The 72,089-nt window shown below is 43.7% G+C and overlaps 1 protein-coding gene across 1 annotated transcript; it reads left to right on the top strand.

Moving 5' to 3' along the window:
• Positions 1–27,627: 27,627 nt before the first annotated feature.
• Positions 27,628–69,806, top strand: AHNAK2 (AHNAK nucleoprotein 2). Its single transcript, XM_042047322.1, has 6 exons — positions 27,628–27,812; positions 66,783–66,859; positions 67,626–67,715; positions 68,470–68,526; positions 69,133–69,274; positions 69,619–69,806. Exons 1-6 carry the CDS (start codon positions 27,731–27,733, stop codon positions 69,804–69,806), a joined length of 636 nt encoding a protein of 211 aa, XP_041903256.1. The 5' UTR covers positions 27,628–27,730.
• The last annotated feature ends 2,283 nt before the right edge of the window (positions 69,807–72,089 follow it).

Genomic DNA, 72,089 nt, shown 5'->3' with positions numbered 1-72,089 from the left:
TTTTGCAGTCACCACCTAAACGTCCCCTTAGCAGTGGGTTTTCTAAACATAGACCACACCACGATGCTCCTCCAGCTTTGCAAGCCTGGAATTTGTGCAGAAATTGGGCACAGTGAACCCAGGAGAATAACCACACTGTGGTCTCACTATGAAATGAAAAGTCTGTAGTTTGTACCATGGACCACCCAGACCCAGGGCTGAGCCCTTCCCACCTGTTGAATGTCACCTAAAGGACCTGGGCAGCAGGAACAGTGCACAAAAAGCCTTCTCCAAGAGCAGGCAGAGAGAGCTCAGCTGGACTTGGCTGCAGCTCTCAGGAGTTATTTGGAAAACACTTGGCATGTTTAGAAAGATGCCCTCAGCTCACCTGCCTTCAAATGCCTCTCATTTTGCGTACAAGAGGTGCTGTGAAATCCCACCAGTTCTGAACTCTCAACGAAGGCAACACAGCTCCCACAGTCAAAGCCTGAACGTTGCTGCTTCTTCAGGAGAAGCTCTTGATGTGTTTGTCTCTTTGTGCTGAGACAGCAATCCACATTGCTCTGCTCTATGTGGCTAAATAAATTACTGTTCTGTGGAAACTGTGCCTGGCACACGCTTCCAGCTCAGTATCTGGGGGAAAACTAGGGCTGATTTAGGTTATCTGCTGCAAGGAGATAAAGTACTCCCTGCACTTCTTGTGTAGACATGAAAGCTTTGCCACCACCTGTAGTTTATTTCTACTGTTCAAGGTGTGTTAGAGCCCCCGATTGAAGGAAATCTCCTTTGGTGGATGCTGCAGAGAACACAGTGCTTGCCACCTAGCCCCAATGGATCTAAATGAGTCTAAAGAAAGTCATCAGGAGAAAGGCAGGATGGCACAGGCTGGGCATTGAGGCTGAGCCGCACTACTGCAGGGTCCTTAGCAGATACTGCCCTAACTCGATGGGAATCAGGAGCCTGCGTATGAGAGAGGAAGTTTAGTCTGAGCAGCTTGCTGAAGATCAGAGTGGGAGCCTGGGGTACTGAAAGGAACTCAAAGAAAATGCCAAATTGTTGGTCAGTGCCTGGACCACAGGGCAGTTTCCTGACCATGTTCTTTACTGTGCTTTTAGAACAATTTCACAGTTGCCAAGAAAGAGGCAGAGGGCTTGGTCTGGCAATAATGCTCTGTGAGAATTTGCCCTTTAGGACCTGCAGGTTTCCTTCTTTCTCTTATCCCTGAGGGTATCTTTGCAGCTGTCAAACCTGAGTGAGTGCTTCCAAGCTGTAATTTCTAGAAATACAGGTAATTATTTTTGCCTTGATTTGCTTTTTTCCAGCAACAGGTGCTGTTGGAGAGTTTTGGAATGGCTCAGGTGGGAAAGACTTCAATGGGGGAGAAGGCAAGGAGCCTGCTGGGAGATCTGAAGGGCCTCCGGGTTGAGAAAGGAATTTTTGAAGAAGAACCAGAGAAGATTTTCTCCACAGATAAAGAGTGTGAGCAGGCAGGAGCCATACTGCAGCAAGAGATAGTGGGCAACAACAATTGATAAAGGTGCTTCATTCTGCTGAAACCTGGTTTATTTTGCTGAAACTCATTCAGTAGGAAACATCACTTTGGATGTGAGTTTCTCGTTCTCAGCTCCAAGTGAGCCCTCCCCAGTGCCACTAGGCTACTCAAGATGAGTCCTTTCGAGGCTCATGGACACACCAGGTGTACCTTTAAGACAGAGAGAGATTTTGCAAGAACTGGGAGAAATCAAGATTTAGCATGTGAGATAAAGGTGGAAGCTGCTTTAATTATAGATTCAGAGCACGTTGCATTAAGGGTTACTCAATGACGAGATGACCACTCAGTCCCCATACAACCTCATTAAAGACTGATAGGCTTGTCTTTTAAACATGAGCTTTTCCCTGTGCCAGATCTTAAATGCTTCTCTCCCGGTAATGCAGCTGTACCTTTAGCAGACCTTTAGCTTTTTTTAGGTTATTGAAGATGCATAAAAAAATGAATCTGCAATGCTTCAAATCTGGGATCTTAAATGCTGACTGCTTAGCCTCTCAGAGGGCCTGGGGAGCAGCTGCTGGGCTTCTAAAGGTTAAATTCTGCAACCAAATCCCATTAGGTTTTTAGCAGCCAAGCCTGGCTGGCCCAGTAACCAGCCTGGTGAGTGCCACACAGGCAGCCCTGCGTGGTCAAAGGTTTGGATCGTGCCTCATGTCTGCATTTAGGTTTGCACTTGCTTTCCCTGGATCTCTCAAGACCTACAGAGTCTTTTGTGGTGGTTGTGAAAGGACCACAGGGGATGTGAACCCACCAGGACAGATGTGAAAACTCCAGGGGGAAGGAGGAGAAGTGTTGGAGACACCACCGAACAATGCCTGGGTGTTTCTGGCTAGCTCTCACTCATCTTGAAATGAGCTTAGGACATTTCCTACAGGAGGAAAACAGTCTTATGCATCCAGGACACTATCCAGAGTCAATGCCACCTTTTCCATAGATTCCTCCTTATTCAGACAAATAAGTTACCTTTTCCCTGCCCCTTTCTCAGAAAAAATAACAAAATTTGCCTCTGATTTGTCTCCCACTAAGTCATGAGCATCTCAGCTGGGGTCAATGGATTTGCAAGGATGTAAAAACAGGGGAAATAAACAGTGGTCAGTTACAAGTCTACTTAGATTTGAGGTGTCCCTGGCTGTCTTTACACCTCTCTGTATGATGTGTATATAATACTTGGCACACTATGCCACAATCTCAGCTGGAGTCATTAGATGATACTATCCTATAATTAATAAACACTGTTGTCTAAATATGACATGCACCATTTCTAACAGCAGAGTATTTTTCATCTGAGAGTCTTAAAACACTCTCAGAACAAACCCTGATTTCTGCTTTAGAAATATGTGCTTTTCACTGGTCTCATGGAAAGAAAACAGCCCTCCCCCTTGTCTCTCAATCTAGAGAACACAGGGTAAGAAAGCATTTCTATGTCTTTGCATTCTTGCCAAAGTGATTATCAGTGTCTTCAACAATTACAGTATTTTGAAGTGAATCACCAGCCTACATCTCATCTGAGCATCTATTTTTTCCCCATAATCTGCTTTTAGAGGGGCTTTTAACTGCATCAGATTTTTCTTTCCCATTAAAATGCTGTCTGGATGACTGGAAAATAGAATAGCCAGTCCTCACTGCTTAGTTTCCATAGTGAATGTCTGGAGCAAAGGGCTGTGGGATTATTCAATTACTGCAATAATGGCCTTTGACCTGCTAAAAACAAACCAGAAGACAGAATTCATATATTGGATTATTTTTAACATTAATCATATTCTATTTAGAAATCACGGTAGAGCAGCTAGGGTTGAAGACAGACTGTAAACTATTTGTGTATAGTTTATTGAAGTGGCGCAAATTTTTATGTTGCATAGTTGTACAAATGATGCCTTCAGGGATTTTTCTCCCCTCCCCACATTTATGTACTTTGCTAAATGTGCTTCAGACTGCAAAGCCTCCTCCCTCAGCAGTGCATTGCTAAATACAACGACCAGTGTGATCCGAGCACTCTGTAGATATTAAATTGCAGATAAAAACTGTTCTTGATCCTGAAACTGCAGAAGAGAGGGAAAGCAGCAACACCTCACACTTGAGGCCAAACTGTTTGTTTCCATGAACTACAGGAAGAGTCAGCAGACTGAAACTGTCCCCCCCTTAACTTCACCCCCTGTCCACATGTCATAACCTTCCCCACGAATCCACTTTTTGCAGGACATTAATTTGGAAAAGAGTGAATCTCTACCCTGGACAAACTCCAGTGAAAGATTCCTGGGCTCACCAACACATGCGTCATCTGGACGTGCTCCCCTGACGTCCAGAGCCACTGACTGATGCCACAGCACAGCCATGCCACCTCTCCCAGGGAAGGAGGAAAGACACAGGGCTTGAAAAGCAGGATATAAATCAGGATTAGGTTTTAAGTTCAAGTACCAGTTGAAAAACACTCATTATTCCTGCAACCTAATATAGGATCAGATGCCCTTGATGAAATTTCAGGTTTTTATTGGCACTAAAGCTACACCCATAGCAAGGACACATTGAGGACACTGGCAAAACAAATAAACATCTGAAAAAGGAATTCACACAGCAGCAATGCTGGCAACTCGCAGCTTCCCACCCAGCTGTTGTAGAAACTACAAAATACATCTGCTTGGAAACCTGGTGACTGTAAAGAAGATGCACTCCTTATCAGGAGCACCGTGACTGTTTTAAACATCTTCATCCCCCTGTGGGAAGAAGGAGATTTGTGTTTTGGCATGGAGGCAGTGGTACCATGGGCACCATTCTCTCTACACGGGCCCTCAAGTGGGAGCCACTCCCCAGCTGCTCACAGCAGGTTTGCTGGATGCTGAGCACATCTCACTGGTGCTGTAACCATGTGGCAGTGTGTCACTGACAAGAGAGTGCTCCTGCTGGGCTGATCGAGAAGGGATGGGAGCACCCTTGCCTCCAATGAGATCTCCCTCCTGCCATGTCTGCTCATCCAGCAGCTCCCAACAGCACCAAACACTTCTGTGCCTCTGCTCCCACACCCCTGTGACCACCAGGACTCTGCACATGCAGATGTGGATGCTGGTTTTGTCTCATCTCATGAAAACAAACATTTCCAGTGAAACCTCCCTCCTTTTGGGGAAGGTGTGTTTACTTCAGACACACAGTAAAATGAAAACTTTGCTGGTACAAAGGGAGGTCTGCCCTGGAGCTCCTGAAATATGAGGTGAGGCAAACCCTGCAAATTGCCACTATAGAGAAGTGGTTACTCTGCTGTGTCTGTGTGGCTGTGCCTTTACACAGGGGCCAAGTAGAGTCCAAAGGAGTTTAGATGCTCAGTTTGTCCTGGCTCTGCCCCAGGGCTGGATGACTTTCAGAAATCCCTTTCAGCCCTTATTTTTGATGGTGCTGTGATAAAATTTCAGAGGACAAAGAAAAGATATAACTTTTTCCCCCCTAAATATAAACTAGTAATTTCCTAACAGAGGCATAGCAAATAAATCAGGTGTGTGCTCACTCTGACAGCAGGATCTATGGCACCTTGTGACAGGTTTGTTATAAATGGCCCAGCAGAAATTCACACTGGGTGAAATCAGAAATAATTGTCAGAGCAGGTGGCATGAATGTGCTGAGGGGAAAATCAGATGTTAGAAATAAACTGTTACTAGAGGAAGAGGCTGGATGCAAAGGGGTTCTTAAAAGCTCAGCTCTTCTCTGAGAGCTCTCCAGGTCCCTTCCAAATCACTGGAAGCTTCACTGCTGCCTCCTGCTTGGCAGGAATGTGTGTGCACACACACATATGTTTCTGTGTGTGGCCAAGATGCATGTAACAGAGCCCCCAGTGGCACTGCCCCGGTTTATCAGTCAGCCTCTGCTGATAAGGCTCTGTGCTGAGAGCAAGGAGGCGTTCGTGGGGGCAAGATTCAGCTGATCTGAGGGGATAGTTGCACAGAGCATGGTTTTGCAAAAGCTGGTTATGCTTTACCCCCTCAAATGCAATGGGATGGAAAAAGCAAAGCAAATAAATCTGGAGCCCACCACAGTGCACTGCAAGGACAGACTCCAGGCAGAAGGGGTGAAAGCGAACCTGCAACTTCATATCCCTGCTTGAGGAATTGCCCCACAGGCAATGAGAAAAGCAGTCGACATGCAGTGCCAGTGGCAGCTGGGACAAAAGGAGTGCTGCCAGATCCCAGGCTGAGCATCCCAGCATGAGCCCCTTGCTCAGCTGGGGATGGTGTTAAACACCTCCTGCTGCACAAGGGATGTGAGGGTTGGTGCAAACCAGGGCTGTGCCCCAGCCCATGGGGAGCAGACAACCCTCAAAATTGGAGTCTTCCAGCCCTCCCCAAAACCTTGGGCCCCACAGCAGCAGCTACAAGCCTTCCCTCCATCCATATGCTGCTTTCCAAACCCAGCCTGTAAATGAGACTTCTGTCCCCAGACTGCCACAAGCCAGAGCTCAGCTGCTGAGCACTGTTACAGTAATCCCTGCTGAGGAAACACAGGTGAGCCAGGAGGATGATAGCTCTCCTGTGCTAAAAAGCAGTTGAGCACCATCAGTTTTCTATCAGGTTCAGCGCTAACTGGATGTTTCCATTCAAGGTGATGGCAAACCACATTGAGTCATCAACACTTGATGGCAAAACACTCTGTATCTTAGGACTGGGGACTTCCAGTGCCCTGCCTTGGAGCAATGACCTTGCAGCACCTCTGCCCAGTTACCCACCACCACACCAGAGCTTTTGGCCATCCAGCTGCTGGGAGTGGCAAGCAAGTACCTAGAAAGTAAGCCACAGCTTCAAGATGGGAGAGGTATAGACAGGTTATAAAAAAGCCAAGCAAGCACACACTAGCACAGGTTTCTGTAAAAGTAGGGAGAGCTAACCCACCTCACCACAGAAGTGCTGCCTTCAATAGGGCTCTAATTGGGAATTTTTATTCAGCGTTGACTCTCTTTTACCAACTCCTTCTCTGCATGAAGTTCTTTTAGGCATGGTAAAATGAGATTTGTATTACCACATTCCTGCTCCTCCGGGCATTTTCACATCACTTTTCCCCTCTGCAGATGAAAAGCAATGCAGTAATAAGTGGCATTTCTGTAGAATATACTGCCTCCAGACACAAACTGCACGCACAATTACTTCTCCCTGTGGGGAAAGTAAGGCGACTGAAGATGTAACGATAAGAGCACCTTGCCTTCTCTAGGCTGCTTTGATCCTGGAGGATCTCACCGATTTCCAGAAAATCTTATCCTGAAGCAATAAATCATGGGAACTAGGCAAAACATTACTGAGATTATTCTTTTAAATACAAACAATGGTCATACATGGACAAAGCCCAAGAGGTTCTGTCAGATGTCTCCCATGACAGCTTTGCATAAAAAGAGTGAGAGAGAATGAAAAATACCCATGGATAAGCATACACCCAAACATTCTGTACTTTCCTTAAAAACTGAATCTCTTCCTTGTGTTTTCTGCATCATGACAATCTGCTATTGAGGAAATGTACAGGTAGGGAATATGGCCCCTCTAAGTGGGGCTGGGAACAGCCCAGAGGTTTGGAATAAAAACGTTTATTTCTTTTGTGGCTGCAACAGATTGGAGTTACACCCATCTAGTTGTGGGGAGACTTGAGTGCCCAGCTCAGCTCCTGGAAACCCCTTATCCCAAGTATCCTATATCCTGGAGGTCAGGGAAATACCCTGTTAGAAAAGCTTGCATTGTACCATGTGGATAAGGGCTTTGGGTATGTGTCTTCTCTATCCATAAGTACAAGCTCTCTGAGAGTAGCTGTAGCCTCATCCCTCCAAGTTCTTGTTTTCAGGGCACAGGCAGACCTGCACCAGCCCAGAAAGAGAAATATACATGACAGCAGGGATCAGATCAGGCAATACCAGTGGTGTTGCATTTTTTAATGTCTCCATTTCCTTTCCTAACTTAGGTTAAAGACAGCTGATGTCAAACAGGTGCTTTGCAGTCAAATAGCACATTCAGTGCCTGGGATATTCCATGGGAGTAGTTTTAGCTGCAGTACTTCAGAAAATATCGTAGCCTGACCACCCAAGTCACTGACCCAATGTAGCTTTTTAGGAGTGAGCTGTAAAGCACAGTAGGGGGATTTTAGAAAACTTTTGGCGATCTGGCTCTCTTTAAGTAATAAAATAAATGTAGAGAGCCTGTGTATGAACAAATACTTCACAGGCAATTGGAGTTTCTGACCACTGCATGAGTCATGAAAGGACACACTAGCAGAGGTGCAGAGACGCCGCATGCAAATTCTGCCATCAACAGAACTGCAGCTCTGAGAGTTTCCTTTGGTCTCACCCTGTGCTGGTGGAAAACTTTACTTCCATCACCTAGCTCTCAGCCAGACTTCACTTCAATTTGGTTTCAAACAGCCTCATTAGACCATTCCTGAGGTGGCTTTGGTTGGTGAAACTTGGCTTCCTGAGCCAAAGCGAAGTGAGAAAGGAAAACCTAAAAGGTAAGGCAGGATGATTTTGCTTATCAGCTGTCAGTCAGCAGGCCTGACTAGGAAAGTTTTCCCAAAATCTGCTTTCATAAGCTCTCCAATCTGCTCTCTGCTGGCTGGCTCACGGATACTTTGCTGGCTCGGTAATGAGCTGTTATAAGTGAGACTCCTGTAAATCAGATGACTCTGTAGTCATTTGATGCTTATACTTGGCATGCTGAGTCACAAGGACAGGGGTTACATCATGTCAAGCTAATCATGCAAAACGAATTACAGATAGAGCAGAGCTCTGGGGTTCACACAGGGTAGGTGCATTTGTGCTGCACGGGTGGCCCTGAGATGTGGGAGATGGGCAGCCACCATGCTGCCCTTACCCCACTGTCACTGTCACTGGGGCTCTGCCCCTCACTTCTGCTCCTGGCACAACTCTTCCTCCTCCTCTGGTAGGAATATCTCCTTTAAACAGTATTTACAGCAGACCTCTACAAGGCCCCTACCAGATAACATCTGGTCACACACCCAGGTTCAGAGCAAGGTCGGGTAGGGCATCCCAGCACAGACTTACACAGAGGACTCTATTTTTCTTTAAAACAGAAAAGCCAAATTATTTTATTTTCCAACACACTGTTCCCTCTAACAGCCTGTCCCTGACCCCGCCTGTTGGCTGTACACTTCCCTCCCTGAGCCATAGCTTCATCCCCGTGGTTTCTCCTCTGCTGCGCCTTCTTGCTCCCGGAGTGGTCCCCAGCCCTGCACCCTCTGTCTCCTCATCTTCACACCCATGTGCTGGCTCTTACCCACTGATAAATGCTAGGCAACCTGTAAAATACCTAAAGAAAACAGCCTTCATTTAAGGGCTTAATGCAGTAGGGAAGCCACAGCAGCCTCTCTCAGCAACCCGTTTGGATAATTACAGCCACTGTTAAATGCTGCCCTGTGCTGCAGCTGGAGGTACCCACCTTCCCCATCAAGCTGTGGGATCTCTTTGTACCTTCGGCAGCTCAGAGTTCACACCAAAACCACTCAGAAAAGCAAAGGGGAAAACAGCCATATTAACACCTATTTTTTTCATAGGGGTGCAGCAGTTTAGAAGAAAGAACATTTCTCTCCATTAGTCTTAGGGTAGTCTTGCATCATGAAATAACTCAAAAACCTGCAAGCCAAAGCCAGGACAAAAATCCGATAAGCTCATCAAAAAGCAGTGTTTAGATAATGGTATTCTGGTATTCCCCAGCGAAATATTTTGCAAGTTACCTCTGACAGGTCACTCTTTTTCCTTCAGATTATAGAAAGCAAAGAAACCTCAGCACATGCAGCAAGGGAAAAATGATGACTTTGATGTTTAACAGTCAAGCCACTCACCTAGAAGAAGGGGCACTCTGCTCCAGAAAAGCATTTCCTTTTTTTATGTGCTAAATATTTAATGCAAAATGTAGAACAAGGTTTGGCAGCCACCTACTTACCTCGACCATTAAATCACAGTCATATTTGCTGTGGTGCCTTTCTATCTGATCAGAGTCTGAGCTTCTTGCTGCACAGCAGACCCATTTTCAGGAAATGTGATGGGAATTCCCACAGATCCCACTGGACTACCTTGATGAGCAAGCATGGATTTGAATCCCATCACTCAGCAAATCTGGCTCCCCAATTCTTGGACCAAAGTTTCACTTAAAAGGTGGAATGGATTAATTCAGAGAGAAAAGATTCAGCTCTGGTGAGGTCTGTGAGAGGTGGTGTGTCTGCACCTGCCTTCAGGAAAGGGTCCTGGGTGGTGGATCCCAGCTGGGTATAGGTGTTTCCTTGCAATCCTGAGGGACAGGTGTTCAGGTCATACCCTGTGCTGGGTGGTGACACTCCTGAGGCAATGTCAGCCACTGACAGTGTGAAGAACCCAGTGAACTTAATGGGCCACTGCGGCTGGACACCGGGAGAAGGGCAGAGGGAGGTGGCCAGCAGACCCACCCCAGGTGGCTGCAGGAGAGGGCTGTGTTCCAGCACAGGGTCTCTAGCTGAATGCTCACAGTCTCTGCAAGGCTCAGTGCTGTGCTGAGCAGCCCTCACTTCCCACAGAGCAGCAGGGGGTTATTTCTTAGGGATTCCATTATCTCTGGTGGGATTGCAGTTACCCTCCCTCTCAACCAACTCTTATCTCTCCTCCAGACATACACATATTTCAGTTATGTGACCATTTTCTGTTTGGGATCACATTTTTGTTCACATGCAGGGTATTTTCCTAGGGAGATCCATTCAAGAGCATCACACATTTGAGTTTTGTCCCTATTTTCTGGAGAACAGCGCAACCTGCCTGGAAGGCTATCCAGGGAGAACAGCCCTCCCTGTAAACCCTCACAGCTGGCTTGTTTTCAGAGATGCTGCTGTGCAAACCATGGCCCCTGTTAACATCAGAGTGGGAACTGGTCCCAAACTTTTATGACAGGTGAAGAGCAGTGGCTGCAGCTGATGGTGTGTCCTTGTGCTCTGGTGGCATGGCTGTCCCACCCCTGTGCCTGGCTGAAACTGTAAATCCCTGTGGGAGCAGCTGAGTCACTCTCATGCTTTCCCTTCACAGAGGTACTGCACATATGAAACAAATAGCAGCAGCCCTGCTGAAAGGCTCCTGTCTTATTGAGGACCAGGTTGAAACACCAGCAGGCAACTCAGAACTGTCTCCCTCCTCAGAACTTGCTCTCCCTGCCCTCCTCTGTGAGCAAAACCACAAAAATCCCACAGCACAGCCAGACCCCATCCTGGAGGGAGAGTGGATGCCTGGGCTTGGAGGGGCACAGCTCTCACTGCCAGGGAGGGTAGAGTGAGGTCTGCATGAAACTTTCAGGGTTTCAGGCTTTGGCCTCTTGTAAGCAGGAAGAAAAACACTCTCCCAGCAACCCTGAGGTTGGTCTGCAGCACGAGCAAGCAGAAGGGTGCAGTCCCTCACCCGCAGAGAGCAGCCACAGTGCTTGCCTCAGTCCCTGGTCTCCGGGAAGTTGAGCCTTTGCCATGCTCAAATATCTGATCCCGTGTGAGTCACAGCTCTCCCCAGTGTGATAGAGCCTGGTGAGCTCACAGCAAACAGCTCAGTCAGATGTGATGGAGGTTGCAACACCAAAATCATCCCGCAGCCTTCTCTGTCCCAGTGTAACAGCAGCCCCAGGCACTGTCCCTCCTCTGTCCCCAAGCAGAGCTACTGTGCGATATGCAAGTGCTCCGGTCTTTGGAGAAGAACACCACGTACCACTTGATCTCTTGAGGATAAGTAATTATAATGCTGTCTGCTGGTGCCTGTGGGGACCAGCAATGCATGTCTTGGCAGCCCTCACGTGTTGTTCAAGGCAGATTTCCTGCTCAGATCCAGGCGCTGGATGACAGCCGCAAGCAGGACGGAGATGAACGCGCCCGCTCAGGAAATTATAAAGGAACCAAGTGAATGTTTTTGTTTGTGAAACAGCATCCTTTGGAGCACCATGAGACGCCCCTTCCAGAGGCAAAGGCAAAGTGTGGAAATCACAAGCAGCCCCTAGCCCCATGCCAGGCACTGGGTGTCACTGGGTGAGCTGTGCAAGTCAGCTAACACGAGGAAGGACCTTAATGGATTGTCACTTGTGAGCGGTGGTCCCTTTGGGAATCCCACTGATAAAGAAGGGAGATGGCAGAAGGATGGTGATCCACTTGTTATGAACTCATCTCTGTAAAACAATTTTCTTTTTCACAAAGCCAGCATTGACAAACCAGGGGCATGGTCCTGGCCTGGAGGAAGCTGAGAGAATGGGAGAGCAGGCACAACACAGGCTGATGGAGTGGGAGGCACTGCACAGGTGACACCTAAGTCTGCAGCAGACAAAGAAGACCTACAGCAAAGATGGTCTGGGCAGATTTCAGCACTGGGACAGCACATGAAACCCTGGAGTTAAAAGGCCTTTTTCATGTGGGAGATTATTTTGCAGGGATGAGTCATGAAAATCTCACATCAGGCATCCTCCAAGGCAGCAAGCTCTGTAACATGGCCTCTGGCAACACAGGAGAAAGAGATGCCCACCAGCCAAAACATTTTCCCAGATGTGACAGAGCCCAGTTCAAACGCTTTTGCTGCTGGGTTGAGGGATGTTTCCATGCAGGGCACAGTGCCTCTCTCCTACTCCATGGTGTAGCCAACACTCACAAGGCTCTTGCACATCTAGAGGTCACCTTCAGCTGACCTTCTCCAGGAAATGGAGAGAATTGCTCTTCAGCTTCTCACCTTCCAGAAGTGTCCTGCAAACACTGAGCTGTTCCATGCAAAGGCAGGTGGGCCTCTCCCCGGCTGTGTTTTGTGACGAAAAGAGTGGCTTGGACATGATCTCCAGGAAAGAGTCTATAGTTACAGACTCCAGGTGAGAGCAGGGATTTCTGCATCTCAGAGCTAAGTTTCTATATCTCTTTGCAGGTCCCTGCTACTCTCCTTGCCATTTTCTGCAGGCTAACTTATGGGATTGCTCCTTGTTGGCCTCGGTGAATCCCACTTGTCAAGTTCTCCCAAAATCTACACAGGACTCCAGTCAGAACTGGATAGAGAAATGTAAGAGGCAAAGTCCTGAAATACTCAGCCCTGTGAAATCCTTTCTCTCTGGGCAATGCATGTCACCCAGGTAGCTAAAAGATCATTACCTTTTGACTGGTTAATGGAGGAGCGCTGATCTGACTGTTGTGGAAGAAGAAGTCTTTCTGCAGTGATACTTTCTCTTCAGCTGGGAAGAGGAGATTGGGAAACAGAGCTATGGAAAACTAGCGTATTTTAGGTAACCAATACTTCATACCCTGAGGAAAATAACGTTGAAAAATGTGTCCTTGTGAAAGGGAAGAAATTTCTGTAATTAATTTTCTGGGCCTCAAATGACTGAAACAGAAAGAGATAAATGAACTATCCTCATAACTGGACAAGTCAGTGTATGAAGACAGTTTCTTGTAAAAATGAAAGCTTTTATATAGTTGAGGTTGATATATTTCACTCAGAAATTTTCAGATACATTTTAATGAAGCTTTCAAAGTTATTTTAATAGAACCCAAACTAAGTGTCTTTTTGGGTGAAACATTGAGATATTACACCTGATTGTCTCAAAAAGGAAGCCTGAAAACAAGTGTATTTTGCTAGGAATATCTGTACTGCACTTTAGCATTACTATAGTGTAATGAGAGTGCAGGAGACTAAACCTGGCCTAAGTTTTTCTCACTGTTTAAAGCAGTGAAATCTCTTCTGCCCAAGCCTTGATCTCTGCCTAAAGACTTATCAGGAGGACACTAAAATCAGAGAGCAGAGAGGGGACTCTTCTAAAAGGCACAAAGAACCATAGTAAGAAATTCTCCAGAAAAAAAAAAGAAATTTAGGCAGAGGGTCCAGTTATATCAGCAGCAAAAGCCAATGTCTTTAAAAATAATAACCATGGAGGGATCAGTCTCTACAGATCTTGCCCAGTCCTCAGTCAGACTGAGACAGATGCTGAACTATATTGAGACATCCAGTGTCTAAATAGCTTTGAACAGCTGGTCAGTAGAGCTTGGCCAAAAGAACAGCTGAGTCAGGACATCAAAACATGACCCTACAGAAATTCACTGGGCACTGCATGTTTTCTTCTTTCCCTGCCCAGTGGATGTACCAATACATGCTCACACGCATGCACCAAACACATACACATTAGAAAAAGAGAACAAACCACCACAACAAGACCCTTTACAGTCAGGAACCATATTCTGGAGTCTTCACTCATTCCAGCAAAATGCTGTGGTCCCAACTTACTAAGGGAAAAGATCTCAGGCATGAAGGAAAACACCAGTGTAAAGAGTTGTCCCAAATTTCACTAGAAAGATCCATTTTTTCATGTGTCTGGACTCTGCACACTAAAGGCCAGTGCACCTGGGTTCCTTCTGCATCAGGGAGGCTGCAGCAGAAACCGAGGGTGCCTTGCATGTTCGTTTTGGATACTCCATGTGCACAGTTCCAACAGCGAAGCAAATCACAGACATATTTAAAAGGGAGGGATGGGGCTGGAAGGCTGAACTTGAGAAGGTTTGGGTTCTGGTTTTTTTATTTCAGGTAAAGTATTTTAATATTTTGTATCTAATTTTTCCATGTACAATTATTAGCTCTGCTTGCCTGTAGTAACAGTTTCAGACAACTTCTAAACTTGCTTCTAAGTTCTCTGTTCTGTTTTTGCTGTATTGCTTAAAAGAGCAAGACATGGCAGGAATGAATGACACCCATTTGGCTCCAGGGAACTTTGTTGCCTGACTTTCCCATTGCATTTGTGCCAGAAAGTGCATCTGAGATGAGAGCAGCTCCCTAAGCAGATTTTTACCTTGGGGGAGTGATGAGCTGAATGTTACTGTTGGAGGAGATTGTGTAACTCAGCAGATAGCAGATCACAAAAGTGAGGTGGGAAAAGTCACTGGAACTGGTCCATGTCACGTAGACTAAAACCTCCAATCATCTACAAAGTTATGTAAAAAAAAAGCACAGAGTCACATAAAACTAACAAGAAAGTTGGTAATTCAGGCGATGTTGCAGGATCTTGCACATCTCAAATAGCTGAACTGGCCAGAGTACAAATCAAAGCAGAAGACATCTAGCAAATAAGAATGGGCGTACTTCAGGAGGCCATTGAAGGGGAGAAGCAAGGCTGAGGAGGGACAAGCTGGGCCTTCTCTTGGATGTGGCAATGTGAACCTGCTTCCCAGGGCAATGCAGCTCCCCTCTGATCCCAACAGACCTCAGGGGAAAAATCTCCTGCCACCCATTTTCCATAATTTCCCATGCAGTGGCAGCACCATCTGACCAGTAACCAGCCACCGAGGGTCAATAGTAAAGGACAGAAGGACTTTGAGAGCAAGAAAGAAGGGAGTGAAGAGACAGGGATCTGGGCCCTCAAAAGAGCAAGGATATTAATTTGGATGCTGGAGTGCAAATGCTGGGATGCATGTAGGAATCAAGGCTGGGAGGTAGCTGTGCAACCTGGACAGTTACAGTGCAGAGTGACAGTGACACCCGTGCCCATGGGAACGAAGAAGCTGCTCCCACTTCAGCAATGTGCTGTTGGAGAGCAGCTGGAGGGCTGGAGAAGACACTGCAAGTCTCACGCAGCTAGCCCTGCTGAGAACAGATGCCTGTGGCTGAGCAGCCTTCCTCGAGCTCTGAGTTTCAAAGGCACAAGCTGTGCTCCCCATGTTTTGCCCAAGTATTTGAGGATCAGGGAGGCATTCAGCCTCATTAACCTTTCAGTGGTATGAAAACTGCAGAGCAAGAGGACAGCTGGAATTCTTCTTGCCGTACACACTGACCTATGGCAAAGTCATCTGAACACACTGGTGTGTGGAGGGAGACATGGTGAGTGCTGACCCAGCTGACATTTGGAAGAATTGCTCAGGATATAACAAGGATCTGCTGGAGCAGGTCCAGAGAAGGCCACAGCAATGATCAGAGGGCTGGAGCACCTGTGCTACAAACACAGGCTGAGGGAACAGGGGTTGCTCAGCTGGAGAAGAGAAGGTTCCAGGAACACCTTATAGTACCTTCCAGCGCCTAAAGGGGCTCCAAGAGAGCTGGAGAGGGACTTTTTACAAGGGCATGTAATAGTGGGACAAGGAGAAAGGTTTTAAACTAAAAGATTAGATATTAAGAAGGTTTTTTTGCAATGAAACAGGTGAAATGCAGGTTGCTCAAAGAGGTGGCAGATGCCCCATCCCTGGAAGTGCTCAAGGTCAGGTTGGGTGGGGCTTTGAACAACCTGATCTAGGTAAAGATGTCCCTGCTTACTGCAGGGGGTTGCACTATATGGCCTTAAAGGTCACTCCCAACCCAAACTATTCTATGATTCTGTGATACCTCCAGGAAGTATATTTCTAGCCTCTACTTTCTGGTAGTATTTATATTTTTGGCAAGACTATGGTGTTATTGTGAAAATCGACCAGCTGGGGGAGGAGATCAGGTCTGTGCCCTGATCTCACCCTGCCACTGTGCTCCTGCACAGGCTGCCCTCCTCCAACAACACAGAGGGAACGAGGTGTGCCGTGCCAGAGCCATAAATCCTACTGGAGGAGTCTCACCTGTGAAATGAACTGGGTCACACATCCAGAGGAGGAAGTTTCGAACAAGAAGCCCAGTGAGGTGTTACTATCAAGGAAGCACACACAGGACAGAAATACAAGCTCCTTTGAGGAGCCCTCTTCCCTTGTGCTGCACTGTTTGGATGAGTTGAGCTGCAAGGGAAAGAGTAATTCAAATGAAACAAATAGGAATGAATGCAGAAAAACAAATATGCATCTCTGAACAATTTCTATGTACCCTTTATTCGAATTTTCAAGATCCAGAACAGATGTGTTCACTCAGCTTTAACAATGTCAAAGTGCGGCCTCCCTGGCCAGGTTCAGCTGCCCAAATGTAGGCAAGTGGTGCTCTCTGAGACAACTAAGATATGCTGCCTTGCCTCTGCTGGCCTCTCTGGAAGGGAACAGGTTTACCTCGAGTCCTGTGTCAGATCTGCCAGCCCCATGCAGATGTCTGAGGGCCCTAAGGTGGCTGGATGGGCATCAGGTACCTTTGGTTACACAAGGAAATGGAGAAACTGGACTGAATCGATCCTCCAGCTTCCTTGAGCAGTAACAGAGAGGTGTGTGTGTGTCTGCAACACCCATCTCTAGAGGAATCTCCCTTCAGAGGTGCACTGCTCTTTCCAGACACTATTAAAAAATCCTTGAACATTAACTTGCACAGTACGTGTCCCTCTTTAACAACTGAAGACACTTCAGTTACTCTCTTCCTTAGTCATGCAAGCATGCTCCCCCAAAACCTCACTTTTGGGTCTTTGTAGACTCAGTGGGAAACAAAGGGCCCAGAAATACCACACCAGCAAACCTTTCTGACACCAGTGACTGCCTTGCTCTAGGACATTGCTCTGCTGGTGGCCTGGTCCAACTCAGCCTGGTCCAGGGGACATGGCAAGCGGTGAAGGGCCACAGAGCAGCAAGGCTGCACAGCACATGGAAAAAGGCTCCGGGACAGGCAGTGTTCCCAAACCGCAACCCACTTGCACCAGGGGCTGCTCCTCCCCCCCTGCAACTTTTCTGGGGTACGAAATGTCACAAGAAAGGTCTGGTATTGTCTTTTTATCTTACTTTTGTTCACAGCCCCTGAGGGAGCATTAGCACTTTGCAATTGCTTTTCCCAGTTCTTCTGTCATCTGTGGATATTTCCATGACACACTTGCCCTGAGGCCATCAGACTCAGCTGCCAGCCCTGAGGGCATCTCCACCTGCCTGAACATAATGAGCAACGAAGAGAGGACATTTTCAGAGGACAAGACTCTTGGATTTTACAGAGAAAGGGTTGATCAGAAAACTGTAGCATTAGCCCTATTTACAGGTTGAAAATGCTTGCAGAGAGCAACAGGAAGGCTGGGAAGAGCCTAGGGAGGACAGGCTGAGCTGTGGCCCTGCAGAGGGTGGCCAGCAGGGCAGTTCTAAATCTTTGGTCCCTTCTATCAGCACCTCAGACTTTGTTTCAGCAGAGACTGTGGTGACATCTGGTCCATGGGCAAGGAGCTGCTGATTTATGGCCATTTCCTTCAGAAAGGGGCTGTCACCTTCACTTCATCTGCATTTGTGAAGACTTTGATGGAGTGCGTTCAGAAAGCAAGAGACACAGAGCTTTCTTAATGGTGGCAAGAAAGGATGTTTTCCGGATCCAATGAAGCTCCATATTTATGTCTCTGGTTCTTCCACGATAAGGAAAATGTGAATCCAAACCCTCAGCCCCACAAAGCAAGCTGAGAACTGAACACAGACCACCTGCATGCCAGGAGAGTGCTGGTGTGGTATGACAAAAGTGGGTACCACCCCTAAACCACTGCAGGTGGAGAAACCCAAGCCTGCTACTGTGGATAAATTATGCTCCAAGGACACAGAACAAAACATCTCTGGAGATCCAGCAGCTTAGCATGCTCAGGAATCCAGATGGACTGAACTTCTCCCACAGAGCAGCCCCCGCTGGGCCCATGTGGGAGAGATCCAATCTCTTGGGCAACAGAAACAAGGTCCTTCCAGAGGATATTTGTGTTCAGCACGAGGCAGCAGCCCAAGCAGAGAGCAGGGGTGCCTGGCAGTGCAGTGCTGGGCTAATTTCTGCACATGTCATGCTTCAACCTCTGAAACCTCATTTAAATCTAGTCCCCAGTTATGGGTCTCTTCCAGGTCCTGCCCTGCTGCTTCCTGTGCTGGATAGTGACATATTGGTGCATTCCTTACCCTGCACACTTTCTGTGTTTTACAGGAATTCACTACTGATATCAGAAGCAAAAATAAAGCTAACCAAAAATATCTGCCACAAGAAGTATTTTGGCTTTGTAGGTGCAAACATATGGCTGAAATGAGCAAATAGGAAGATCTTGCAGCTGAGCTGCTCTCCTGTGTGTGCGGGCACATGTGCTTGCATCTGCATTTATACTTGACTGTTGTCATCTTCACTAAATATTTTACCGTGTTCAAAAGTGTCTCTTTAAAGGGCTTTCAACAGTATGAAAGAACATGTGGATTTTTATCCCTCTACTGCGCTAAGAATAATTCACTTGTCGGATGCCACACTGCTCCCTTGATCAGCTGGTTCTGCAAATAGAGAGAAACCACATCCTATGCGCACAGAGAATCCCTGAGTCACCACTCTATCTTCTGATCCATCTTCTCCATGTTTGAGCCATGACAAACTGGGGCCTTGGACTGGCTCTGCTGCTCAAGGATTTATGCCATCAGGCACAGTTAGCAGAATGGAAAGGTTAGAGATACAATTAACAACATCGGATGACTACAGTCCTTTGACTACAGTGCGACACCGCATGAAGCTTTTGTTCTGCAGACATCTAAAGCCATGGCAGTTGAACCCTGGCCTTGGAAGTCCACAGACCTGACTTCTGATGGGAGTCACCTCCCACCAAAATCCCCACAGAGCTGGTGGGGCCAGGCTAACTGGTGTCATAGGGGTTATGCTCCTCAAGACGAACTAAGGGCTGGGCATGATCTAAGGTGGGTGCCAGAAGCAGTACAGCCACACTTGTTGCCTTCTTGCCATAAATGCCAAGGAGACCAACTCTAGCACAAAGCCTTGAATCCCTTCCCACCCTGTGCTATTTAGCCGTACCACTGCCATACGCACAGCCAGAAAACAGGGGTGATGCTATGGACACACTCCCTGTCTTTAGCAGCACTGGCCTCCTGGCTCACACTGGCTGCTCTCACCCTCTCCTCAGCTTCCACTAGGTTCAGGGAAACTTGTCTGATTGATCCAGTGGGCACTGGGTCAGACCCAATGCACATTCTTGCTCAGCAGCTGGTTTTGGCCCCAGGCTGGTTATATGTGGAATGGGCAGCATGATTTCTCTGTATTTTAAAAATAACCAATGAAATGTCTGAGCATTATAATAAGTTCAACACAGAAAGTCTACATATGATTTACATATTTTTCATTCTTGGTGGTGATAAGTAGCTGGCCATGAATACAAGTTCATTTCCAAGATGTGTCTCAAACCCCTTCTGCTGATAAATGTCCAGGGTTTAAGAATGTAATTTTAAGCAGATCAGTGGGATTCCCTTCTGCTGATTTCAGGGTGAGCAGTTGCATCAGACCTTGCTCACAGGGAAGGTAAAATCCCAGGGTCTGCTCACCCTCCTTGCATGCTCCTCTGCATTTCCTCAGGGAGGCATGTGGAACACTTCCCAGCCCCACTCCGCCTGGCTCTCTCCATCACCAGGAGGCTGCTCTGCTCTCGTGTCAGCGTGGCCTCTCCGCTGGAGCTTGGGGAGTGCAGCAGCCAATCGGGCAGCCTTCATCAATCTCCCTAAGTGTGTTCAGACTCTGCAAGGAACATCCTCACCACTCCTCTTCTCTCTCTGCAATGACCTGAACTCCAGCTCTGCACGCAGTGATCAGTGAGGCATAATGCAATGCAGGGCAGCCCGGAATAATCTGGTTGGCATCCAAGGATGTATATTCACTGAGAGGCTGAGGAGTGTGTCAGCATTTAGTTTCAGTCTAGCTGCACTTTTCCTGCAGCACAGAATCACAAAGTCTCCGTCTCCTCCTCTGGATTGGGACTGATTCTGCACCGGGATCCTCTGAAAAGACAAAGTTTTCCTCTCTTGTTATTGCTGTACCACCATAATCTACCAAGATGTGTGACTGCTTTCATCTAGTTCTTCCTAACTGGCAAGGATCTCCAGCCAGTGGTGGGCTTACGTTTTCTATACTTTTCTGTATTCTGCTTCTGCTTTCCTGTGCTCTGCTCGCTGCCACTCAGCCTCCCAGGCAAACCCTGCAGCTGCTGGGGTGTGGCTTTCTCTGATGCTGCATGAATCAGATAAGGAAAAATAGAGTTAAGAAAAGCCTGTCGTTACCTCCTCTAAACTTTCCTGCGTGTATCGAAGCTATGCTTAAAGAAGCATTTAACTTTGTAGACAAATTAAATTCAAGCTGTGTCTAAATGACCTGGTTTGGGTTGCATGCCTTAATTCACGAGCTTGCCCTTTATTTCTCAGAGTAGCAGGATTCCTGCATGATCCAATCCACCCGGCATTTACAATGGCTAAAGCTGTTTCTTGCAGTGTATGTTTGCAAATTCAACGTGTCCTATGTTCTGTATTCGGTCTGTTGGCTGGACAACACGGCACTCTGGAAGTAGGGCTTATTTTCCTGGCTTTCCCTGCAGAGCAGGAGGAAATTAGCAATTTAATTTTTTTTTTTTTTAAAGGGGAAAAGATACACATTTTAATATAAAATATCGCTGAAGCAGAACAGTGATGACTGGAGGAATGAGTCTAAAGAGTAATGCAAAACAGTGCTTAGCTGGCAGAAGAGTATCAATAAATTACAAATCTGCTCTTTAGTTTATGCAGAGATTGACCTGTTTTAAAACAAGCAACTTGTAGTCTTAAAGTTGTGTCTACAAAAATGCCAAGAATCTGAAATTTCTACAGTATCTTTTTCTCCCTCAAATATACAAAAAACTATGTTTATCTACATTCTGCAATAAATTTCCTCGCTATTTATTCTGGTAGAAGTTATAATCTACAAAACAGAGTCTGTAAGATTTCGATAGTCTAAAAGTGGAGTTACTTTTTTTTTCTAAATGCCCGATTATTTCTGTTTTCTTTTGTAAATAGTTTGGGATTATATTTTCCATAACAATGGAAAGTCAGAAATTGCTTGTCAGACTCTGAGTCCTATTATTGCCTAAGTTGACTTGCTGGAATCAAGGAGACAACTCAAGGAATAACTCATACCTCTCCACCCAGCAAAAGATACAGTCTTTTGTATCTTTTGCAGAGATAACTCTGCTGGTTACCTGGTGATTAGACAAACTAATTGAATTGTTATAAGGTTATAGCAAATATTTTAGGACTACACTCTGACAGTATTTAAATATGATTTATTCAAAATACATTTGACATAGTTTTGGTGAAAATATTTTCTTTTATAAATGTGACTTTTCCAGTAGTAGCATTTTCTTCATGTTTGTCTGCCTGCACAGATTTACTTGTTTAGCAAACAAACTAGTTTTGTGGCTCTTGCTACTCTTCCTATTTACCACATCAGAGACATTCTTGGGACTTCTAGGTGCTACCTAATAGAAACAAATACAACCAGAACACTATCAGAGCACTCCACAGACCCAGGCTTTCCTCACTGATTAGCAAAAGGTTTGGGTTGGGTTTCTTCCAGTTTTTTTGGCTAAGGAAACAAAGTTCTCCCATGCCATGAACACAGGTTGGTATTTCTTTGGTACCAGTTTTCTGATGCTGCGAAAGGATGCTGGAATGGGTCACATGTAAGAGGAGCATCTCCTGCACGGGGTCATGCCATGGCACCAACCTGGGAGGTGTCGAGCAGGATCAGGGCCATGGCACCTCTGACAAGATCTGTGCTGGGAAGGGATGAGGCTGGGAAAGATGGTTGCATGTGGAATTTGACAGGCATCTGCTTTCCAAACAGTTATTGCCGATGTTTCTCGACAATGGGCTATCATCCTCAGAGCTTAGGGTGTGGCAGGGAGAAGCAGTTCTGTTTTTCTCAGACAGGTAGGCTGGCTGGCTGCCCAGGCATGTGGTATGGATTTCAGAAAAGAATATCAGTGTGGTGATGAGGCAGGATCATCTGAGCAAGGGTGGGGACAACCACACCATGGATCCCACATCAAGCAGTGCATATTAAATGCCTTGTTTCCTCCGCAGCATGGAAGGAAGGCTGGCTAAAAATAGGCTGGTTTTGTAAGCTCCTGTCTCTGCCAGCTATACTCATCTGCTCCTGCTTTAGCTGACTGTCATGATGACACAGGTGAGAAACAGATAAACAAAAATTTGCCAGTTTTCTTTATTAGCCAGGCAAGCACAGGCATGCACTTGGATCTGACATCTGGAGGAGGCTGGGAGCGTTTTGCAGTTGTTGATGAACATGTTTTTCATGGATAATTTTTGAGTCAGAACAACAAATAAGTAGGAGGAGAGAACATCTCCATCAGCAAACTGTGGCAATTGGCCAAATCCTAAAATATAGAGGTCTTTCTAGCACAAATGTTTTCTAAACTTTTTCTTTACCTTGTTTTGGGGCATGATCTAAATCCCCAGTAACTAATGGCCATTTTTAAAAGACCCCATTCAATAAGACACTTGAGCAAGTGTGTATGGCCTCCTAATTGCCACCAGATTGGAGCAAGGGTCAAAATAAAACATGTACCTTAGGCCTTTGCTGAATGGACATCTGGACCACAAGATTGCTGCTTTTCAGCAACTGCCAGGCTGACCTTTGCACTGTGTGAGAATAACACACCTGAGAGCCTGAGATCAGCTGGAGCTGTGGAAGTCCCTGGTCAGGGCTCCATTGCAAGCTGTGCCATCCAGAAAGACACTACAACACAGCAACACCTCCTCTCCTCTGTTCTTGTCTGCCATGCCAAAGGCTGTGTGTCCATTCCACCATATGAGCTGCTGAATATGGTCCACAAATTTTGAGATCTAAACCAAAATGCCAGCTCAGTTGCATTTCTTAGAAATATTTTCTCAAGATGTTTGACTATGAGCTGCAACAGCATCTATTCCAGCCCCACTAAGAGACAGAGATAAACAAAAACTGTAGGAACCAGACTCCCAGCTTGGGTGAAGAACACCCTCCCTGGTTCTCAGGACATATCAGCATATTTCATTTTCCCTCCTTTTACTTCATTTGGTGAGTATATTGTTGAGATGACAAGCTGTTTCAGTTTCAGCAGACACTCTCTGCCCAGTAATGCTTCCCAATATCTACTCTTGCTCTATCCATGGTGACACCAAAATAACTGTGGTGCAGCACAGAATGAAAGGGAGTCTGATTCATCTGGCTCTGGCAGAGACCTCCCTGCCAGCATCATGAATCAGGCTCAGTAAATTGCATCCCTCTGGCTTCTCTCAGTTTTCCCTCCCTCCTGAATCATCTTCTTCCCTCCAGAGTTTGTATTTTTAGTTATTAGTTTCACACTTCTATTTCCAATGGGTATGCACAGGCTCTTTGGTGACTTATGAGCACAAGTGGAAACGAAACATCGGCATGACAGAGCCCCACAGGCAACAAGGCTTTCTTTGTCCATCCCCTGTCCAATGAAGGGTTTGCTGTTCTCCATCAAGCTGTAAGAAATGGGGATGGTATGTACCCGTCAGAGGCACAGCACATTGTGTTTGCCACAGCTTCTGATTCATGTGAGGAAGGGACATACCCCAGCAGCAAACCAAAACCAGCTGAAAAATGTTGATTTTTCTTTGCTGCTGCATTTTAAAAACTCAAGAAGGAAGGAGAATCAACAGACATCTCAAGTCCGCTTTGGTAGTGCGCTCCTCCCTGGGCACCAAAGTATTTCGCCCAGCAGTTTGTGCACCATCTGTTTCTGTCCAAGGCACTCTGGCTGCAGCAGCCTCTTTTCCAGGGCCCCTGCTGCTGTGTGAGAGGTGCAGGAATGTGAAGCAAAGGCCAGGGAGAGCCCCCACGGGCCAGGGCCTCCAGGGCTGCTGCTATTGCTCCTCGTTGTGGGGAGCGCTGCCACCACCGGAGATAAATGACACTCTTGGATCCACGTGGGGACTCGCTGCCAAGACAAACTCTCAAACAAACAGCCAAGCTGGGCTTGTCCATACAGAGGAGTGGCTGCAAAATATTTCTGGATCCAAGCTTGCAGCACACATGGTCACCCAGGGCCAGTGTCCTGTGCAGACGGACCTCGTGTTTTCCTCGCTTCCGTGTTTCCCATGGCACAGCGTCACGCACCCTTGTCCCAACCACAGTCCCATCCCCAGCACGTCTGTCCTGTAGTGTCTGCCAGCGCAGCCCCCATGGGTGACCTGGATGTGTGGGGTGCTCGGGGCTGCATTACTGAGCAGTGGGATATCCCCATGGGGTTTTGGTTGGCAATGAGGTTGCAGGAGGATCATTTTCTCCCTGGGCCATTTTCAGCCCATGTGCCTGCACAGAGCCTTGCCATGCAGACAGCAGCCAGGTCTGAGGTTGGAGTAATTAGTCCTGGCTGGGCTTCCAGTTTTCTTTAGTACAATATTACCATTAGATTTCTATCAGTGTGTCTTCCTCTGTCAGAACAGGCTGTACAAAAAAAAAATAATCTATCTGGTTGTTAGAATTACTGTGGGAGAAATATTAGTAAATGAATGCTAGCAAATTAATTGTAAATTACACAGGTGCACTACACATGCACTCTTCTACCTGCATTTAATGCTGTGTTGATAGAATACATAAGAGACAAGAAACAAAACTGTTTCATCTGTCCTTCACTGCCATAGGGTTCTCCATCTCACCTCAATACAAACATTTTTAATGAAACACACAGCTGGGATGGACCAGCAGACTAGCCCAGTGTGAGAACATGATGCACAGCTATGGGCCAAGAAAAGTAAAGGAAACAGCCCTACCACCCTCACCCGTTTCTTAGGGCACAAAGGCAGATGCACTGCACGACCTTGGAAGTTTTCCAGGCTTCTATTTTTTTTTAAAGTTCATGACACACAGCATGAAGCAGAATGCTTTAAGCTACTGTGGCATCAGACGTGTTTCAGGAGAGGTGCTGTGAATGTGGATGAATGCAGAACAGATCAGGTTCTCCACACTTTTGTTTTCAAGGTCTGGTAGCACCAAAGCTGTGCTTAGCTTGGACTGGTGACCAATATAAGTAAATCCCTTTGGGACTCAGCAGTAGCATGAAAGGGGGAAATCTATCCCCAAGTCCTGAGGGACCTGGAAGCCTGCTGCCATGGGCTGGAAGGGGAAATGTGATAGCCACAGTGAAGCCAGTGCCATATGGAGTGGCTTGTCACAGACATTTATATTTCCTCTGACCCTATTCAACAAAACACCAACCCCAAATTTGACACAACTGTGGCATGGGAAAGACTCAGCACCTGGCACCCATTTTCCCAGTGGGATCAACATTCTGGTAGGACATGGACAAGAGACAGGGACTGGTTTTTTTACTCCTATTGCTGATTTTGAGCCAATAAAATCAACATGGCGTTTCACCACAGAGCCAGAGGGGACTCTTTGTATGTGCCTTTGAGAACATTGCTGCTTTCTTAGTGCCTCACCCTGAAAATGATAGTCCTTGTCTTTGTTGGGCTCCTATACTTAATTAATGGCTGAAAAGCATCTGGAGAAGATTGAAGTAGGTAAATTATGCAACCTAACTCCAAGTCTGATGATCGGTATCACTGTTCATTCCCAGACTACAATCTCTCTTTGATATTGGAAACAACAGTGAGAAAGATGCTGACGATGGTGACATTGGTTTTGGCTCTGGCTCCTGGAAGCTACAGTCATCTCATATCGTATGATCCCAATTACACCAGCAGATTTACTCTGGATTTACTAGTGTAACTGGAAAAGGTAGCTGGACCACAAAAAGCTTTAGTAAATGAAGATTACAGCTATGATTAGAAAAACAAAAAGGATTAAAAGAATCTATGGAAAAAGATGGAAAAGGTGGGTCAGCATGGATCTGAAAGAGCTGGATCTCAAGTTGTTGTGAAGAACAGAGCAATTGGTGATCTGGCCCACAGTCAGCATTTCTGAGCTTCCAACAGCTGTTCTCTGTACTACACAGAAGGGCTAACAATATGATGAGAAGAGAGAAGCACATGAGGAGGAGCAGGAGAAAAGATGAGATTTGGAAAGAGCCACAGAGATCCTTCATTATCAGAAAAGCAACAGTGGCATTAAAGGGAGGAGGAAGAAAACAGCCTAGGAAAGCTTTGCCATGAATGATCATTAAATGATGTCAAGCAAGCTATAAACAGTCTCAGGAAAAAGCTAAATAACAAAACTTTTTTTGTCTCCGTCCCTTCCCTTTTGTGTCCTCTCTTAATCCAGAGCAACCTTAGCAAAACAGCACAAGAATAGCTGGGCTCCACCTAATTTGGACTAAGGATAAGTCACCTCCTCCCTACCCTATTTCTAGTTCTTTGCTTGACTTGTGTCATGTTTGTCTCTTGCACTCTGATCACTGGTACGTGCCACAGCAGGAGAAGTAGGGAAAGGAGAGATGTTAACCTTTTCCTTGAGAAGCAAAACATGACTGGTGTGAGGGGGAACACAGTGCCTTTTCTTGGCCACTGAATTGGGCAAGCAGAGAAAAAACTGCCATTTGCATGTCTCTATCCTGATTTCCAAAGGGGAAAAATTCATAAAGGAGAATATGCTTCTCACCACCATCAATCCTGCAATTAAACTGAACTTTAGCAAAATATTTGCTGGGTTATGTAATAGAGGCAGATTACAACAGGCTGCCACATGGCTGGAAGCTGCAGTTTTAACCCCTGGACAAACTGCCTTGTGGTAGGTAAAGATAAGTGGCATCATGGAGCTGTGAAAATAGTCAAGCTCAGACAAACCTTTAAAATACAGTTTGATGGTCCATCTGATAGAACAATTCCAAATATCTAAGGCTGCTTTTCTTCCTGATTTTCTTGGCTATACATGGCCTTTCTGTCTTTCTCCTACCTCTCCCTCTGAGCAGTCTCAGAGCAGTTCCTCCCATTCCCCAGGTGCCTCTTTTTCAGACTTCCCACTCTTTATGGCTGCTGAGGATGCCCTGGAGATGTTCCCTTGCGCCAACGAGTTTGTGGTGTCATCCTTTCTACCCCTCCTGCAACTGCAGGTGTTGATGGTTTCCCCTCTGTTACCTTAACCCAGTGATCTGTGCCAGAATCAGGAGCAAAGATGTGGCAGTTTTGGCTGCAGGGCACTGCAGAAACCAAGGTACAAACCCTACAGTGATACTGGCCCCAAGCCACTGTGTCTTCCCTGATGTTCCCTATATCAGCTGGATGTACCTGCCACTGGCAGAGACCACCTTCCTTACTCAGCACACCTTCAGCCCAGGCTTTAAAGTCTCTCTACATCAGACCAACTATTATTTGGGCAGCACTTAAAAACTGGAGAAGCTGAGCATTCTAGCTAACTAGCTGAGCCAGAAAGGCACAAAGGATGTTTGAAACAGAAGAGAAAACAAACAAAGCCTTGGCAAGCACTCCAAGGCGAGGCAGACTGGCTGCAATTTGCTGCTCAACACGCAGAGAGGCTCCTCAGGAGGGCTCCCAGAGACATGGGAGACAGCACCCTTTGGGAAGACCTTGCAGTGACGGGCTCACATGATGTGAGGCAGGGTTTGGAGCCGAAGCCGCCCTGCTGGCCCCACCCTGGGACCTGGGCCAGCATGAATGACCCAAAGCACCTCATCCGTCACTGCAGGGACAGCTGTCAGCTGGGACACTGGGACCAAAACCTGCCCATGGCTTCCAGGTAGGACCTCGCTTCTTGCAGCACATCTTGTTGCTTTGCCTCCTCTGCCTTGCTGCTGATGTGCAGGAGAAGAGGCAGCTGGTGGCCTCAAGAAGATGTAGTTTCTGGCTTCTTTGAGCACACACCACATCAAGACTTTCTACCTGTGTTGTAAATTTCTCCTCTCTCTTTTCCCCGGCTGCCAGGGTTTGAAAATCTTGTTGGATGTGTGCTAGATGTGACCTGATTTTATTCCCTTTTTGCCTCATATTGCTCTCATGACAAGCAGAGAAAAGTAGGATACCCCCTATCCTGACAGAGCAACCAACGTACTGCTGGGGCATGTGCATTTGCTTTCTTTACAAATGCCTACAAAATAGAGAGTGGCAAGGAGCTTCTTGAAATGGTTATGCATCATTGAATGTACTGGCACCCACCCAGACCCCCAGATGGGAGAAGAGGAGTTTTTTCTAAGCCCTTCCCACATTCTTGTGCAAATAGAGAGGATGAATGATCACCATCCCCAGTGCCAGACAGTTTTCTGGGCCAAATTCACACACAAGTGTAGGAAAGCCAAGGGGAACTAAAACTGGTGAAGCTCTCCCTTCCTTCCGCTTCTTGCAGTGACTGTGTTTCGTATGCTCAAATCCTTCTGGGATTGCTTAGACTGACTTTGCGTAATTATTTTCATCCTTGGATTAAACAGGCCAAATATGTAAGCTGGATCTCAGCTTGCTGAGATCTTACTTTACACCATATTTTGTCCCTCTGGCATATATATTACACAGCAGCAGATTGCATTTAAGTAGTTTTTTCAGAATAAAAGTCTGTCTTTGCTTGAGGGTGTCAATTTTCTCATAATTCTTGCTGTTTTGTCTTGTATGGATACTTCAAAGGATCATGGAAAGGTCCTAAACCAGGCATCTATCCATACTGGCTTTCAGCACACTCAGTCTGACTGACACCTCTCCAGATTTGGAGCATGCACAGATTTCTCAGCCTAGAGGTTAGGGGGAAGGTGTGACTTGATGCAAAAGCCTGTAACTACACCCTTATTTCTACCAGCTATGCTTGTCCTTCATTACTTGTGATCACTGATGAGCTGGGCAAACTCATGGATGTGCCTAAACCAGAGGGATAGCCCTGTTTTCAGAATGAGCACACAATGGCGCTTTTTGAAATAAAAACCAGAAGGATGCAAAGGGCTATGGGACCCCCAGGCAGGAGCAGTGGCTTTGAAATCAGCTTTTAGCTGCCTTGTGAGGTGCCAGCAGGTACAGGAGAAAGAGTGGCCATTCAGTGTGTCATGCTATGAGAAGTCCTGAGTCCATCCTGTGCAGAGGGACAAAGTATTTATGCATTATGAAACATTCAGTGTGTTCCATCTGTCACCAGGTCAGGGTCAGCAGGTACAGCCAAAATTAAAAGCAGCATTTTTGATGTGCACTGCCTCTCTTTCTGCTGGCAAAGCGCCACTTTGACAAAGCTTAAATCTTTCATGAGTGAAAATTATTTGCTCAGCAGTCAGAGATTTCCAGGCTTTCCAGGGAAATAACAATAGTTTTGAAATCACCAGCTGTGGGTTTCTGTGTATTGATCAGTCATTGAACATTTGGGGTCTAAAATAGGAATTGTGTTGTTTGGTCATCACTGGAGACACCTTGGGTAAAAATCTTACCACCCAATTACTTCATCTACTATTAAGAGATGCTCAAAATCTTCCTCTAGGCTCTTCCCCATGAACTTGTGTGCTAGAGGATTTGTGAAATGCTGTTGTGGTGGGCAGAAAATGCACAAGGGGCAAATCCTAGCTACACTCCTGAGAGGATTGTTTCCCACTAGACCCATCATTCCAACACTCCCTTCCTCCTTGTTCCACACATTAAATTACAGGTTCTTCTGTATTGCTGGCATCTGCCTCCAAGAGCCCTGGAGGCTTCTACCATGCTTCTTGTTCAGTCCAGGTGAAGATGTGCTCTCCTTGGCTGAGCCTTGGATGGGTCGAACATGTACCTAATCTTAATCCCTACAGCCTGCCATAATTCCTGCCTGCTGTTCTCCTCTCTCCACCTCTACCATCTGCAGGACTGATCCCAAGCAGAGGCTGATGTTCTGCCATCCTCTCCCGCCCCAAGGGATGGGTGTTCCTGGTAAGGACATGTTCTGTCCAGAAACAGTGAAGTTTTAAGGAGTGAACAAGCAGGGCCACTGAACTGAGAAAATACTGCCATAGCTGGGAAGGAAGGGCTGCTTCAGGCCCCTGTCTGTCTCATGTTGGCTCTATCTGAAGTGCATACCCAGTGTTCTCTGCATCTTGGCCCTGGCACTGTTCTGCTCTGCCCAGTTCCTGGTCACTTTGTTCTCCATAAACTGTTTCTCAGTGTTAATGGGTGGCCTTGCTGGAAGGCTGTAGCTAACATCTGTCAGGGCAACTTTCCTTTTTGCAGCTCCCTGGATGACAACTGTGGGCCTTGAGCTGCAGATTCCCAAACCTGTTCTGGTTCATAGGCACCCCAAGGGTGTTCTGCAGTGCTGCTCTGTTGTAACTTGTTCCCTTCTTAAAAGCCAAAATCTCCTTGAGATTAAAAAAGTATAAACTAAGAAAATGAAAGATTAATGCTGTACCTGAAACTAATCTCTTTCTCAAGATGTCTTCTAAGGTCTCACTCCTTCTCCTCTGTGCAGTTAGTGAGGACCAATTCATCCATGTTCTCACTCCTTTGTCTCACAACCCTTGGTCCTGCACTCTCCAAGTTTACTGGAGAGTCAGGTGGGTGCTACAAACTACAGATAAACCTTTGAAGCTGTTGCTTGCATCTGCACTTTCCCTCCCGCCTCCAAATCAGTGCAGGGAGTTTGATTTGCAGCTTGGTTGAGATTTAGGCATTTCTGAGGCTGTAAATAAAACTCTGTGTGCGATATCCAGGTCATCTGGATTTGCTGATTTTGCGCTGGGCTCACACTGCTGTTGAAAAGTGAATTGGCTGCCCTGCCTCATCTCTTCCTGAGTATCATGACTCACACTAGAAAACTCCTCTTGGGTTTCTAATAGCTTTATTATGGGATATGCACATGCAACATCTTTGTGATGGTCTCAGAGTTTGTGAGATGTGGCCAGATTTTCACAGAGACCACACACAATATGTTAATAAAACTGACTAATTGGGCATTTGGGATGTTTCACTCCTTCATTCCTTCACCAGTTTTAAAGTTTCAGTTTGATGCTTGGGGACTTCCTGTCACCTCCAAGGGCTTTTGGTTTTCTGTGGTGCATGATCAGTTTGGAGATGGTTGATGGGTCCTTCATTTCTCATCAAAGGATCTGTAAGAAAGGAATAAAGTTCAAAATCCAGGAAAGGAAATTAATTTTTTTCCCAAGAGAAAAAAAAAAAGCCATTTCTCTTTGAGTGAGAATTTTATATCTGAGTATAAACTGTGTTTAATTTGGTTTTCCCTGTTGAAATTTCCCTGTTCAGCAGACTGATGAGAGAAACTTTTCAGCAAGAAGTGAGAGAATAATCAAAAAAAGCCAATCTGCAGCTTTTCTGCTGTGTTTCCTTGGTAAAATGGACTATAAAAATATTCTAATGCAGAGAAAGAATAGTCCTAGGCCACAGCATTATGGATGTGTTTCCAGAATTAGTCTTGGAGCTGAAAATGATGGAAGCAAGGAGGGCAGAAAGCTGTCTCTGAGGGGGTCATGGTGGAAAAGCTGAGCACCCTTCTGCAATGTGCCCAGCCCTTCCAGCTCCTCCTGCAGTTCTGCAGGAAGCAAGGTGGTGGTGTTCATGTTTCTCACTGAACTCCCCAATGAGAAGGGCTCAGAAAAGAGAGTGAACGAGAAACCCTCTGAACCCAGCATAACTGCAGATGAGAGGGAATACAAACCAAATCAAATCTGCTTTAATTGCTGTTAGACTGAGTTTGTGTGCTAAGCAAAATCTGCTCTGTCCCCTTATCTGCCTGCTCACAGGAGAAGAACAGAGTTCCACCTCCTCTGCCATCTGTGGGGCTGAAAGGCACCTGGGGAAGCAGACACGGTGAAGGCTCACCCATGGTGCATGCGCTGTGCCCAGGCATTTTTGAGGACCGAGAGGAAGACAAATGTTGCTGTAAATGAGATAAATTATTAGACACTGTGGTTGTACTTAATTCTACAGAACTACAGGCCTACACCCAGTGAGGCCCGTTTTCCACACAGCATGAATCACTTGCTCGGTTTTGTGCTCACTAGTTTCACGTTTTAGTTTTCCATTCCTCTGGCTTTCCTCAAGCGGGTGGATAATGGATCGTTTATAATCCATCAACAATATCAGAGCGCACGGCCACGGCTGCGCTCCATGTAAGCCCTTCAGACAGTTCACAGAGCACCAATGCCTGTCGTGCAGAGCCACATCCTATTTTCACAAAGAAAGCAGGAGGGAATGCCAGCCTGGCAACTTCTCCCCTCTGCCACCCGAAATAGCACTCAGGAGCTGAGTCACACAGGGAGCCCGGAGTAATGGGTGATTCCTTTAACACAGGGACAATACTCAGCTGTGCTAACAATTACAGATGGAAATGGGCTCCAGGCAGTAGTTTATCACAAGACACTCTGAGCCCTTTCATTGCCCTAAGTAAAAGAAAAAGGCAGCCCGAGGACTAACCCCGGGCTGTTTAGCCATGTCGCTGCAGGACCTGTGCTGTCACATCAGCATCCTTCTCATTCATGGATGCTGCTTAAAGGATAAGTTGCTTCTCTTCTTGCATCCAAAACTCTTCATTAAGGACTAACAAATCAGACTTGAGCAGGTGATGCTTGCAGTTCTGCTTTTCTATTTCTCTATCACACCTTTTCCTCTGTCATGTATATGTTGAATATTTGGAAAGGGAATAGTTTCCTGAAACCAGGATTTTGAGTTTGGAGATATGTAGGGCCAGTGCTGCTTAACAGAACCACTCTCTACATAGGAAGCCATCAGCACAAGGTGATGAGTCATGTGTCTGTTCAGTGTGAAATTGGAAGCCTTCACAGAGCTGCTTGTGAGGTGTCACATGTGTTTGTTTCCTGAGTCACTCTTATTACTCAGAATCATGGGCTGGGATGTGCCAAGAGCCCAGTCCAGGCAGGATCCTGCAGCTGCCAGAGGGGCTTGGAGGGAGTTCAGGACCATGTGAGGAGGAAGGATCACCCAAGTGATACCAAGAGGAGCACTACAGCCTCCATTCGAGTTCCTTGAGCAAGAACTGAACAGCGGCTAAAAAATACATTTTAGAAATTCCCTAGAAATTTAGAAGCTAACTTCTGTCTTAACCATTCATCCACAGGAATACTCATTTCAAATAAAGAAACTTCTAAGGACACTTTTCCCCATATTTTAAAAAGAAAGGTGTTTAAACAATGCTAACATAATTAAGCTGACCAAGCATGAGGTAGAAAAGAGCAGAGATAAATCCCTTCTTCCATTTATTTTGCTGTTGTATTTTGTCACTGGTCAATCCAGGTACTTCTTGGGATTCTTTTAATCGATAACATAACTTCTTATTTGAAACAAGACAAATAAAAAGCTAAACTATCAGTAATTCCTGATTTAGCTTTCCAAATCCTTTCATGAACACTGTATAAAAATCTTTAAGATTCAGTTCTTCTCCTACTCCCCAAATACATTCAATGCCTTTTTAAAGGAAAAATAAAACTAAAATACTTTTATTTATAAGCAAAGAAAGACTGAAAACACAAGCATTTGTGTGATAACAGATTGTGGAAGAACAGGACTCACTGCTGGCAGTGTTCAGTTTGCTGTGATCTCAGAATAAATGCTCTTCTCTGCTCCTGACCCATTTTGGGCTCTTTCTTCTCAGCCTACATTTATAGGGTTTGCATCAGCAACTGAGAGCAGTTCTGCTGTCAATACTCCACAATATGTATAATGTCTCCCTTTAAAAAAATATGAGCTATTCTCTCTCACTTCATTGATTCCTATCTATTGGCAACTGCAGCCAGAACCAACATAGCACCATGTGCTGTGCAAGACTGAACAGTGACCTTGTTTACCATTAGCATCACTGAAAATTAGGAGGAATTAATTATTATACGCTGGGTTTCTTCATCTGACCAAGTGGTTGGCAGCTGAACTCAAAGGCACCAGTGCAGTGGTGTGGAAAGGTCTCTTTCTGTGTGTCACAGGTAGCAGGGCTCCTTCCTCCACTTCACACACAAATGCTACCCCACAGCTGAGGACTTCAACAGAACCCAACTGAATCCTGTTCACACCTTTCAACCTGATTTTCTCTACCAGGAGCATCAATCAGTGTTTAAATGCAATTTCTGGATGTGTATCGAGGAGTCCACAAGTTTCAGCAGTATTTTACCCTTCTCTGGCACAGTGAAAAAGACAACGTGAAGTATTTCTCACTCCTGACTGAGGCTGATTCCTGTTGTTTCCTCTGCTGTTCAGCGGGAGAAAGTCAGGAATGAAGCATTAAAGGGCTCAACATTGCCTCCATTAAAAGTCACAGGCAATAATACAGCTGATCTCAGTAACAGTAAATGGGATGAAAAGGCCTGAAACCAAAACATACATATGCCAAGACCCTTAAAGCCCAAAGATTTAATTCCAGCTATAGGAATTGCACAAGATAAAGCCAATGGCATCACAAATGCATTGTGGAGGCATTTTCTTACTCCCTCTTGGCTGCTCTTTCCCACAGTTTTCCTTTCTGGGTGCCTTGGGGTGACTCTATCCCCTATCACTGCTCTATGCCCAGAAATTAATTGAACTGGCACCAGCGAGCCAGTTCAGCTGAGTAAGCTGGAATGCAGAAGTCAGATAACTGTGCTGATTATCTGATTTTACTTACCCTGTACTTCTGACTTTCCCCTTTCCAAGGGAAGGCTTTTTTGTGATGGGATGTAGGGCTTTGAGGTGAATTTCATGTTGTTGGAAAAGCAGTCTCAGCTCTGTGAGGAAGCAGGAGACTTCAAAACCCCAGATGGAATTAACCTAATGTATTTCCATCTCTCACTGATGTTGTTTACACAGCGCAAGCCAGTCCAGAGTGGTGAATGGTATATTTAAAACGAGGTCCTCTAACATTCGCATCCGCCCCGTCACTCAGCTTAACAGATACTTGATACCAATCAAGTGACTCACTTCGTTAAGAAATAAACCCTGCTGTGCTGCTGACATCGTACGGCAAACACTGAGCCCCATTGTCATCTGCTGAGTCCTTTCTCTGTCCCAGCCCACGCCCTGAAGATGCACACCGAGTCTCAGGCACAGCAGCAGCACTGACCCAGTTTTTCCATGGTGGTGTGTGCCAGCCACGGACACACAGCAACCCCTGTGTGTGTGAAACACCCTCCCTGAATCCCCAGACTCCCTCTGTGCCCCTGCAACGGAGGGGCAAAACAGGGTGAGCATTCATCATCTGGAGGAAAACAGTTTATTTTATTAGCAAGACAGGAGCTGGTGCTTTCTTGATGCCAGTTTGAGGGAGTTTCTCCTGTTTTTCCCATTCACCTGGGCTTCTTGCTTGCTGTCAAAGGCAGTATCTGCCAGCTCCTGCCCACCAAGCAGGACCCAGAAACAGCTGCAAGTAATCCAGTAACAGGTGGTATTCCAGGTTGGTGTGAGGGCTTAGGTTAAAACACTGTCAAAAAAGAAGTAACTGTAAGAAATGTCCCCCCGTGCCCAGAGGCACTGCCAGCAAACAGCCCTTTCCTCAGTGGGGCTGCGTGGGCACAGCCAGGTCCCCAGGTCCCTCCCATCGCCGAGAGCAGGTTTCATCGGGACCCCGAAGCCAGAAGAAAGGGATTATTTCAGTGCAGTTACCAGTTACTCCTTCGACAAATGTACTAATCACTGGTGGCTCGCTAAATGCCATGGAAACCCCAGGGCACATCGTGAGATCATCTGCCAGGACTCTTTTATTTTAAGATCTTTGTTTAAGAACTTTTCTTAAGGCTTTGGAGAGAAAAACAACAAGGGAGGGTTCACTGAGAAGCATTTCCACAGCTGGAATGTCGTAAGCCACACGAGCACCCACAAAAAAACAAGAGTTTATGCCACTCCGTACCGGGACGGGTAAAAAGCAAAAGGGAAAAAACCCCAACCTTTAGTGAAGCATCTGAAATCTGTTTTGCTACAGCAGATGAAAACTTCTGCTTTTTTCAATGGCATCTGAGCTACTGCATTTGATAATTATACTTGGCTTTTATTGATGTCTGCTTTTTATATGAGATCTTTTAAAATTATTTTATATGATACCACATCGGTGGCAACATCCTTCAGCTTTCAATTTGATAGGAAAAAAGTGTCTCGATCAAATATAACAAACGTCACACAGATGCCTAAACGTACTTCAGAAATATTTTACTCAGTAAATGATTGAAAATGGAGAGTTTGTGAATGTTGTATTCATACTTTGACAGACCCTAGGGCGTTTTTCCCCCTGGATTTCGAAACAAGAAAACTTACTGACTTCGTGATATCCAGAAGTACCAGAATTGTGGAAAGAAAAGTGCTTAAGGCAACCTAATGACATTGCAGAAAGAGAAACAGTTTGTTACAAACAAGTTTTTTTCAGGTGCTTGAGTATTACCACCTAGTACAAACAGGTTATTCACGGGTAATTAACACCTATCTTTCCAGCTGGAAGAGATGTTTTTGTTTTCTTCCTGCCGGCTATTTGTCACTAATATTCACTTTTCAGGGAGGAGCCCAGGTCTGCTTTTCATACAACGTCACAGATTTTAAAATGGTAAAATAATAAAGGTCCACGGTCAGCCAGCTCTGAATTCCAGTTGGGCGGGGAACTGAAAACAGCAGAGAGCAGGGAACGAGATGGCTATAGGGAACATGGAGTAAATATTAATTTTTAATTAAAGCCCTCCAGAGCACAGTCTGGAGATGGATGTCCAGCAGCAGCAGTGGAGGAAGGTGCTGATGGTGAGGTGACCCCTCAGGACAGGGCATGTGAAGAGTTCTGCAGGCCGTGGCTTTGTTTCCCTCTTCTCTGAATGATTTAATATGCAACAGGCAGGGCAGGAAGGCAGCAGCTCCATGAGTGCCGTGGGTTTTTATGAGCCTTGCTAATTATAGCAGTTTTCCCCCAGGTCCGTGGCCATGGCTGCGTTGCCCCTTGCTCTGGCTGGCTCCTGTTTTTCTGGTTCGTTCTGTCCAAGCTATTTTGGCTGCAGAAGGTCAATGCAAGCACTCTCAGGGCCAGTGGAAATGCATTTGGGGGACAAAGGGAGATGGAGTATATGCCCGAGGACAAAATAGAAGAAACTGTGCAGAGTGAATTAGTTTCCTTTTCCTTGTCCTCCTGTTAGTGGAAGGATTGCTCTTTGAAATGTCTCATTTTGTTTCATTTCTAAATAATGCTTTCTCTGTTGCTGGTGGGGTTTTTGTTTATGCTGGTTGCAGATCTGCATTTTTAGCTTCCTTTTTTTTTTCCTTCACCAACAATATTAACCACTAAAATGAAAAAAAAAAATTTTTAGCCATCCTGAAAGAGAATATTTGAATTTCTGAAAAGAGACAACTCCTCCCCAGGTTTGTTTGGGTTATTTTGCCTTGAGTTTGGATTTTACTACTCCAGACCTGGATACCTGGAGTTGACATTTATTTATCTTCACAAAGGAGAAACCTCCTTCTACACAAAATATTATCAGTTGCATCTTGGTGTCAGTGCAGCAAGCAGGTAGTGCTGGTAGAACTTGCCAAGGGCAGGTAGACACTGGAGCCTCTTTTGAGTAAATTCTCAGATGAAAAGACCAATCTATTTGGAGGACAGACTTCAGTTAGGTTACAAGATACATGAATGACATCCATTCACTTTTTTGGGGGGGAACTCATCTGAATTGACTAACTTCAGAATGAGGTCTTTGAGTCCAACTGGGAGGCTTCTTAAAAGAGGCAGTGATGGAACCTCATTTCCATACCTGGCTCTCTCTCTGTTTGTGAGGTTGCATGTCTACCTGCAAATGGAAGAGTTTTATGCAAAAAAATGTTGAAGCAAATCAATCAAATTAATGGCTTATGTATTGCAAAAGAGAAGAAATTCAGAGGAAGTTTGTGTGGGTGGCTTAAATACCTTTTTAGTTCAAATGAACTGACTGTGAAATAGATAAATAGATGCATTCCTGTGTCGTAACAAAATGCAGTCAGGGGAGACAAAGCATGGGAGATGTCTGTAAATTGGTGATTAATGTTACATTTTTCTTCCTCTGGGCTTGAACTGAGAGTTGGTGGCCAGATGCCTCCACCCATTCATTCCTCTCATTGCCAGTCTGATGTTCGGTTCCATCCACTCTTCTACATCTTGAGTTCATACTGTTGTTTTCTCTCCCTTCCTTTTTATTTCTCTAATGGTTCCTTCTCTTGGCAGCACATTTCTCTTTAAGCTGGAGGTCCTCAGTTTTTTAACTCCTTTCTGAATTGTGCAGACAAGTTTGCTTTCTTATCTGGTCTTCTCTGCAACCCAGTCTTATCTACTTGTGGAGATTTGTGGCTTCATATTTTTCCCCCAAACACCTGAAGATTTGTAACTGCTAAAAAGGAAAAAGAATAGAAATGATCACCCTTGCATCCTCCACACAGGAATTCGTGTTCCAGAGCATGCATTACTATAATCTCATGGAACATGTTGTCTCTCTCACTTTGGGCCAAAGAAAACACAAGAACATTCCCGTTGTTTTTCATCTCATTTCTCAATTACTACTAAAGCAGCACACCCTTATGCGTAAGTCTACCAAGAGTCCATGCACAGGTCAGGATGTGAATAGCACTAGTAAAAGAAAGCTTGTGTCATTCAACTGTTTGTTTGCAGCCTTACCTGTGAACAGAGTAGAGAAAACAACGTTGTAACACAGGGAAGCTGGGAAATGGGGTTAGGTGTGGGGTAGAGAAATGTGAGATACAATGGTGCTCCCTGGCAAGGCAGTAGAGCAGAGAAGAATATTTTTTAATATTGCTGCAGCATAACTCAAATAGCTTTATCTTTTAATGTTTAGATGTCTGTCAGGAAGAGTAAACACAAAGGCTGTTTGGAGTATTCTCACTGAATATTGGAATCACTTGGTGAATTGGGAAATTATCAGTCTGATAGCATTTTTTCAATAGTTCAGCAGACAAACAGTGGATTTGATAAATATTTAAAAATGAACCAAGTGAGCATTATGAATTCCTGTCAGTCAAATAATGTTGAAATAATTTGACAGTCCCAGAACAACACCATATTGGTTGACAAGAGGGGAGGTTTTAGGCTTGAAGTTGTGTGGGGATAAATCTCTGACACAGCAGTTGTCTTCACAGGAGTCACAGCAGCAGGGCAGTGCTCAGACATCCAGCCTTACACCTTCAGTTCTGAGATGAAGCTGGAAAAACCAGTGACAGTGAATGTAGATTTCCCAATACCATGAAAACTAACAGAGTCTTTTCTTCCAGGTTTATGGACAAACAGTTGTCTTCTCTCATCTTAGCCAGGGTTTTGTCTCATGTGGGCTTTAAAAATTCTTAAAAGATCAAAACAACACCCATCCATATATTCAGCAAAGACAGCTGAAATGTAGCACTGAGTGGGGATGGAGCACACTGCAGCTGCTGCCACCCCACAGCCTGTGCCCTGCTGGAGTGCTGCTGCTGGCACCACTCGCGCTGGAGGTAGGAGCCAGATTTCTGCATCCAAATGAACTGTCCCCACATCAATCCACGTTGTAGGCCGAGCTTCTTGTTTTGCATGTCTGTTTCTAAAAATATATGTTGTTTGTCAGGATGTTGTAAGACAGCTCAGAAAGGCTGGACCTCCTAAAGACAGTGCATGGAAATAAGGATGGCAGCAGAGCAAGCCTGAGCTAGCTCTTAGCAAGGTCTTGCTCCCATTCTCAGACATCTCAGTTTACTTTACTGCTGTTGACTGCACTTCAGGAAACCTTCATTGCTTCTGGCCACCTCCATCCCTGAGCCAGCTGCGGGACATCTTGCTTGAAACACAGAATCATAGAATGGTTTGAGTTGGAAGGGACCTCAAAGACCATCTTGTTCCAACTCCTTGCCATGGGCAGGGACACCTTCCACTAGATCAGGTTGCTCCAAGCCCCATCCTGCCTGGCCTTGAACACTTCTATGTGCCACTTTCTCACTTCCCCTGTGCTGACACTGTCCCATTGTCTCTTCTTCCTCCTTCCCAGCATTTCCTCCCTGCAGTGGCCACAGCCAACCTCTGCTTTTAATTCTTGATGTGGATGCCACACTCACAGGAAAATAGAGGTTGCGTGTGAACTGCATACTGCTTCACAACATATTTATATTAATTATATATGATTATATACATAGTATGTAATCACACATTATATGTGATTATATATTATTTATTTTTACGGATATACAATATAATCATATATTAAATAGACAAAATTTCTGAAGTGTTATTCAGTTCATGTGCTGAAAAACTGTTTATTAATTAAATAAAATTACATATAGTATTTCTAAATAATGTGATCTTCTGTAATTAATATATAATGTATAATTAGATGTAGTAATATACATTAATTGCACAAGTTAAAGAATTGGCTGTAGTACAGAATAAGGATTGTGGTTCTCTTAAGACCCAGTTTTCATAAAATGCCTGTATTGAGCACACATATAGGATGGAATCAGAGCTATACACTCAGTTTTCCCTCTATATTTTCAAAAGCCCTTTGTGGAAACCATGTGCACATGTTCTAAACCTGGGTCCAGAAACCCAACATCTGCAGAATTTCAGGTATCAAAATCTGTTCAGAGCCAACAGCATAACAATCTGCAGCACAGCATCTGCCTCGACGTGAAACGAGGCTGCTCTGTAAACACAGGGGTTTTCCTTCTCTTTTGGCTGGAGTGTTTTTTACCTGCTCTGGAATGTTGGCAAAGCAGCTGAAGCAATTGCAGGACACTCCCAGGGCTGCTTATATGTTGTTTGTATTTTGCACTCTCTCTCACCTCACCCCAATTTGACAGAATGCAAACCAGTAGCCAAATCCTTCTGTGAAACACGGAAACCCGGGCTGAAATCTGCTGCTGTGATTTTTTTAAAGCTTCAGGGGGGAGGAGTCAAAGGATCGGTGGAATTCCCGGGAGAGGGAGGAATCAGCTGTATTAGAAATTTCTTTCCTTTACATGGGGTGGAGAAATAGAAACAGGTGAGAGGAGGGGCTGGGAATTTTCATAAATCCACTTCTGTTGGCGCTAAGCAGCTTCCCTCAAGTGTAGAATATCAGGACAGGATGAAGGCAGCGCTAAGCACTGGCACTCCCACCCTGAGAGCCACCATAGTGCTTCACTTGGTGTAAGAATTGTCAGCTCAGCATTCAGGGGGGTTTCGGAAAGAATCAAACAGCTGACTAAAAGTGACAAGGAAAAAGGAACCTAGAGAGGACCTTGGAACAGCCCTGAAGCCCGTTTGAACCACGGTGTTGCGACAGGCTGACAGACTGCGTCCTGCGTGTGTGCATGCTTGCATGAGAATTTACTAATCCATACAACGTTAATTACCCAGTTATGTCCTGAAGCAAGGCTGGGAATGAATTTCAGGAAAAGAGATGTTTGTTTTGCGCGGGCGCCCACATCCCATATACTTTCAGTCCCGCGGAAATTGCCCCGCATCTCCACCCTGCGAGCGCCCTGCAGCTGTAGGCAGCGAGCTGGGAGAAGACACGGAGCTCACGGAAACCCCCGTGCCCCCATTCCTCAGCGTCCCCCAACATGGAAAGCCTGACCAGCAACAAGCCCGGGGTCTATCCCCTGCTCCTGCCTCAGCTGAAGCCGTACAGCTGTTGCCTGAGCAGAGAAAGGGATTGGGTTTCACAGGCTGTGTAATCTGCGACAGTGCTCTTTGGCTTGGGGATAGCAACGAGCCTCACCCAGGCTTAGCCATCCCCTTTCTGCCCGTGAGGAACGCCCCGGTCGACATAGAAGGAAAATTGTTTGCTGAATTTCTGCACAGCCCTCCTTCCAATTGCTGGAGAGAGAGGGGGAGTGAGAAAGAGAGAGAGTTTGAGGCAGGCTCTGCAGTGGTGTTCTGGGCTATTTCAACTTCAGGGCAACTTTAGAGAACTTCAGTTATTTTTGGTAAGTTTTTTTCTTAAAACCCAAACGTCTCTCTCTCTTTCTTTCTTTCTTTGAAATCTCTGATGCAGATTGCAAAAGTGTACAGTAGATGATGGGCTTTAAAAAATGCAGAGAGGTGTGGGCGTGAGCATTTTGCGTCCTTTGGTACAGAAACCGGACTTTCCAATTGTAAGAACATAATGTTCCCAGCTGCTGTACTTGATAAGCGAAACCTGAAGATGTTGTGTGTAAATGATACTGCTGGGGGAGAGTATGCCCAGGGCTTCAACCAAGGTGCATCCCACCTGGTGTAAAGCTCTGCCTCTTTCTTGAGTATGGGAAGAGGTGAGATCCGGGATGAACAAATGTGTTCACTCTGATAAAAAGTTTCTGATCCACGATTTTACGCAGGGGGTTTCAACCCTCTAAGCCTCCCAAAGCTTTCAGAGGGATGTTGGTTCTCAGTGTATACACACCCCTCCATTCAGTAATCTCTATTACAGATCACGCATGTTGTTTTTCTTACTTCCTCTGTCTGTATACTTAACCCATCGGGACGATCTCAAAGATAGTGAAACTCTTTTGTAGTGCAAAGAGCCAGTTCCAATTGTTGCAATGAATTGCAGGGTGCAAAGAGCAAGTTTCTTACAGTGAGGCTGGTTTCTGATGAATATGAGTTTTCTGTTATTTGTTCTTCCCCTAGATATGTCTGGATTTTTATAGTATCTCTGCTCCTATAAGAGGAATACTATTTTTGTGGATATTATATCTAAATAGATACCATTCGAAACATATATATATATATATATATATCTCATATAATATACTAACTTGGCACTAGGACCTCTGAATGTTCATGGAATTTGAGACTAAGGTTAACCTTGAAGCATTTAAAAAGCAGATCCATAACCTTGTCAGTAGGAGTTGGATCCTGGAAGTGCTCACTGCAAGGCTGCTGAGGCTAGTTCATAAAGTGCTGGGAAATATGCAGGGTAAAATTATTCTGTCCACCTGTCTAGGTTCTGTGCCCCATCCATGTATCCTGCTATCTTTCTGAAGATGTGAATACAGATGGACTGAAGTAGAATTTATAACTGTAACCACCTGTAGAGAAAATGAAAAGTCTGTTTTCTCAAAGCCTCAATAGAAAAGAGAGAAAACATTACTCATGTGAGAGAAAAGACCAAAACTCATTGTTAAAACAAAAATAACCATTATTCTTTATAATTTATGACACAAGAAACACAGAAGTTTGGAAGGTAACTTGTAAGAGATACAGTACTTAGCTTATGATCACCTGTTGCACGCGTGAGGGAAAAGGTCTAAGTATTGCCTCACTCTTTCTTTTACTATAACAAAGAAAAACTACACAAAATTTTGCAGATCCAAGCAAATTAGAACTAAAGCAGCTAACAAGAGCCAATTTACTTCCAAAATCTATCCTAATGCAGGTCAAAAATCCAGCTTAAAAAAGTTTCAGCTGTTTAACAGCATGAGAAAACCTGTAACATCTCAGGATTTATTGGGTTTTATTAGCTATGTTTAAAAATGATAAGTGTGACTGGAACCCTTAATTGCAGAAAGTCTATAACAATGGAGTTAACAATAACTCTTCAGCAATAAACTGAAAACTATAAATCTGCGCCAGGCGCTCCGCAGTGCTGACATGCTCCATGATGGCTGTCGCTTTTCTGTGCAAGCATGTAGATTTGTTAGCTAAAACTGCATTTTACTATCTTTGGTGTGGCACTCTCGTAAAGTAAACTCTACTATTAGATTATGAGGCTTGTGTAAATCTCTGACTGAAGTCAGTTTGACTCTAGTCAGTGCTCATAAGCAATCCATCGGGGATGGCTGCCTTCCAACCTCCTCTGCAGCGGGTGTTAATGTCTTTTCAGTCGGACGGGGCAGCGGTAACTTCTGGCAGTGGCTCGCCAGGGGTTTGGAGATGGCACGTATTCCCTGCTTTTAATTGTCTTGGACGCTCAATCTGTATTCACAAAACTATGAGGTCAACGTGCCTCTATTCGCTTTTGGCTGTACTTGAAGCTCATCACTGAAACAAAATCCAACAGTCTGTAATGCATGGTTATGGGAAGAGCTGCAATCTGAGTTAACCTCCCGCTGACTTCAGGGGGTTCAGTGCCCCCTGCTTGGACACACCTTTCTGCAGGAAGCCACAGCACAAACCTCACAGGCACTTCACTTAATGTTGTCACTGTGAGTGGAGGGAGCATCAGGGTCTTACTGGGATGTCATGCCTTACATGAAGCCACAGGAATGTATATTCCCTTGGTTTGAACCTCCAGATATACACAGAGCTTTGGGTTGTCTTTTTTCCTCAAGTTTTCTACTTGGGCAAAGAAGACAGTTCATCCTATGCAAATGTAGAACACTGAGTGATTAGAGTAAGATTTTTTACAGGATTCCTCACATTCAGAGACCTAAATAATGAGAATATAAGGCAGTGTATTGGAAAGGTATGAACGCTTATAATCTAAGTAAATGTTTGAATAAATAGATTCAATCGATTTTTTTACATCTAACTATTTTTGCATACCATAATGTCGCTTACATTAGGGAACAGCAAAATATGCCCTGAAAAAACCCAGGGTTTTCACCTTTGGAGAAGCACCTCACTGTGTTACTGGGCTCTGTATTGCAGGTTCAATCTGAACCAGTAAGGCTGTGAAAGGCCTCGCCAGTAACCTTGTTTGGAGCGAGGAGGGGACCTGGCCCTCTGCATCAGCACAGGCAGACCCAGCAAGGACGAGCGCTTGCTCTCAGGCAGTTTGCCACGTCCCTGACCCCCAGTGCACCAACAAACTGCTTTCCTGACAACACCAGCTATCAACTGCTGCCTTGTTGCTTCCCTGAGGTGTAACTTCCACTGTGCCCAGCAGGCTTTTCCCTCCACAGCCAAGTGGTGGAGCAGCGCTGAGCGAGGTAGGGGGTTCAGCTCCCAATGGAGCCAAGAGTAAACCTGACCAAAACTAGTTTGCCATCTCTCCACATGCTACAGAAATCAAGGCAACATCCTTGTGGCAAGAAAGGTCGTTTGCATAACCCGCAGCTGTGCCTAGCCCCAGTGTAGGAGGGTTATGCCTGCTCCAACGAAAATTTGCTAAATCAACGTGTTTGCTCATCTCACTCCGGATTTCAGAGTCAAGGCTGGAATTCATTATTTCATATTGGAAAACAAAACCTCAGGCTAGGACAGGACCTTTCACATACTAAATACTTCCTACCAACATGTTTACTTCCTGAAAGGAGACTACAGTTAGCCAAATATCTGAAAGTAACTGCTTAATTATTGCAGAGAATGGGTCTGCAGTTTTCTGTCAAAGACGGGGATGACCAAATGTGTAGTCCAGAGTGACTGAAACAAGTCAAAATATGCTGAGGTTACTATGGCATGTAAGTAATAAATAGGCCAAGATAACTGGTAGAGGACCTATCAGTCAGGGACGGCAGCTCTGCAAGGGAGTGAGTCCCAGGCCACGGTAACAGCCCAAATCCCAGCAAAATTCCATGGAGCAGGAATGCAAGTGCCTGAAGAAGGGCAGGCACCAAGTCCACTTCATCTGCCTAATAAAGATAGCAGTGTCTTCAGGGGGCAGAATTATCTGTTTTTCAGAAACACAAACAAGGAGATAAGGTTTATATGATTTCCAAGCTTGCTGATAAATTCTCGAGACTCCAAAGCTGCAGGAACTGCTCTTCACTGCTGGGCAAATGTTGTTTCTTCTCTGTAGTTAAGAGAGCAAGCACCACTTGATTTTGATAGCAGTGGTTTGTGCCTGACTTTCACAGAATCAGGGGAGCAGCTCTTATCCATGCAGCCCTCTGATTTTAAATATCTTTTACCTGCCCGCTGACCTCCCAGTTCTCTCCCTTCGAACAATGGTGTGTTTGCAGCTTCAGCCAGCCAGCATTGAAAAACAACATTTTCAAGCTGCACGTATTTCTTCCCATTTCCACAAGTCCTATCTAAATAGTCTGATAAACTGTTATAGGTATAAAATATTCCACCTTCAGGGCATCCTGAAAGCTCACACATTTTGTTAGTCCAGGCATTCTCACTTTTCCTAGGATTCCCATACTCCATACCAGCCCTAGGAATCAAATGTCATTCAGGTTTCCACAGGTCCTCTCTTCACTTACTTGCTGTGTGGTTTGCTCCAGGTCCTGGACCTCTGTCTGTCAGCCAGACACAATGCTCTACTTTTCCCTCAAATAAACACATACAGGAACTTTTCTTTCGCTTGCCTCACATCACTCACTTTTTAATCCAAAGAATTGGCCTTAGCACAATTACTCAGAGGAGCAAATTCCAAAATGTGAATTTTAGCCTAAGAAGAAGAAACTCAAAGGACATGCATGCAGGAGCAAAAATTATTCGAGTTTGGTAGCAAATGGAATAGTAACTTTTCCATGCAGCAGGAATGGCTTTAACTGATGCTTGCATTGTATTCTGAAGGGGAAAAATGGCTTAGTGGGACTAGGCATCAATATCTTTAAAATTAGCTAGAGATCAGCTTTTGATAACCCCAAAGAAGTTAGCAGCTCTCCCTCACATCAGATAAACATCCAAAAGATTGGGTTGGTTTGGGGGTTTTTTGGTGTGGTTTTTTTTTTTTTTGCTTGAAAAGTGAGCATGGCGGTATTAGGTCAAAGGTTGGACTTGATGATCTGGGAGGTCTTTTCCAAATTTAATTGTTCTGTGATTCTGTGTGTGTGAGTTTATTGGAAGGTCTGTAAGATGAAGATCTGTGAAACTATCACGAGAAACTTGGTGGTTTCAGTTGCTGATGTTTCCTGATATGAGCTGAGCTTCCTCTATGCCTGCTTCTAAAATCAGCTGAAAGCAAATAATTTACAAGAACACAAAAATGTCATTAAACATTCCCCAAATACTTTCATATATGTTGGAGCTGATCTGATTTATGCTTCAGTGAAAGGTTGCATTGATTTTCATATGAACTGTGTCCTCACACTCCTTAAGGCTGACTTTTTTCACATAAAGGGCTTGATTATGAGAAAAAAATTGTTTGCAAAATGAATAGCTCAGCCAACTCAGTGCCTAAAGAGCGAGTAAGAGCCCATTTTGGAAGCAAACTGGGCATTTTCACATGAAAATTACTACATGCAACACTTGGGTCCATGGTGATGCCTGCTACTCAGGCTTCCCATGAGCAGTGATGGGTAATACGTTCTTAGGTTCTGCTATCAGTCTCCTTTTTGGGGGCATGTCTCAGACTAGAAAATGATTGACCATGTAAGTGGTGTAGAACAGACTTAGAAAGTTATTTTACACACACGTATTTATGAGGGGACATTCCAGTGATCAACAGAGCTGGATGGAGGCAGGACCCTCACAGATCTGCTACAAAAGGAATAAATTTAGTAATGGCACTGTGATCTTACATCTGTATTTGTATTATATGTTCACAGTGGATTTAACCACTACTTCAGTCAGTCTAAAAGCAATCTGTGAATGAAAGGGTTTGGAAAGAGATAGCAGGAGAAATCATGTTTTTCTTCTTTAAATTATCCTTCCTCAGAGATTAAAAAGAAGCTTTTGGATGACTGTACTAGGTTATGCCAGGAAAGCTCATCACAGAGATCAGTGTGTTAACTACGTAATTACAATGTATACATTGCATGCTTCACCAACCACATATATAAACCTTATTTAGTCTAAATAAACCTTAAAGCCCAGAGAATAAGCCTAGCACTTTCAGATAAGCTCAAGGATGAATGTAATCTCTCCTAAATATACCAGCTTTTTTCTTAGAAAGAAAACAGTATGCTCAGTGCATGTGACAACAAATCATCCCTGGGTCTCATGGTGAGGAGATCAGAGCAGCCATCAGGAGTCCCTGAGAAGCCCAAGCAAACTGTCCACAGCAACGTTTTCCTGGGAGCTCTGCCCAGAGCTTCCCCCTCCTTCTCTCCCTTTCTCTCTTTGTCTGCTTTTCTACCGTGGATAAACAGCCCCAGTCCTGCAGAACCCCTCACATTCCAACTACGTGGCCAGCCCTAGGCCATGGGAGCCCTCCCAGAGACCTGGACTATCATTCCCCTCCTGCTGCTGCTGAGCACAGCAGGACTGGGAGCGTGGAGGGTGTGTGGGTGCCTGAGGTATCCCTGTTCAGAAGTCAGGCTGCTCAGAGGGTATTGGAAAATACAGCATCCCAGACTGGCAGGATCTCAGCAGCAGTAGGTGGGGGGATCTGGTAGCAAAAAATGTTGTTTGGAGGGCAGCAGTGTTCTGTCATTCTGCAGACAGCATGAACAGGTACATGTGTCAGCACCATTTACTGTACATTAGCAAGAAGATGTCCCAGTCAACCTACAGACTCCAGAGCACCTTGTCACACAAATTCAGAAATGACTCTCTCTCAATTAGCAAAATGCTGCGGTCCCTCTGTCAGCACAGAACCGTGGCTCTTCCAGGAGAACAGTGCCTGGTGCAGCGGTAGGGAAGGCTGTGGCAGGCAGATGGCAGAGCAGATGGGTGATGCTTCTGCAGGTTGGGTGTTTGCAGGCAGGCAGATGCTGCCCAGCGCGATGCTGGCAGGGGCATTCGGGGCACTCAGCACTGCAGGTGGTCTGGAGCCAAGAGGGTGAAGTACCTGAGTCTGATTGGATGTGGATCATACTTGATGGCATGGCTTGGGTAGGAAAACCTGTGAAAAAAATCCTGATTTCTTATTTTCAGTTTTTAGAGCTTTTTTTCCCGAAGAAAAGTTTGAATTCATACGGCACCCATGAAGGAAGATTGCGGCAGGCCCACCTTGAAGTCCTTTGCAGCTGGTATCTCTGGGATCAGCTTGCTTGGCAGAGGCAGTGTTGAGGGAAGATACCTTGGCAAAAAGACAGGTATGGGAGCTGGGGAGCCCACTGCACACCCCACTACCACAGCCTGCTGTGGTAGTAAGGCTGCCTAAAGGTGCCTGCAAACCCTCGGGATGCAGTTGATGGAGTCAAAGACAACCCCAGAGCAGGGATGGAAGCAAATGGCATGGAAAGAAAACCAGTGATTTTGGATTATTTTTCAAGGGAAGGGCACTGAGAGAGCAGCCATCAGGGCCGCACAGAGACACATCCAGCCACAGGCCAGTCAAAACCAGTGTGGGTGAGACAACCTCATGCAGCAAAACTCCCTCCTTGCCCCTGTGGGCAACCACAGCATCTTCCAGCCAGGGGAAACACCTTGTAGGAGTTGTATCAGATGCTGGTGCCACAGAACTGTGTTGCACATCAGCAACAAGATGCACCACAATGTATTTGGGGTATTCCTGCTGACCACTGCCCGCACCGTTCTCAGCTGCGCTTCATTAATTTATTTGCCCTCCTGTGTGTCTGGGGCTTATTGCTGGTTCATGTTCAGTCCCTGCCTGATCTGAAAGATGGGGATTGGAGTCAGCAGATCTCCACCCTGGCATTTGATAGGGAAGCGTCACTTTTGCAATGATCCCCCAAGTTGTGACATGCACTGAAAACTGGTCCTCTGCCAGCAGTCCTCTGTGCAGGGAGCTGTAGCTAAGCTCAGGTCCTGCATGAACACCTCTCCACTATCACACTGTTATTTCATGGCCTGGGCTGACAAAAGTCAGGCCCCCGGACAGCACACACAGATACAGCCAATGGGTCCAGGGCTTTCATTTGCCCCAGAGCAAAGGGACAAGACCTATAAAAAAACATTATGAATGTCTCCCCTCCCCACAAATCCTCCTCTTTCAAATGCCCAGTAAGGGATGTAGAGGGAGGGAAAACCATCATCCTCTAATCCAGAACAGGAGCTGGCTGTCATACCAGCACAAACAGACCAAGCCAACTCCTCCACTAACTCTGTTCTTGCGAGGAGACAGAGATGGACTGCGATAAGGTTTTGGCTCTCGGACACACTTGGAACCATGGGGAAGGCCAGTCAGAGCCTGTGCATTCAGGGGAAGGGAGCTGGGACTTGCTAAATAGGCACTGACAGATTGCAGCAAGGAGCAATGTCCTTGACCTGGCTGCAGTGGCTCTGAGGAGCAGGAGTGAGAGCTTCCTGCTTCACAGAAACTTTGCCGACAGCAGTGTCTCTGGCACGAACACAGGCTCAAATCTGTAAAACTTACTATTTTTGCACAAAAATGGCACAACCCAGCCACCTTTGTCAAGACCTATTCTTGTCATTTATTGCTGCTGCAGTCTGAGGGCAGGTTAAAGTCCCCACCGTGTTAAGTGATACAGTCTCCTGCCCAGGTACGCCTCGGAGGATTTAGAAGCTTTGTGTCAAGCAAGTTGAGCAAAATGGAGGTGACAGTAATGAGGAAATAGCAGAAACAGTTCTACAGAGAGAGAAGGAAGGCTTTTCTGGGCTGCATTTTTGTCTGTTTCATTGTCTAGAAGATCTCAGAAAATCTCAATCATAATAAAGCCCTGTTGGCTGGAGCAAAGCTGTGGATGCAGTTATCCAGCATGTGTGACCATGCAGAGTGCTCATGGTGGAGGCACATAATACCAGAGCATCTAAGAAGAGCTCTGTGACCTTGCTGTGTACAGGATCTCCAGCTGCTGTTCTGCAGAAGAGCAGAGGCCTCTGACAGGAGACCTGAATGCAAAATCTGGAGGGCATTTGTTTTCCAGTCAAGAGAAATGAGGTTGTTAAGTGTTTTAGGCAACCTGCAGCTGCTAAAGTTTTTGTTCCCACTGTCATGCCTCTTGAGTATTTGGGTGAGTGGAGGATACAACATGAAATGCTGCAATTCTTTTTAACTTCTGTCCAGCTCCTTCAGTAGGCAGAGCAGCACGTTGGAAGTGGAGTTATAGCAACAGCAGCACAATGCCTACAATCCCAGCTGGATTTGTATGATGACAGGTAGGAAAAATGGAATGGCATTCACCTTGAGGGCGAGAAAACAGGCAAGTAAGTGTTTAACTGCTCAGAGACATGGACTTACCTTGGGCTGACAGCAGTAAGGACATTTTGCTGACAGGACATGATGTATTCCATGGAAATGAGATGTACATTGCTTTTGGAAAATATATGAACAAGGCCTACCACACAGACACCATAGACAGCTTAATGAGAAAATTTTAAATATTTGGACATTCTGTTCATAAAATAAATTGATGGAAAATTAATGTTAATTGGCTATCAGTCTTTTGCCAGACCTGAGTGGGTTCAATTAAAGAAACATCCTGACAGACTTTCATACCTTTCAACAAAATAAAAAGGTGTAGAGGCTTGTTTTAAATTTATACCTACAAAAAGCATGTTGCAGCTTTTTTTTTTTTTTTTTAATAGTAGTAAATCAGTTTATTCACTGCTTGGTTAAGTTGCTGTCATGGTTTAACCCCAGATGTCAGCTCAGCCCCACAGAGCTATTCACTCACTCCCTCCCTCAGTGGCATGGAGAGAGAATAGGAAAAGTCAGAAAACGCATGGGCTGAGACAAGAACAGTTTAATAGGTAAAACAAAATCCACACACACACAAGCAAAGCAAAACAATGAATTAATTCACTGCTTCCCATTGGCAGGCAAGTATTCAGCCATTCCCAGGAAATCAGGACTCCATCAGAGGCACTGGGGAAGATAAACGTCATGACTCTGAATGTGTCCTGCCCGTTGTTCTTCTTTCCCCAGCTTTATATGCTGAGCAGATGCCATATGCTCTGGAATATCCTTTGGGTCAGTTGTGGTCAGCTGTCCCAGCTGTGTCCCCTCCCAGCTCCTTGTGCACCCCCAGTCTGCTCAACGGTGGGGTGCTGTGAGGAGCAGAAAAAGCCTTGACTCTGTGGAAGGAAGCACTGCTCAGCAATAACAAAAACATCCCTGAATTATCAACAGTGTTTCCAGCACAAATCCAAAACACAGCCCCATACCAGCTACTATGAAAAAAAGTTAACTTCACCCCAGCCAAAACCAGCACAGTTACAAAAATTGCATTTTTGTAATTAGTGGTTCTTTGCAAAGTCATGAAATATATATATATATATGTATACACAATGCATATCTATATAAAAGTAGTATGTGCTTAAATGAGTTTTGCACTGATAGGCTACTTGGCAAAGAAATCACTTCTAGTTGTCCATTAGGGCTGGATTCAATAGAAATGTTGGCTGACTTTACCGCAAGCCTTGGAAACCATCGGAGTATTCAAGGCTTAGGCAGTCAGATGCCTGCTTTAATTTCTATTGACAAAGGAAAAGGAGGGATGAGTAAATGTGAGACATTTCCTTCCAGCATTGAGCTAAGAGAGGCAGCATGGTGCAGGGAGGAGGTGGAATCCAGGACATCTGGGTTGTATTTATTGCTGGCTCTGCTGCCAACTTGCTTTGTGACTTTGAGCAAGTAATTTTTTTTCACTTTGCTATCTTATTTTCTGCAAGGTAGGGAGAGCTCACCTGGTTTCACATGGTGCTTTGGGCAGGTGGACTTCACCTTGGTGATCATGACCAAGATGCTGCAATTGCCAAGCTGGCAGATTCATACGTGCTAGGCAGTGCTGTCTGTGTGATAGAGGGTGACAGGGATAGCTGTGCCTTTTGAAAGCCCAGAGAGAAAGATGCTCATGAAGTAGCACTCTGCCTGCATAAACATGTGTCCATAAGGACCAGTAACCAGTCAGAAAGTACCCATCAGAAAGTAATTTGGAGCTGAAGTTGGGTTGGCAACCTCTACCTATGTTCTCCTATTTCATTTTCTACAGCACTCCCAGGAAAGAGCTACTGCTTTGGGGCTAAATCACAGAGAATGGGATAGCTATTTTGAAATGGTCTCTGTATGTGTGCTTCCAAAGCTGTTTCCAGGTTATCAGTGTGGAGGAAAGAAGCCTGGCAGCTTCCTTTTTTCTTTTTTGTAGGATGCATTTTCTGCCAAACATGAAGAACTGATAAAGCATGTGAAAGCAAAGAGAAAGTCATATATGGCCCTCTGTATGTCACCAGCTCTATAGTCCAGCAGTGATACTTAGGCTATAGCTGGAAAATTTCAGCTTCTCTCTTATTTGCCTTTGTTTCTCACTTTATACAACACTGGTGTCTTAGTGCCACTTGCTGTATCCATCAACGGAACTCATGGCTAATCTAAAAAAGACTTGCGTTTTTTTCTCAAAATATTTACTCTTACAAGGATGCAGGTGTGATTGCTGTGAGCAGTGATGTGTGCTCTGCTGGATTTTGCAAGATGAAATCAAAGCTGAGCTCAACCCATACCACAGTCTGAATTACAAGATTAATGCAATGTAACATGCCTTGTATCAGTTTCAATGAGGCCCAATGGATGTTTTGCTTGAGTAGGCACAGAATGAAATCTCAATACTTCAGGATTTCATCCTGTGGCATGACCAGCAGGTACCATGTAAGTCCTACTGACTTCTGTAAGCTTCCATTTATGGCTGTGTCCTGATGATCCTACTGATGGGTCAAGATGTCTTTCATGAAACCTCTTGGAAAAACCCGGAACACGAGAGCTTGGGCAGACCTATCTCTCCATGAAGTTGCACATGAACTCAAGACTCTGTTAAGCATCATATAGATGATGGAAGAACTTGCTAGGAATTGTGATAATCATGTGCCTTTATGCACTGTACAAATCTGAGAATAAAGATGCAATATGTAGTCCGGAGGCAGAGTGATTAATATCAATAGAAGACATTGATGGAGACTGATCTGATCTACACAACCTACTGTAATATTCCCTTTCTTTTTTTTAATCTATGAAAGAAAAAGGTTTTTAAGAATAACAGGGTAACAAGAGTATAAATTTTGCCTGACATAATGTAGCTTTGTTGTAAACTGTCCTAGTTTAGGTGTCACTTCAACTGCATTGATTTTCTCTCCTCTGCAGGGTATATAATGTATTCTTCTTCTCACAGTAACATATTTGGCAATTTGAATTAGTCAATTGAACTGGGGTGCAAGACACCTGGGCTCAACCTCTGACTGGGTGGGTAATGCAGTCACATCACCTCTCTGTCTCTGCCTCCCCCTCTGTCCAGCACCCTCCCCTTTGGCTCTGTTAGTTTAACAGAAAGCCCTTTGGGGCCAGCATTGTTCTCCATTGTGTATTTGTACAGCATAATGAGGTGTCAGTCTTGGGACAGGCTCTTGGAAACTATTAAAGCATAAATGGTAAAAGAAATTAATTAAGTGAATACCCATGTCCTAGGTGTCAAGGGACAGTGCAAAAATTATCTCCAGTAAAGTGGTCTGAGGGCTTTAAAGTGTGATACAAAGCTTCTCCAGATTTGAGAGGCTTAAATCCATCTCTTAACATACAGCCAGGACTTCCTACAATGTTCTCTAGTCCTGCACAGACAACTTTGTGATATGAAGTGAAAGCTCGACTTGAATTGCTGTGGGTTAAAGGCGGTTATTCCCACAGTTCCCATTTCCTAATGTTTTCCATTTTATGATGTTCTTCTCTTTTAATGTTCATAGTAGCTCATGCCAAAAAAGGTGTTTCCTATCATGTTCTCCTCACATTGTGTGTTGTGGTTTAGGGATTTTTTTTTATTTTCAATCCCCAGAGAGCTAAGGTTAGTCATAAACATGCTTTTGGCTATCATATTCATGTGTGGTTTGCTATAGCAACAAACAAAAGCATTAGTCAGAAACTGGCATGAAGCTATAAACACATATTTTTTTGTGATATTACCCAGAGTTAGCTGAATTTATCTGGTACACTGTTGCCACAGAACTGCATTGTATTTATACTATTATCCTTGTGGAATAGGAACCTCGTAGAAAACCCAAATAATACATTATAGAGAAATAAGCAAGTCTGTTAACTGATGTTGTCATCTGAAGATCACAGCCAAATTCTGCTATTGCACTATTATAAATCCAGCTGAACACCTTCAGAACACACACTTAGGTCAGAGGCTAAAATCTGAATTTTTATCTATGGAATAAGAGGAAAATTATAATAATAAAAAAAAAATCTTGCTTTTCTGTTTTCACCTCCATAATTCTACTGCAGCAAAATTATTAGAGGTAGGTGCTACCAGGTTGCAGTAGATGGTGTAAGTTCATTGCCAGCACACTTGGAACACACTGTCTGCAGCATGGCAGGGAGGGTGAGGATTGGTAAGGACAGTCTCTGGCTGGCTGTGCCTCCACAGCAATGGGAAGGTGCAGCTTGTGCAGAGCTGGTGTCTATCCAGCCGGTCTGGCCACAGGAGGAGTGGCTTGTGCAGCAAGTACTGGCTTCCCTGGGGAGTTGATTGGGTTTGTAAGGCATTCACTGAAATCCCACAGCTACACAGCTACCCGTCCCTGAGCCAGCTAGTTTAAAGGTTGCCCTCAAGGCTCTACAGAAGTGGTGATTTTTGCCTAGGCAGAGTAGGCACATTCCTGCTTTATTCCAACCATTTGTCTTCTCTTCCCTGCACCTTTTCAGGAACATGAGCCCTGCTCTGTTTTGACAGCTGCATTTAATAAAAAACATATGCATGAAAAATGTGTTTTCCAGTATCCCTGAGCTGGCACTGCTCTGCAAGGAGAACTAAAACTTCCCTAGAAATTGTTCAGATACATTTTCAGATCCCTCTCTTTGAACGTATACATGTGAAGTGTTCATGACCTTCCCTGCTGCAGAGGTGTGCAGAGTAACACAGCTGTAATATCCACACCTGCCCAAGCAAAAAGAGTAACAAATTCATTAGAACCTCCTTGTACCAACCAGTCCAGAATTTGTTAACAGGTCCAGTGGTTGCAGCTGCAGAGAATAAACCTGCAGCAACATGTACTTTGCATATGTGTGCTGGATCCCTCTGAGAATGGGCTTTAGAAGTCCAGGGATCAGGAACAAGACCTAGCATTGGCCAAGCTGCGTTCCAAAAACAAAGAGCTCTTTTCCTGAACTAAACCCATAGCAGAAGAACATGCCCCATGAGACCCTACAGTTTAACCCTCACTCTGTGCTTCACTTAGTTTTGTTGAATCTGGGTCCTACACATTTGAGATGCTGGCCCAGGTGTCTTTTCAAAACCATTTGAGATAATTTTTCTGTGGTAGATTTCCCTGATGTAGAAGTGTAGAAGAACCTGTTTTTCAGTTAGCAGGACTTCAGGAGGCTTTGAGCAACCTGGTCTAGTGGAAGATGTCCCTGCCCATGGCAGGGGGTTTGGAATGAGATGATCTTTAAGGTCCCTTCTAAACTATTCCATGATTCTATGATTCTGTGACTTACTCTGGGCTTATGTGTGCATTATCTTTACCCTTTTCCTATCTGTGTCCTGTTGCATCAAGCCCTGCACTTGATTTCTCTGAAAAAAAAAGAGTTCTGCGTATGTGTCTTCTAAGATCAGCAGAGTGCTTTTTTTGTACTCTCTTTTGGTCAAATGGGGACAGATCTTCGAAGTGGGATTAAGTAGTGTTCAAAGTATTTGCAATGAAGAAAAAAACAAATTCTGCTCTCAGTGTAGCTGCAGAATTCTGTCAACACTGCCCCCAACACCACTATATAAAGCAATTATTTCGGTCTCTGCTAAAACCTTAATAACATCTCAGTCCATGGAGGACTTTGGGACTGCAGTATTTAAAAATGTCACAGTAAGATGGTGGTGGAGCCTTTTGTTTTAGACGGGATAATTTCATGGTAGCAATCGTTCTCCTTTTCTGGCGTTATTGACTGTAAGCTGTGCAGAGTGCAAGGAATGCAAATCCACCTTCCTGAGGAGAGAGCAATGGTCTCTCTGCTGCACACAGAGCTCACAGAGAGCTGAGCCACAGCTCACAGAGAGCAGAGTCCTCACTGGGGCCATTGGATCAGGCAGGGTGCAAGAGAACAAAGGTAGTAAAAAAACATTGGTTTAAAAATACTCTTGCCAAAGATGTGTAGAAAACCCTACAGATGGACTGAAGGGCATCTCCAGGTGCCTCCCATTCTTTCCTTTTGCTCAAACTCTTTACAGTTCCACAAATCAAGGTGGTCATTGCTATTCTTCAGAGTTGGGATGAGCCACTGGATTGTCCTCCTGTTGCACAGATTTAAATGACTCTGAAGAAGCCACCTTGCAGCAGATCTCAAAAACTGTAACTGAAGCCCCGGGGTCTTCCTTTTCCTTATACTTTGTATTGGTACAAAGCTGTTTTATTTCAGTGGAGCCCTTGATCTGGCTGAAGAGCAAAATGTAATTTACTCCCCCTTATACATTAGCCTGAATCTGGCACAGCTGTTCATCAGGAAAAACCTTACCATGTGCCATCAAAAAGAATGCGTCCTGTTTTAATTGAGTTAGAAAATACTTAACCTGAGTGTGAACAGACCAGTATGATAAAGTTACTCATTTCCATTAGATATCATTATTTTTGTATTACAGAGAGGCGCTGGATGTTTAGAAATGTTATGAATCAGCTTTAGGGTTGATAATCAACTCCAAGAAATAGTCCTCTTAGTGCTTTCAAACAACTCCAGCCATCTCAATTCATTCACCAGTTGCTACATGGATGAACCACAGCATAGTGACATTCTTGCTATTTGAGTCTTTAACCAGAAAGAAATCCAGAACTGTAGTAATGAGTCTTTAAAGAAATGGCTTCTCCCTGTCGTTTACACTAGTGTCTGTGAAACCAAAAACTGAAATCTATTTCCTTAACTAAGCTGTGTTTTTCTCTAATCTATTAGGCAAGCATTTTGGTTTGTTATTTTTGGGTGCTAGGAGGTACAGAAATGGAAAATCAGTACTGAGCCATTTAAAAACCACATGAAATGATTCAATTTTATCATTTCAAAAATATAATGCAACAAAAGTTTGTCAGCACCAGTTTTTCCTTCTGCAAATTAATATGCACTTAAAATTCCAATGCTTTTCAGTCTCACATAATTATTTCTAATTTCAAACAATGAAAATTAAGTTAACATATTTAGTTTGTCAAAGAAGACATGAATCAAACAGCACATTTAGAAAATGCTAGGGCAAGGCATACATCTCTTAGGGAAAGGTGTTCAAAAAAGAGGTACAAACCAATGGGCTGAAATCAAGAGAAAACATTTTCGAAAAGAATTTGGTATGTGACCAATTCAATTATTTTGAAATCTGAACTTTTTGGGACTCAAACCCAAGTTTATAGTCCATTTATTCAGATTTGAATTACACTGATGTGGACAGAACTAAGCTAATTTATTTATTTATATGACTCAATGGATTAGTTTATCTGTAAATGAGATTTTATGCTTTTGTAAACCCACAGTCTGCATCCAGAAATTCTCTCTAATTTTAAAGAGAATCTCCTATCACACAAAAACAAGGAAAAATGAGCTGTGCCAAATGCTATTTTGCTACTTTCACTGTTTATTGACAGAAAAGATTTTTATCTTAACACAGTGAGGGAACTGTTAACTTTATCTTTGATGTAAAATATTTTCCCATAATAATTTTCTGTCACCTTTATCCGGTATCTCTCGTATTGCATATACATTAAGGAATTTAAAAGCTTAAAAGATATTTTCTTCTGTGGTGATTTACATCCAAACAAGCTGACCAGGGAATTTTCTCTTGAACTGAAAACCTGTTTCCATGGGCAGATATTTATATAAAAGCCCCCATAAAAGGTTGTGGAAAAACTACAAGGTTTTTTTCTGCATTCTTGTTTTGAGAGGGGCTATGCCCAGCATACCAAAGAGATGGCCAAAGTAACACCACTCCATTAATATTGCTGTATCTGGGCACTTAATTGTGTAATGAATTTTATCAATGGAGTAAGGAGAAATACAAGTCTTCTAGACCATAAGGACCTTAAGACCATAAGGATCATGATACGAACTCTTTTTCTATATACATGTATGTATGTATATGTTTATCTCCAAATGCAAAAATTTTTACAGAGCATTGATTCTGATGAGGAGTTTTTTAAGAAAAGGGTTTGAAGAGCATTTTTAGCAGCTTGGGCTAAAAAGTCTGTTTCTAATTTGGAGTAGTAAATGCCATTTACATAAAGCCTGCATCAGTTGCTTTGGGCTTTTTGCAAAATGTTAGCAGATCCTCTATCCTTACTCTTAAGACCTATTCTTAGGGAACAAATGTTCTTTCTACCTAAACCACCAAGAATTAGCATCTTTCTTTAGTGTGTCGGTACTGGGCTACCTTAAGAGACAGCTTGGGGTTACAACCACTACTTCTTAAAAAATACTGACTCTGTGGCCAGAGAAATTGAGTCTCCAGGGCTGCCAGTCAAGCCTATGCAGGCAGAGTGATCATTTTCCATAAATGCATTCATTTGATTCATTTATAAACCTGAGCAGGGCTGTGCTTTGGCAGTGGAACAGGCAATCTGCTCTGGTAGAAGCCTGAATTCTTGGAAGGGTGAATCAGAGTGGGGAAGGAATCTGGCAAAATTAATTTGTGTGATCTTTATGGGCCTTATCTGCAATAGGCACCCACCTGCCTGGACTTCTAGGTGAGTCATGGTAAGAGCTGAGTTCACAGCTGTCTAACAGGGAGGACAGCAGGAATCAGCTCCTGGCTCTGAGAGGAAGGCAGATGTGCTGTGCATTCACTTCCCAAGCCCAGTTTGTTGTATAGGTGAAGGGGTTTCTTTCAGAGGGGAGAAAACTGCAAGATGCCTAATCAATATATTGGATAACCAAATAGCTGCAGAGTAGTTCTCACTAGGGTTTCTGAAGCTAGTAAGCAAGTGAGAGCTCTTCATTTGCAACATGTTCCTGAAACCCTTCTTAAAACCCAGATTATCCAGATGGGCAGTGACACTCAAGGAAATTTTAGTTGGGTATCCATACAACTTTTTATAGCATGGTAGAGACTCAATTGCAAGTAAAACCCAACTGCAAGTATATCCCACAAGATAAAACTGTTGAGGGTCCCAGGAGATAAAACTGTTGAGGATCAGAGTAGATTAGACCAGTCTTTATTGCTTTATTTGGCTATGAATTGCTAACTCACTTTCTGTCCAAAAGGGTGGTAAGCAATTTTGGTTCAGTCCAGGAGTTTGGCCACACATAGCAACAACTGCTAAAAATTGATTCCCTTCTCTTACCAACTTATTGAGAACAGTGGCCCTGCAATCCTGGAAAAATCAAAATTGATAATTATCAGAGAGGGTCCTAATTCACTATCACAATAATTATGCAAGAAAGCACTGTAGGAATTCATGCAGGAAGTAAAACACAGACTGGATGCCCATTCTGTCACGTAAAACCTGAGGGAGAGGAAAATTCCTGCCTAAGACATGCAAGACAGGGACACAGGGCAGGAAGTTACACCTACTCCCCATGCAAACAGACTAAAACTAGAGATGATACAAAACTTGTGCTTCTGAGACAGAACTGTGGCCTAGGGGAAACAGCACTGAACCTCTGGTTGTCTGCTGGGTACCATGAGCATTTCTCCAGCTACCTTTTTCACTCTGCCATTTGTAGCTGTGCTTTAGTGAGGAAGGAGAGGGATGGACCAGGAAAAAAAACCTACAGGTATCAGCCACTGCTGCCTGCTTTTGCTTTCTCTTTTGGACATCACTCCATTCATGTTCTCGCAATAAACTTTAGTTAAGAGCTTATTTTCAAACTCTCTGTTACTTGTAGGAAATGTTATTCTGTTTCAGTAAGAGATGAAATATCAGATTAATTAAATGCTTTAGTAAATATTTGATTCTAGCAGAAGAGTTATGTGGATCTGGCCAAACTATATTTCCTATATAGCCAAGTAACCAATAAATGATGATAGCTAGATGAAAGTCATTAACTCAGGATCTGGGAAATTTCAGTTTGACAACTGGAAAGAAAAAAAGTCCCCTGTGCTTTTCATGTTAAAATATGACTTAAGCTGAGAAGGTCTGTGCAGAGCCCCACCAGAGTGATTTATTTTCATGCTCTGAATTGTTCTATGGTTTCTATTAAGTTTATCTTTACCATCAGAAGAAAGGTGGCCCACTGTAAGAATAAAGAACTCCTCTCTGATCAGCTTTCCTAAAGGTTTTGCTCCTATTGTGAAGTGTGAGCAGGAATGCTTTTAATACTTTTAAATCTGTGGGCAGAGCTTATCAATAAACACACACTCATGGGAAAGCCATTCACTCTTCATCTGGGGGCTCTTAGTTTCTCTTTTTATGGTAGTGTTTATATCAGTTCTTAGTTGCCAGTGCTCTTACACATCTTTCCTGATATTAGTCAACCTGTAGAAAATGCCCTATAAAATATTACAGAGCTCAGTGTGGTCTGCAAGAAACCTTAATTCCCGAGACATTTCTCTGCTTGGATGTACTTTGCAGAGCAGAGTACTGTTCCTTTTGATAAAAGTAGGTGTTAACTTCATGGACAGTCCTCTGGCTGGGCAAGGAGACTCATGCTTGTAACTCACATATATGTTCTGTTTTCAAAAGGTTTTGAGATGAAATGATTTGAAGGCTTTTAATGAAGTACTCTAACAGCCGACAAGGGCAGCTTAACATACCAAGGCAATGAATCAAAACATCTTGTTCATGCCTTGAATGGAAGGAAACTATTCACACACGTTGGTTATTCGGGAGTAGCTGCTCCTTTAGCACGACTGTGCTACAAGCCCCTGTTTTCAGCTCCCAGGTCTGAGCTACATTCATCACAGCACAAGTATGCAGCCCAGGGACAGAGTGCAGCCAAGGGGCACTGCCAAACCAGTGCAAAACAAAGGCAGGAGTGTAGCTTGAACACCGGCCCAGCTGGTTCTGATAGCATCCCGCTGATAATAAGGCCTGTTAAACTCCTTCAGCAGCAAAATCTTTATCTTCATTCCACAGAGCAGTCCTTTGTCTTCACCCCACAGAAATTTCAGGGCTTGGTGGGGAGGGTCCCACTCCCAGCACAGGCTAGAGGGGAAACACTAAAGGGGCGGTGCTGATCCTCACTTTAACACCTTTTCTGGGGCAGAACGGCTGCTTTTCCCAGTGTGGCAGCCATTCCGTTCAGAGCTGCCAAGCTGGTTCTTCTAGGTGGAGCTGCTGGGTGCCCCCGCTGTCACGCTGGCAGCGGTTCAAGTGAAGTAACATGACATTCCTGCGATGCAGGGCTGGGAGAGGCAGCCTTCTCCGTGACTGAGTGCCCACATCTCCCCATGGCCACGGATCCTGCCCAGATAGAGTGACAGCCGCAGCATTCCCGCTGCGCTCCAGCCATGCCCCAGAGCCCTGCCCAGCAGTTGTTGTAACTCAGTCCGCGGGATCTTGCAGGACAATGGAATGAATCCAGGTCTCTGGAATGCACTAGGAAATCTCTGTAGAAGACGAACCTCTTTGATTTTTTTTGCTGGTGGTTTTCCCCAGCATCACTGGAGCTGCTTACTGGAAATCCCATGAACCTTCTGGAGCTCGTGGTCGAGCCTGCACAGACTGTGCGAGAGCCTGTGCCATAAAACGTGGTTTAAACCTCACGGCAGCTTCCTTCAGGAACACAGTACATGCATAACAAGGTTTATTTGCAGACACTTTCATATTCTTATCTTTGCAGCTGATGCTTGCAGGATCATTTTTCCTCCAGCATTGCTTGCTTGGAAGTCAGGTGAACTTACCTATCTGAAAAAGAGCTCTTGAGAGGCCAAGACAAATGCCAGGCATGTGCATAGTGTTCCTGTTATCAAGTGCTTTCCTGAACTGGGGCCCACGATTTAAAATATTCTAACTATTCTAAGTATTCCCTATTTCAAATACAAGAAGTGAATCAGAAGGGGCTGCAGGACTTCACAGCAGCACTGCTCAGGCGGCTGTGAGAGCTCTGAGGGAGGAAAAGGAATCCCAGTAATTGCGATACCTGCAAGAGAGGGAGAACAAGCTGTGGAGGAAAAAAATCAGGCAAACCATCCATCTGGAGAGAGGGATGTGGTTTTAAAAACAAAAGACATTCTGGGGCAATGCATTAGTAGTTACCAGGCATTCACACACGAGGAATAACAGGCCCACTGACAGGATGCCTGAGGGCAGAGGGACAGACAGACATGCAGGTACAGGGACTGATGGTTGCAGGAAGAGAGGAATGATACAGGAGCCAGCTGAAGCTGTCCATGACAGCAGCCATGCACATCTTTGTTTACAAGAAGAGATAAGCACATGAGGGAGCACGGTGAAAACTGCCGACCTCCATGTATGAATTCTTTAGTGGGTGAAACACAATTCCAACAATGACAATGACATTAAATTATTACTGTTGTCGTTTGTCTTGAAAATATTCATTCCTCCTTCTCCTTATTAATAACACAAATGAGGTTATGTGCCCAGAGTGTGCTTTGCACTGTCAGAAAAGACCAGATCTAAAGATGTCCCAGCCTTGTGCACATGTCTAGGCACAAGTTTTCTAACTGGCTATGGGCTCAGAGCTATTTCCACAACACTGCACAAACAGACTATTAGTTCCTTGTCGCAGCTTAGAAATGGTAACTAGCAAATGCCAAAATCCTCATAAAGAAAAGGCACAGGTTGTGACCTTAAATAACAATAAGTGAGTGAGCAAAGCATAAAACTTTTCACCTGTGGACAGATATTTACCATGGATCAGGTTTCTTTCTGTTAAGAGAAACTATTTTTTGAAGTAACATTGAAGTTGATGCAAAGAAAAGTAAAATGCTTAAAGATAAGAGCCGGTTACTTAAATTCACTATTCATATGCAAATATAACTTTAGTAGAAAATCTTAAAAAGCAAAAAGCCCAAATCGAAGAATTGCAGAGAAAGGGCTGTAGTCTGGGAGCAGAGAAGCTAGGATGAGCAGCTAAAGACATTATTGTTTCTTTTATTAACATCTCTGGTATTCTCATGTACTGTTTTATTTTATTTTGAAGTATAAAGACCACAGGAATTTTATATGCCAGTGTTCCGATTAAAGCCAGGTTTCTCCTTACACAATACATTAAAGCACACTTGATTTAAATTCAATGACACTGTCATACTTGGAATTCAGTATATTATATCAAATGTGATTTTGGAGACTGCTGCCCACTGAATATGAATACCAAAAAAATAACCTGTTTTTACTTTTTCTTGTGGTTTTTCCCAAACAGTCCATCTGGGTTGCTAAGCTAAAGATAAAATAATTTTTAAATAATTGCATTTCAAGAAGCAGATACACATTTCAGTCACATGATATGAAAATGATCCAGCCTATGTAACTCCTACTGCTTACTTTCAAAAAATTCCCTTGTTCTGAAGTCAGTCCAGTGGCTATTAGAAGTAGTCACTGATGTAAATTCCATCTTGTTTATGAAAACATTTTGAACAAAGCATTGATTGTCCAAGGTCCATAAAAAAAGTTAAAATCTATAAAATGTTGGCTTCGCTACTATTCAGGGCATGAGAATGACATGCATATAAATCATAGTTTATTGGCACAGGCTTTTCTACTCAGAAAGACAGCTTTGCTGAAAACACACTGTCATTCCCCTCTTTTATAGATTCCTTTTGAAAGTATTCTGAATCGGGAAATAATCAGAAGCAAATCTTAGTCTACAGTAGGAATCAAGGGCACAACAAGTCTTACATGACACGGGTTAACTATCGTAGAGGGACAGCCTAGGCAGAGTTTGGGGAAATTGGGGTGGATGGAAAGGCCTCGGTGTTTTGGGAGGGAAGGTCATCTGTGTATTTGATGCCCCTCCACGCAGTCTCACTCACATCTCTGTCAGCCCTGGGGACAGTAATCTGTTCCTCGAGTTTTTTAGGAAAAGGCGCTACTATCACAGTTTAGGAGAGGTACTGGACTTGCATGGCTCTAGTTCCAGACAACTAAAGTGTCACTGAATTTACACCAGAGTAAAACAAGAGAAACAGCAGTGAACCAGCCTAAGAAGTCTCACAGATAATTCTTTCCTGTTTCTTTTCCAGTAGCAAAATCATTGGCAGCCACTAGGGATCAATGCTGCAGTTAACATTGAACTGCTGCACTGAAGAGCATACACTCCAGCAATCCAAGCAATTTTCTGTTAAGTCACTCTACTGGACTGCAGGGCTTGTGGGTGGGATTCTCCCAAGTGAAAAATATGGCAATGTCACAAAACTAAGTCCTTACTATTTCTTGGAATTTTAGTAACAGCCATAAAATTTATTGTTGGCACCTGAATCTTTAGAAGCAGTAAGCAAATTAAACAATCAAACCTCAATCCTGCAGCTCTTCCCCTCATATGATGCTTATTAAAATACATGTGGTGAAGTGCTTCATGAATGGATTCCAGAATTTTCAAACAGAAATGCCTGAAATCAGGTTCATAAATCCATGTCTAAATTTTTTTAACAAGGTTATGCTAATTTTCCAATTTTCTTGAGCTTCTGAAGATTGCAAATGCTAGAGCTTTTAAAAAAAGAAATCAAGCAACATTTCAAGCAGGTCTTTAATCTGAGTTAGAATCAGCATTAAAACAATTTTCTAGAATTTTCTAGAATTGTCCATTGTAGGTGTCAGGACTAGTGCTGTGAAGGCTAAAGGAGGCATGGTGTGGCAGCCCTGATGTGTTCTGGGTTGATCCCAGTTCCCTCGAGCAGGACAGCTGATTATGATGCTGTACATATGTCTAATGAGGATTGCCTTCTACTCTATCAAGTCTGGAAATTTGACCCATAGACTGTTACAGGATATTCCCACTGGAAGTGCACTATTTCCATTCATCTTAACAAAGTGGTCCATCACTGATCATGGTGACATAACTCTTTCAAAACTTTGCCTGTACTATATAATTTCATATTCAAAAAATCAAGGAAAAAAGAAACAGAGGAGACCAGAAACTATGAAGAGTGACCAGCAAAATCCCAGCCACTTTAACAAGAGCTTGGCAATGTGTGTAGGTCAGAGTGATTGCAGACATGACTAAGTCGTGTCATCTTGTCTGCACACACAGCATGTAACATCCAGAAATGTTGTGTTCCAGCCCAAGGACTCTCCACTGAAAACAGACAATGAGTTGCACAGTTCTTCTTGTCAATTGTTTTCTCTAGTTTTTGAGCATATTTTTAAGCCAGAGGATCTGTTTAGGAGAGCCAAAACTATGTATAGTAATGGCAGTTGCAGAACTGAGTGTCAGAGAGCTAGACAGCCTGATGGCTTGGAAAAAACAAGCATGGAGACAGGAAAGAGACATAGTTATTAGGACAAGGACTTGGGTATGTGAATAGCTGGTGCATTAGGGAATATGTAGTTCAGCCACACTGTCCTCTACTGGCTAAGCCTGGATCTCTGAAAACATGTTCTAATTCATGTTGGTTTCATTCTTTGGTGCCCAATTTAAGGCATTTCAAGAGAATCATATTTTCAGACAGCCCATCTCCTTTGCCTCATCTCTGTCTGCCCTCAATACTTTTAAAAACTAAGAAAACAGAGTCTTTATGACTATCAACGCTTCATGATGTTTACTCTCCTGTTTTTAAGACCTTTGTCAGAAGCAGAGTTTCAATATGCAGAATTTCAGTCAATTTAATTTATTGGGAATTAAAAAACTTTTAATTACTGATTTTGATATTTTGAAGAATACAATAACTCAGGGAAGAACACTTCAGATTCCCTCTGTACACCTCTCCTCCCCTTTTTCTGGTCTCTGATCCCTCTAAGCCTTCATTGTGGGCTACACTCAGTCCCTTTGGAAAGGTGGGGGCTGGTGCAGGAGTTAGCAGATGGTCACTGCTTTTCTTTTTCCAAAGATATCAGAAATACGAATATCCAGAAATGTAAAGGCTTTTGTGAAGGAGAAAAACCCCCAGATGGGAGACAATGTAGAACTAGAAGTTAGCTGATTATAACCCCTGCCCATGGCTAGTAGGGAGAACTAGATGGTCTTTAAGGTCCCTTCTAACCCAAACCACTCTGTGATGCCAGGAATCTAAATTAAGGCAGGCCTTTCCACTGGCCTGTGCACATCCCTCACCGTGCTGGTCCAGAGGATTTCAGCTTGCAAGCTGACTGCTCTATGCTCTGTGTGGATCCTGCAAGCACCAACAACCTGTGTGCTGCTTTCAGGTTCTGGACGACAGCTGAGACCAGCTGAGCCCCCAGGAGATGCTGATGCCGATGCTGATGCAGAAGATGAAGATTCTGTGAGTTTTTTAGAGTTGAATTTTTCTGTGATGACAGTTTGGCAAAATGGGATCTTAAATATTTTGTTTATAGCTGGGTCTTGCAGATGATCTTCCTCCCTATTAAAAATGTTGTATTTTAGCTTGGGATTGTCCTGCCAGCTCAAAAACCAGAAAGATGTTTCAATGTAAAGGCATCTGCTCTTTGCCATGGTTCATTGGCATAAGTTTACTACCAAGACTTAGCAAACTATTACATGGCTGTTAACTACAGTAACTCTTCTTTAAAGATTTAGACAGTTTAGGTTCCCTATTGTCTGACTGCAGAAGGAAGAATGCCAAGTGCTTGTCAGCAGAAATTCCTGCTGGGACTTTTCCATGGTTTGCTTGCTTATAGACGGCAATAAAATTTGAAGCCATTGGATGCAAAGTTTAGGTGTGCAAATAGAGCAGGGAAGGGATTTTTTTTTACTTTTGTCAATTCTTACTAATTGATCTGTCTGTTTTTAGTCTGTTCAGTCTGTAGATGCATACAATACATAAAGAAAACCAAAATCAGTGTACTATTGGTTTTGTCTCTCAGAACTCTGTCCCTTGTGGTTTTGAATGCTTTGAGAACTGTATTTGTTCTTGACCTAAAAAAAGAGTTATTGGTTACTTTTTATCCACCATCACTGACAGATTTTTACTCAGAAGGACAGTATGCATACCTAGAGAAACACTCCTAAAAATGAGTCACTGTTTAATGGTGGATGATCCTTTACCACCACTCACGTCTTTTCCACAGGTTAATGAAGTGGCAGTAGAAGACATTCGTCCAAGGCCACAAGGATCCTCTCCAGTTTATGAGTATCCCATAGAAGAAGACTATTTAAAGGCAAGACATTGAATTTTCATGCAGGAACAGCTTTATTAAGCTCATTCAAGAGGCTTTAGCTCCCACAAGTAGCAGAGGGTCATATGTCATAGAATGGGATATTGTTGCAGCCATATTGTCTTCCTTCCCCACCAAAATTGCATCTCTATTCATTGATGGTTTTATTTTGTGCTAGACTTGCTGACCATGTTCTTGTTTATTGGCAAGAAAATGCATTTGACTTAATTCTATAAAGGACACAAGGCAGAGAGCGTAAAGAAATTACAGTGTTTTTCCTGTTAGAATACATAACTTCCTTGAATCTAACTTGTAAGTATTTCAAAATTACCTGTACCTCTTGGTTATTCAAAGTTAAAGATTTAATTAGTACAGCCATGTTAAGGTAAGTAGCCAACAGTTTAAAATTCATGCTGAAGTTGAATAAGTAAAAAAAGTATGTTTAAAAAATTGAAAGCATAAGCAATATGCTACATTAGGACACAGAAAAGCTCCCAATATCTTAAGACATTTGGTCTCTGACATTCATGTAATGCAAATTTTGGTACAATGAAGGGAGGCCTTGGCATCTAATTTACCACTGGGATTAGTATAGTTAAATCATTCATGTTGTACATTGAACTTGATCCTGATTTTGTTCTGTTGCCATTAAAGTCAGCCTCAGTTCTTACTCTAAACCAGGAATTTAAACTGACTTTTGTTGTACTTAAGAACACCATGAATTTGGAACATTAAATAATAAAAAATTATTTTTCAGCTTCAAGAAGAAAACAAAAAACATTCTACAGACAAATCAAAACAGAGTCATCCACAGGTCAGTCTAAAAGCACTCCATAGTTTTAGATGTGAGCCTTGTAAATAGTAAAGTTTGTTATAACACAGACATGAATGGGTGGACAGAAACAAGGACAAATGGGCAAAGAATCACTTTGGACTTGTTTTAACCAGGAACTTCCCGAGTGGCTGAGTTGTGGCACAGGCATGAACATTTATTTGTCCTACTTGTGGTCCACCCATAATTCTTTTTAGAATTCTTTCTTTAGCCTTCTCTGATTCCAGTGCAGTACAGCACTAGCTCTTAGTCTGACTTTTCTGGCACATTGACTTTAATTCGAGTGGTTAACATCTTCACAGAAAATACAGTCTTTCAGCCCTAAAAGTTTCCATATGTCTCACATTTTAAAATTATAACCTATTTTCCCTAAGGCCCTGATCCAACATAACCTTAACACATGTGCTTAATTCTAATTTAGAACAGAATCAAACCCACACTGAGTAAGTATATCCTCTATTTTGCATAGTCTTTCTTGAACTATTGAAAATACACGTGAGGAGATGGAATTTTTTATTGTAGAAAAACTTAGAACCCTTTAATGCTAATTAATAAAAATTACAAATTCATATATTTTTCTGACTCTAGGAGACAATGGAAGTGACCCTGAAAACAGAAGCGGAGGCTGGTGCTAGTGGTTTTAGTGTGAAAGGTGGAGGAAATGAAGGAATATTTATTAAAAAAGTACTTAAGGAATCTCCTGCTTCAAAAATATTTAGTCTTAGAGAAGGTACAGTCTGATTTTTTATTTTGCTTTGGTTTTATTCTGTATCTTTAAATAATGAGATTAGTAGCTGCATGATCTGCCATCTCTTTAGGTATCAAAAATAGTAGATTTCAAACCAACTAATGTTATCTGTGAGCTTAACCTGTCCATATTAATAATTTCTAAGACTTGCTTGAACAATAATGAAATTTGATGGTTTTTGTATACCATTAAAAAATCAGTTTTCACTGGAAGAGTGAAAGAGACACATATAAAGTAGTATATACAAAACTAAATCGAAAAAAAAAATTGAAAAAAACTATAAGAAAACACAAAGTAATTAAAATTATATATGATTCCACTTGCAGGTGATCAGCTTCTAAGTGCTACAATATTTTTCGATAATATCAAATATGAAGATGCACTCAAGATTCTCCAGTATTCCGAGCCATACAGAGTCCAATTCAGCCTCAAAAGAAAAATTGCCGTGCAAGAAGATCTAGAAGATCCTACGGCCCAGCACAAAAAGGAAAGAATACGTGAGGTAGATATTTGAATAGTTCACAAAGTTTGGGTAACACACTGTAATAATATGCTGTGCAGAAATAGATCAGAAAACACTCACTTGTGTCTTCTTAAGACTTAGGCATGTGTTTAAACTTACTAGCATGAATATTCATGACAAAAAAAAAAAATTCCCACACAATATTTGCAGCTTTTAAAATATCTTGAGTGAGACTATAGATCTTACATAAATCCACAATCTTGTATTAGGGTATAAAAATATTCTTTAGTGAGTCAGCATTTTTTTATTGTTGATTGTCCACTGATCAAACAGACTTGGGTAATCTCTGTAATACTTATATTCAATATGTTTAAAACTGTAATTTATCAGTAAACATTTTTCTCCAAAGCTCCTCCATAAGATTATCTATTAAAAAATATGTGTTTAACCACTGATATTTTGATACACATACAATCTCTTCACAGGTTTCCATCAACTTAAAGATTTTTTTTCTTCATATACATATATATAAATAGTATATATAATATATATTTGTACAGACATATATAGAGATACATATAGAAACCTCTGTTTACTGCAATGTTTTGCAAAGAATGAAAATCTTCAGAAATACATATATTGCAGTCCATTTGTTTCATGTAATTTCTGCCTCACATTATATACTTACATAATCTTCAGGAATTTTTTTATATAACAAGTAGATATGAGTAATAAAAAGAACATTTTTCTACTTATTTTATAGTATGTTTTTTATTTTCAGTTGCACCTGTATTTAGGTTACTTCTAATCTTCTGACTACTATTTGTTCTTTTAGGAAAAAGAACTCAGTGAGAGCATTCCTGAAGAAACACTGCATGTGTCAGGAAAAGCCATTTCAGAAGAAGACAGGGAAACATTAATTGTAAGCCAAAGGGTAGGAAGAAGTAAGAGACCTAAAAAAGATCGATTATCATGGCCAAAATTTCAATCAATCAAAAATAAAAAGATATTGAGGCACAGAAGATCTCATAGTACATCAGATGCATATGAGCCTGCTACACAAGATATTTCCCCTACAAGCACAGACACAGAGTCTCAATTTCCACAAGAAGTCCATACCAAAGAGAAAAAAGGAAGCCAAAGGAAGCTGAAGTTCCCTAGCATTGGATTCAGAATGCACAGGTCCAAAACAGAACAACAAGAGAAGCAAAAAAAAGAAATAAAAACTACACTGATCTCTGGAAGAGAAAAAATACATAAAGATGATATAAGCCTGGAAAATCCTGAAATCTTAACTGTTGAATATACCACATCTCCTGCTTATGAAATAAAAACAGGGGAGGTACATGAAACATTAACAAAAGAGTTAAAAGATATGAAAAACGGCATTCCATCTCATGTAAAACAATACCCTGAAGTTGAAATAAGCATTAAAAAAGAAAAAGACAAGGAAGCAACATCAAAATTTAGTGTACCTGAAGTACCAGACATAACAACAGAGATACCAAAGCCCAGTTTAGAAATAGCTGATCTGAAAGTAAGCCCAACTAAAAAATCACCACAAGCCTCATCAAAATCCCGAAAAAAGAAACAGAAAGGATCAGCAGATAAAAAAGATGGAGAAAGTGGAATTAACATAGATGTGATGGGTCACACAGCTAAAGGATCTGTACAGGTAAAAGGCCTAGAAATAGGCACTGCTAAAGCAGAATTACAGACATCTGACACACTGGAAACAGGAGAAAAACAAGCAGAAGATGACACACAAAAACTAAATATTCAGAAAATAAATTTTGGAATTTCCATGCCCAAAAGAAAAGAGACAGAGACTGACACCACCAAAAAGGGAAGTGATGTTCCACAGTCAGTACCAGAAAAAAGAGCTGATATGACTTCAGAGGACAGCAGGAATTTCAATGTGAAAACTCATATGCCAGATGCAGAATCAGAAGTATCTACTTGGAAAATACAAATGCCATCATTCAAAATGGCCAAAACACCTAAAACTGACATGAAAATAACAAGAGAAGGAAGCAGAGAGGACACAGAAGATAGAGTAAAAAAAGAACAGGTGGAGGAAGATGGCATGCCCACAAATGACAAGGCCTTAAACATAGAAATTGGAATGAAGACAGGAGAAAAAGATACAGAGGGGAAAGAAAGCAAATTCAGATTGCCAAAGTTAAAATTCCCTACATTTACCTGGTCGACTACCAAGGAAGAAACAGACCAAACTGAAGGACAGATAACTGAAAGGGAAGGAAAAGAGCAAATATTAGAAAAAACAGGAGGACTTGAGGTATGTGGACCAACAGGAGAAATTAAGGTTCCAAG

The sequence above is a fragment of the Corvus kubaryi genome, unplaced genomic scaffold, assembly GCF_017639235.1.
Source record: "Corvus kubaryi isolate FWS band 111438036 unplaced genomic scaffold, C.kubaryi_AGA036_p1.0 66, whole genome shotgun sequence".
NCBI lineage: Eukaryota > Metazoa > Chordata > Aves > Passeriformes > Corvidae > Corvus > Corvus kubaryi.
The sequence above is the reverse complement of the archived record's forward strand: the minus strand, read 5'-3'. Positions and strand labels throughout refer to the sequence as shown.

Excerpts from the sequence above, each read along its gene's own strand:
- AHNAK2 (XM_042047322.1), top strand. The coding sequence starts at position 27,731 with ATGACCCAAAGCACCTCATCCGTCACTGCAGGGACAGCTGTCAGCTGG. Across the intron at positions 27,813-66,782 it reads AACCTGCCCATGGCTTCCAG|GTTCTGGACGACAGCTGAGA; the intron begins GTAGGACCTCGC and ends TGCTGCTTTCAG. Across the intron at positions 68,527-69,132 it reads CAAAACAGAGTCATCCACAG|GAGACAATGGAAGTGACCCT; the intron begins GTCAGTCTAAAA and ends TTCTGACTCTAG.